Source organism: Xenopus tropicalis, chromosome 6 (assembly GCF_000004195.4).
Source record: "Xenopus tropicalis strain Nigerian chromosome 6, UCB_Xtro_10.0, whole genome shotgun sequence".
Taxonomy (NCBI): Eukaryota; Metazoa; Chordata; class Amphibia; order Anura; family Pipidae; genus Xenopus; species Xenopus tropicalis.
Window position 1 is genome coordinate 7,012,776 of NC_030682.2, and position 60,948 is coordinate 7,073,723.

Sequence of the window (60,948 nt, forward strand, 5' to 3'; positions counted from 1 at the left end):
TCACATGACTCCCATTGGGGGCATTTCTACTGTAAATAACCGGTCTGTGCTGCCCCTGTGTGTCACATGACTCCCATTGGGGGCATTTCTACTGTAAATACCCGGTCAGTGCTGCCCCTGTGTGTCACATGACTCCCATTGGGGGCATTTCTACTGTAAATACCCGGTCAATGCTGCCCCTGTGTGTCACATGACTCCCATTGGGGGCATTTCTACTGTAAATAACCGGTCTGTGTTGCCCCTGTGTGTCACATGACTCCCATTGGGGGCATTTCTACTGTAAATAACCGGTCAGTGCGGCCCCTGTGTGTCACATGACTCCCATTGGGGGCATTTCTACTGTAAATACCCGGTCAGTGCTGCCCCTGTGTGTCACATGACTCCCATTGGGGGCATTTCTACTGTAAATACCCGGTCTGTGCTGCCCCTGTGTGTCACATGACTCCCATTGGGGGCATTTCTACTGTAAATAACCGGTCAGTGCTGCCCCTGTGTGTCACATGACTCCCATTGGGGGCATTTCTACTGTAAATACCCGGTCAGTGCTGCCCCTGTGTGTCACATGACTCCCATTGGGGGCATTTCTACTGTAAATACCCGGTCTGTGTTGCCCCTGTGTGTCACATGACTCCCATTGGGGGCATTTCTACTGTAAATACCCGGTCTGTGCTGCCCCTGTGTGTCACATGACTCCCATTGGGGGCATTTCTACTGTAAATAACCGGTCTGTGTTGCTCTCAGGCTGCAGCTTTGGTGGAAGAGGAGACCAGAAGATATCGGCCTACAAAGAACTACCTGAGTTACTTGCCCACCCCCGACTATTCCGCATTTGAGGTAATGGCTTTCTCCCTATTCTGCAGCACCCTACACTGGGTGCCCCTCTGCTCTATTCACGGTGGTTGCACATTGGCCAACCAAATGGCTTCCCTGCTAGAGAACTCACCCTGGCAACTAAGAACCTATTGCTCTGTGAGGCTTCAATTTTATTGTTACTGTTACTTTTTATCCAGCCCCTCCCCTATACTCATTCACACCACTGTCTGGTTGCTAGGGTAAATTTGACCCTAGCAACTTGATATCTCTGCAAAATATTAATACTTCATTATTCATTCTGCTACTACTCGTCCTTATGTCTGTCAGTTCTCCAAAGATTGCTTTCATAGTCCCATAACCCCGAGGGGTTTGCATGCACAGAGCCCACCCTGGCACCTACTGGTGCTAATATCACGTGGGTGGGGGGCATGTTCCCTTCACAGAGGAGACCAAGATTCCAACTTTCATTCATTTTATTTAGACTGAAATCATGAGGAACGAGTTTGAAAGACTTTCGTCGCGCCAGCCCCTCGAACTGCTCAGCATGAAGAGGTGAGTGCCGTCTGGTTACTATGGGTTACTGGACCAAGATCTGTGCATTGCTTTACAGCCCTGTGGTTTCCATGTGGTCTCATTGTGCTGAAGGGTATCCGTGGAAATACCATACCCCTCTCTCTGATTCTAGGTATGAGTTACCGGCCCCCCTATCCGGCCAGAGGAACGACATCACCGCGTGGCAGGAATGTGTCAATAACTCCATGGCCCAATTGGAACACCAGGCCGTCCGTATAGAGAACCTGGAGCTCATGTCCCAGCACGGCTGTAACGCCTGGAAAGTCTATAACGAGTGAGTTGGGAACATGGCGTTGGGGGGGGGGGGGGGGGGGGGTGTTGATTTACAGCACAGGATATAGCATGACCCAATGATACTGCCGCCCTTCAGTCACGTGATTCTTCTGTCTCCTCCCAGGAACCTGCTGCATATGATCGACTGCGCGCAGAAAGATCTCCAGAAGTTACGGTGAGACGGCATTAAGCCCATACTAACCATATATATATATATATATATATATATATATATATATAATCCTTCCCTGGCCGTGGGGAAGAGAGCAGCCCAGAAGCAGGAAGTGCAGAGATTTAGAGCTCAGTTCCTGTGTAATTACTGGGATGAGCTTCGAGTTACCTACGTGGGGTAGTTCCTAGCCCTGGGGTATTACTAGCAGTTGCACACTTCCATTTTAACAGCTCTAACGCTTTCACTATTTGTCTTGTTACCGGAACAGGAAAAAGATTCAGGACTTGAACTGGCAGAGAAAGAACTCCCAGCTGACAGCAGGTGCCCGACTCAGAGAGATGGAGTCAACGTAAGTGAGATTTGTGCATTTTGTTCACACCTAGGGTGAACTTATCAAGGGAATACCTACTCCCCTATACTGTATTTCCATGAATGAAGTACACACAGGCTTTGAGTGTGCCTAGCGGGCTGTTCCTGCTGAACAGGGGAATCCCTATGCTGCCATAGTTTTATGGTATCTCTCTGTACAGGCTATGAGCAAACTTAGGGGGCTGTTCCTGCTGAATTGTGCTTAGTACAGGGGAATCCCTATGTGCCATAGTTTTATGGTATCTCTCTGTACAGGCTATTAGCAAACTTAGGGGGCTGTTCCTGCTGAATTGTGCTTAGTACAGGGGAATCCCTATGTGCCATAGTTTTATGGTATCTCTCTGTACAGGCTATGAGCAAACTTAGGGGGCTGTTCCTGCTGAATTGTGCTTAGTACAGTGTATGGTATTTATGGGATGCTAATATTTTAGCTTTAATAGAACTGGTAGTCATTTTCGTCTGTCTCTAACTTGCTTTCTGTGCCGGTTGCAGGTGGGTGTCTCTTGTGAGCAAAAACTACGAGATTGAGAGAGCAATTGTGCAAATGGAGAATGAAGTCTATCAGCTGAAAGAGAGGAGCGGGGAGAATAAGGAAAATATTGAAGATTATTAAGGCCCTGCCCCAAGGATTACAGGTTCCAGGGTAACAGCACCGGTCCTGCTGCAGAGACTCTGGCGCCATGTTGGGCAGCGCTGCTGGGGGTTCTGGTTGCTTTATGGCTCTTCACTCTGGAAATGTAGCGAGTAGTCTCTGCCTGGGTGCTGATAGGCGCAGGGATGGGTCTCCCTGTTTCACCCAAATGCCCCAGTGCTGCCTCGTAGGCCGGGCACATACCGGCTTTTATAAGGAAATTCTGACTTGTTTTTCACTGTAATATTAATAATAAAGTGTTTTCCAGAAATCTTCCACTTTTATCATCCTGTGCGCTCCTGGGGGTCTGTACTGAGCACCCCACACAACCGTAACCCTGGCCTGGGTGGGGGCACACCATTATATATTAGATAGCACCCCCGTCTCTGCACAAGTGCCTGATCTCACCAGAGGGAAATAGGTATGTTCTGAGCTGGGACGGATTTCCCACATGGGCAGCTTCGACAGATAACGGGTCATGTGTGTAACAGTGAGAGGAAATCAGCGTAAAAACCAATGAACTGTCTTCTATAGGCCATAGAGATACAGTGGGAAAGCCTGGCATTGCCCTTCCTCCTGGGTCTCATCTGTTTTTACAATGTTAATATCATGAAGGTGTAACAGGAGCGCCCCCTGCTGTTCTGTGCAGGCGGAGACACAAGCAGCACTGAGCCCAGAGACACTTCCAGCATCAGCAAATGAAACTTTTCCCCTATCTGTCTGGCTCTGACTTGGTGTGAATACTGCAAATAGCATGGAAACTAAAGAAGTAGGGCAGAAATGCTGTACATTATGTTTTGGGCTTCTGTACCAGCCACACAGCCCTTCAGCAGGGAAGATCTGTGCCAGTAAAGATGCCCCAGTAGCCCCCATCTTCTCTTCTGCCAATTCACTGCACATACTCTGTGCTGCTGACACAATATACTGTATGTATAGAATATTAATGTTGCAATATAACACTGATTAGTAAGTAATACAGCTGCCCAGAGCCCACTGAGCATGTGTGAGTCGCAGACACTCCTCTGACGGCTGTAAAGACCTGAATCACTGATGCTAGAGGGAGGCTGAACCTGTAGGCTGGGGCAGTAAGTTCAGTATATAAAATATAGCATTTCTAGCCATGTTCATTTTTAGGGTTTAGTCCTTAAGTGCCCATAATGGCGAGGCTGGTTACTAAGGGAAGGGCAGCCGGGCAACCTGTACAGAGCAGCAAGGGAGGTTAAACGACTGGCAGCACAAGTGGAAATGAAGTTCTAATAGAGAGTTTATTATACAGACAGTATGGCAGGAACATGTACAAGTGCCGCAGGGTTTGGGGCTCACTGGGCCTGAGCCGCCGCTTTCCTTTCCGCAATCATCCGGTGTTTCTGCTTCATCAGACATTTGCGAGCGTTGCCGTAAGCGCCGAGGTCGCCATCTGCCGACACAGAAGGAGTTTAATGGTCAGTAAGTTTAGTTGCTTTCGCCCAAGCTGCCAGCAAAATGTGCCTTGGGGGGGTCAGACTATCAGATGCCCGGCACAGGCAGGAGTATTAGACATGTGATTTGTCAGCGACTCAGTGGGGGTGCCAGTGTGAAAGGTGGGGGGTCAGAGTATCTGCTGCCTGGCACAGGCAGGCACTTTAGCCAATTCATTTGTCAGCTACTCAGTGGGGGGTGCCAGTGTGTGTGGGGGGGGGGGGGGGTCAGACTATCCGATGCCCGGCACAGGCAGGCACTTTAGCCAATTCGTCAGTTACTCAGTGGGGGTGCCGGTGTGTAAGGAGGGGGGAGGGGGACAGAATATTCGATGCCCGGCACAGGCAGGCGCTTTAGCCATTTCCTTTGTCAGCTACTCAGTGGGGGTGCCAGTGTGTGTGTGTGGGGGGGTCAGACTATCCGATGCCCAGCACAGGCAGGCACTTTAGCCAATTCATTTGTCAGTTACTCAGTGGGGGTGCCAGTGTGTGTGGGGGGGTCAGACTATCCGATGCCCAGCACAGGCAGGCACTTTAGCCAATTCATTTGTCAGTTACTCAGTGGGGGTGCCAGTGTGTGTGGGGGGGGGGGTCAGACTATCCGATGCCCGGCACAGGCAGGCACTTTAGCCAATTCATTTGTCAGTTACTCAGTGGGGGGTGCCAGTGTGTGTGGGGGGGGGGTCAGACTATCCGATGCCCGGCACAGGCAGGCACTTTAGCAAATTCATTTGTCAGTTACTCAGTGGGGGTGCCAGTGTGTAAGGTGCAGCGCATTGGGCACCCCCAGTGAGTCTACATTCTAGGAGCTGCACTTACATCTAGACTGGTAGCCCTTGGCTGCTTCGGTGAACTGGGCAACCTCCTTGGCACAATTCTGTACGTAGCTGTGGCCCTCGCGCTGCTGGCACGCCCTCATCCTCTCCTGCAGGATCTTCACGATCTCCTGATCCACTTTGCTGCAGAGACAGAGAATGGAGTGGCCTTTGTTTTACTCACCTCAGGGAACCCACACACTAACTGCCCACCCACCGGCCCATGAGTCGCAACTCACTGCCAGCCTGAGGCAAGCTGCCCAGTCTAGGGGCTCTCTTACTGGGAACATTAAAGGAGAAGTTAGAAAATAGGTGTTTAATCATTAGGGTGCCTCCTACAGAGAGAAAGGGGAGATACGCACTGATCCCTTTTCCATTGCATTTCAGCTTCAAAATAGCACAGGTAGTCGCCAACTTCACACTCGGTCAGGTCGGGCACGCGGCGGTACTGCCTGTGGTAGTAATAATACGTGTTCCTCGAGCGCTGCCGCTCAACCCAGTCTGCAAAACACATAAGGCAATGTGTATAGTAAGGTAATGCATTTAGTAAGGTAATGTGTATAGTTAGGTAAGGAATGTAGTAAAGCAATGTGTATAGTAAGGTACTACAGATGTATGTAAGGCAATGTGTATAGTAAGGTACTGCAGGTGTATAGTAAGGCAATGTGTATAGTAAGGTACTGCAGGTGTATAGTAAGGCAATGTGTATAGTAAGGTACTACAGATGTATGTAAGGCAATGTGTATAGTAAGGTACTGCAGGTGTGTAGTAAGGCAATGTGTATAGTAAGGTACTGCAGGTGTATAGTAAGGCAATGTGTATAGTAAGGTAAGGAATGTAGTAAAGCAATGTGTATAGTAAGGTACTACAGATGTATGTAAGGCAATGTGTATAGTAAGGTACTGCAGGTGTATAGTAAGGCAATGTGTATAGTAAGGTACTGCAGGTGTATAGTAAGGCAATGTGTATAGTAAGGTACTGCAGGTGTATAGTAAGGCAATGTGTATAGTAAGGTAAGGAATGTAGTAAAGCAATGTGTATAGTAAGGTACTACAGATGTATGTAAGGCAATGTGTATAGTAAGGCAATGTGTATAGTAAGGTAAGGAATGTAGTAAAGCAATGTGTATAGTAAGGTACTACAGATGTAGGTAAGGCAATGTGCATAGTAAGGTACTGCAGGTGTATAGTAAGGCAATGTGTATAGTAAGGTACTACAGATGTAGGTAAGGCAATGTGCATAGTAAGGTACTGCAGGTGTATAGTAAGGCAATGTGTATAGTAAGGTACTACAGATGTAGGTAAGGCAGTGTGTATAGTAAGGTACTGCAGGTGTATAGTAAGACAAACACATACACAGTAAGGCATGTAAGAGAGTGGGATAGAATTGCCCCTCAGATCCGGGTCCCACAGGGATTGGGCAGTAAGGGAAGCCAATGATGTAAGAAAGGTATTTGTGGGGCTCTATGGGCAATTACCCCCCCCCCCCCCCCGGGGCCGCTGGACTCAAGGACAGTATCCCCCCCCCCCCCCCCCCCCGGAGCTACCACTAGGTGTCACTAGTTACACACTGCGGCCTGGCAGCGCCGCCTCTCGGTAGGTCCGGGCAGAGAGACAAGTACCGCAGCTTCCCGTACCCCAAGGCTACTAGCCCTCCCCCAGCTCCCAGCAGCCTGCCCGCACCGTGGAACTGTGTGACCGGTACATCCACCGCATAGTAGAAGAGCTTGGAGACGATAACGGCCGGGTTCGGGAGGGCGGTGTGCTTGTCCGGGGCCGGGGTCCGGCTGGGGGGCTCCGGGTACGCGTCCTTACTCCACTCGTCCGGCATCTCCCAGGTCACAGCGGACGCTGACAGATTCAAAATGGCAGCACCGCCGGAACTCAGCGGCAGGCTCAAGCCCGCCCCTTCCGGCCATTAGGTCATGTGATCAGAATGTCCCAAATATGACAAGCAGGTGTGCGTTTAGCGCCGAGATAGGGGCCCTCAGGGTTACCGGGTTGGCGGGTTTCCTGCCAAATTGGGCTACTAACTTAAAGCCCTGGTGGGTTTCCAAAGTACAAACCCGCCAAGGTACAGTTTTGGGCCATTTTTTTGAGCCTTGGCGGGTTTGTAGTTTGGAAACTAGCTAAAGTTTTTGCACTAGTAAGCATGCCATGTCCCATTGCATGCTGGGTAATGTAGTTTGTATCTAACAATTAGCCTACAGCTAGGATTAATATAAAACTACAATACCCAGCATGCAATTGGGCAGTATAGACAGAGGCTCCCATTTCTAGATTGGGAATCCATTTCTGTAGTGACTTCCCACTGGACTGGGCACAGAGGGAATTATCAGCCATCCCAGTAACTGGGTAGTGATTATATGCTGTAAAAAGGCAGGTTTTCCCATATATATTTTGATTTTTTAGAATTGTTTTTCATTGCGCATATTGGGCTATTTTTGGGCTACTTTCTAAGTGGCTTTTGGCTAGTTTTGGGCCGGTTTTAGAACTGACTTTGGCTGGTTTGGAAAAATAAATCTGGCAGCCCTGGCGTTGAGATAGGGGGTCCTTGTCCCTCAGTGACGGTTGCGGGCAGGGTTCATCTTTAAATTAACTCTTAGTTTGCTGTAGCGAGTGCTGTTCTGAAATGATTTGCAATTGGTCTTCGTTTTTTTAATAATAGGCAGGTTTTTCATTATTTTACTTTTTGTTCAGCAGCTGTACAGTTTGGAATTTCAGCAGTTATCTGGTTGCTAGGGTCTGGTTTACCTTAGTAACCAGTGAGTGATTAGAGAGAGACTGAATAGAAAAGAAAGTAATAAAATGTAACAATAACAATAAAACTGGAGCCTCACAGAGCAATAGGTTTTGGCTGCCGGGGTCAGTGACCCCCATTTGAAAGCTGCAAAGAGACAGCGCCCCCCCCCCCAGTTCGACCCTGTAAAGGGCAACTAAAGCCATCCAAATATAAACTCATTTCCCATCTCCCTCAGGGAGGCCACACCTGTGGGTCTCCCATATTTCCGTGGGTATGGAATTGGCTCCACACAGGGACCCTCCACATCTCTTATTATGTATAATATTCAGCTTCGCAACTGTCACTTCATTCCAGGATCCGGACTGGCAATCTGTGGGTTCTGGCAAATGCCGCAGGGGCTGCTGCCCGAGGGGATAAATGATATAGAAAATCACTATTTATTGTGCTGGGGTGGGGGGGAGGCTGTTTGGGCCTCTGGGTACTTGCAATGCCAGGGCCCATTTGGTCGCCCAGTCCTTGCTTGCTTTACCTCTATATGTTATAAATGACAGGAGCTGTGTTGCAGTTGGTCTGTTTGATGGCTCTTTCTGCACCTCTGGGAGCCCATAGGCTTATACCTGAGCGACAGGGAGAGACAAAGAGCAACACACGGACCTATAAACATGTTCTGGGTGGTAAGTGGGCAAGCAGAAGCTCTCAGCCCATCCCTTGGTGCCATGGCTTAGCTATAAGGGGAGAGGGGGGCGATAGCGTTCTGTCTATACCCTGCCCCCCCCCCCCCCCGTGCCTGACTGCAACCACAGCCCCCCTACATCACCCCAGGGCTGTCCCACTATCCTCACAGGGGGTGCTGAGGCCCAAAGCTCACACTTTTGCCCTGGGATGAAACCTGTATTTACCGCCAACAAATATTCCCCCCCATAAAAAAAAAAAAGGTTAAAAAAAAACTTCATATGGGGAATGTAATTAAGTAAGGGTTGTGCTGTTTATGTGGGGGGGTGAATGGTTCATTTAAAAGGATTTACAGATGGGGCCACTAGGCTATTCCCCCCTTGACCCATTAATTAGAGCACCTTAACCCATTAGTCCCTTGGGCCCCAGCACAGAGGGCCTTGCCAACAAGTAAAATGGTGCCCCAATAACATAAATGGACCTGCAGCCATGACTATGCCATTCATCACAACATCCATTGCCATTAACTAAAACCACACCCATTCTCCTACAAGCCCCACCCCCTTTGCAACCTACAAATAACACTTTTAGGTCTTTTGAAAGATTCCTTTGGTGACTGACAAATAAGCGGATCTAATAGTATATGGCAATAATAATAATAATAATAAAATTGCAAAGGCAAATACCATCAGGGTGTTGCACCACTGTAGCCCAGTAGGTGGCAGCAAATGACTGATAGAGAGATAGGATTCCTATAAATAACACTTTATTCAGATGTCTGGGTAGAAATTAATACAAATATGCGGTGCATTTCCTTTTGTTTCATGTTGTATCCAATTGGATTGTTATTGCTAAGTGCAACTATCAGTCCCAGAAAGGGCAGAGCTGAGAATACTCAGGTACCCTGTACTTGGAAACCCCCGGGCTGTTCTCTTCCCCATGGTTCTGCAGGGTATGGGCTCAAATTAAACGATACAAGGGAATCAATGCAAACGCCTCTCTCCCCCCAACTGACCCATTTCTACGTGTGCAAAACTACAAACCCCACATTCTTTGTGCCCCTGAGGATGCTGGGAAGTGAAGCTGTGCAAATACTGCAGTTTGGCCAGATGTGCTCGATATTATAGATATCCATTAGCCAATAGGATTGTGCAGGGAATGAGCGCACTGTTGGGCCTCCGTGTTCATCTCCCTCCATAGAAGCCTCTGCCTGTGTAAATCTGGGAGTTAATGGAGCAGAGTAATGGATTCACAGCAGCCGCTGCTCTCTTCTGGGAAGATGGAGCTGTTGGTTAAATGCCTGGGACCTGGGGGCTGGGGGGAGGCAGGCCGGGCGTGGGGGTCTGTTCTGGAGCTTGGGGGGGGGGGCCCAGCCTTGAGCATCACATGTGCCTCTGTGTTTGCCCTTGTGGCCAATGTGCCCTTGTGTTGCTGTTGTGTCCCCAGGGTGTGTATAGAGTTAATGGGAGTCAATATAGGGGGTCACTGTACAGATAATGGATGGGAACGTTTGGTGCCGCTCACTTCTTATACACAATTATTTGTATAGGGGCCCCGGGCCCTGCCCTCTGCAACCAATCAAGCATTTCCTTTCATTATCCTGACTGTGCTGTTTCAGTTACCTTGTAATTGGTTGATTGGACTGTTGATTTACATTCCATAAGAATTCCACTGGATTAGAGCCCGAGACTTTACAATTCCCTCCCTACAAACCGACAGCTGCTGCACATCTGTGGCACTGCATTGGTGTTTAGCTGCTGACATAACAATGTACAGCACTGGGGTGTGACTGACGCTACAATGTACAGCACTGGGGTGTGACTGACGCTACAATGTACAGCACTGGGGTGTGACTGACGCTACAATGTACAGCAATGGGGTGTGACTGACGCTACAATGTACAGCACTGGGGTGTGACTGATGCTACAATGTACAGCACTGGGGTGTGACTGACGCTACAATGTACAGCACTGGGGTGTGACTGACGCTACAATGTACAGCACTGGGGTGTGACTGACGCTACAATGTACAGCACTGATGTGTGACTGACGCTACACTGTACAGCACTGACATGTGACTGACGCTACAATGTACAGCACTGGGGTGTGACTGACGCTACAATGTACAGCAATGGGGTGTGACTGACGCTACAATGTACAGCACTGATGTGTGACTGACGCTACACTGTACAGCACTGACATGTGACTGACGCTACAATGTACAGCACTGGGGTGTGACTGACGCTACAATGTACAGCAATGGGGTGTGACTGACGCTACAATGTACAGCACTGATGTGTGACTGACGCTACACTGTACAGCACTGACATGTGACTGACGCTACAATGTACAGCACTGGGGTGTGACTGACGCTACAATGTACAGCACTGGGGTGTGACTGATGCTACAATGTACAGCACTGGGGTGTGACTGACGCTACAATGTACAGCACTGGGGTGTGACTGACGCTACAATGTACAGCACTGGGGTGTGACTGACGCTACAATGTACAGCACTGGGGTGTGACTGACGCTACAATGTACAGCACTGGGGTGTGACTGACGCTACAATGTACAGCACTGGGGTGTGACTGACGCTACAATGTACAGCACTGATGTGTGACTGACGCTACACTGTACAGCACTGACATGTGACTGACGCTACAATGTATAGCAATGGGGTGTGACTGACGCTACAATGTACAGCACTGGGGTGTGACTGACGCTACAATGTACAGCAATGGGGTGTGACTGACGCTACAATGTACAGCACTGGGGTGTGACTGACGCTACAATGTACAGCACTGGGGTGTGACTGACGCTACAATGTACAGCAATGGGGTGTGACTGACGCTACAATGTACAGCAGTAGAGTAAGGCTGTTGCTATTGCAGGGGACCTGGGTGGAGCGTTGCTATTGGCCGCTATATTCCTGTGGGGGAATGTGTCTGTTCCCATTAAGACATGACTGTAATTTCCCTGCTCTCTGGCCCTGACAGTTATTGCTACATATAAAACATGGAGCCAATGTGGCCTGAGAGCGTCTCCCACCGCGCATTGATCCCCATCTCCACCCGCCGCTTAACGTCGCCATAGCAACACAGCATGGCGTGACCTTGGCTCCGTTCATACACAGACTGGCTGTGGCTTTTGCCGGCTGAATGCATTTAAAGGCACAGAGGCGCCGGCGGCTGCAACCGCACAAGTCAATGGGAGGTGATCCAATTAGAATGGGGTTGTACCAATTATAACTGGCACGGGGGGGGCATAACACTGAGATTCCCGTAAATCCCCTATGTAAAAGGTGCAGTGCTATTTATTAGCTTACACCCCTATGGTACATCCCTGGACTGAACCATCTCCATAGAGGGGTAGAGGATGCCCTCCGCTTTATAAATACGCCCCTAGGAGGGCACCGCCTATGGCCCTGGGATGAGCTTACCTACTGGGGCAGAGCACAAGGGGTTAAGTACAGGGCTACTGGTGCACTTTGTGCCTGCCTGCCCCCTTGCCTCCACTTCCTTCCATTCATTTCAGTGCAACCCTGCCCCCTGGTGGCCAAACGTAGCAGAAACGTAGAACTAAACATCCCTAAGGGGTATATTCATGACGCTGTGTAAAAAGTGGAGTGAAACATTACCGGTGATGTTGCCCAGGGCAACCAATCAGCAATTAGATTTCAACAGTTGGAAACCCAAAGCAAAGCATCTGATTGGCTGATATGAGCAACATTACCAGTGATGTTTTACTCCACTTTTTACACAGCAGGATAAATATACCCCATAGCAAGGGCACATATTAGAAGTTGGGGTGCCTAGTCCCAGTGAGCATGGTGGGGTTCAGGGTTTAAAGGTACTGGGCCCCACAGCAAATTCAGTTTAGGGCCCCAAAAATTGGGCCAAGATATATTGTAACTGTTCATTAATGAGGGACTTATTGGGCCCCCTACACTCCTGGCCCCCTGCTTCCTCTGTAGTTACACCCCTGATGCAGGGGTGCAGGATGGTTTACCCCATGTACAAGAAGAGGGGGGTCAGCGTCCCATGGGAGAATCCATCTTCCCAGACAGGTTTATAAACACAGGCAGGGTCGGACTGGGATACCGGGGAAAAAACCTGGTGGTCCCCCGCCTTAGTGGCCCCCTGCGGCCCAGACCCGACCCTGCCTGCACTCCCCCGGCCGACCATTCCTCCCCTGATGCGTTAAACTTATACATGCTATGGGGAGGACGTTGGGTGGGGGACCCTGTTGGGGGGCGGGGCTTAAGGAGGCTCTTGGGGGTGTTAGGGGGTGCGGGGGATACGGCCAGCAGCCCAGGTGCATCCCCCAGTCTGACCCTGAACACAGGTGCTGAATGGCACAAAAACACCCCTCTTGTCTTTGCCAGCACCCCCTTCCCACATCTCCCCCCCCCCATGGGTGTGACCCCGATTACATTAGTACTGCAGGTAAGGAGTAAGGAGGGGTTTTGCCCCCATCAATATGACTGTGATTGTCTGACCTCATAGGAATCTGTGACATCATTATGATTCGCCCAGTCACATGGTGCAGCGGACCCTCCCCCCACTCCCACCGACAACAAAGAGGCACAATTTAAGTTTAAAAACATTTTATTCTGATTCTTGCTCTTTTTTTTTTTTTTTTTAATTCTCGTTATTTTACAGTATTTCCAAAAAAAGTCGGGTGAAAGTACAAAAAAAGTCAGTTAAACACAATCGAGGTTTTGTTTCCGTTTTTTTTTTTCTTCTTTTCTTAGAAATCACATACGGCAGTAGTACGAGGGCACATGGCGGACTCAAGCGAATAGGAACACGCGGGGGGGAGGGGCAGGGGGCGGGGCACGCACACACCAAACTACACTCATTACACGTCAGGTCCGTGTCTACATGTCTCAGCATGACCAATGGGAGGCTGGGCCACCACGACAGCTCTGTAATACTGTTACGTTTGGGGCGAGAGGGACGGTATTGCTACGGGACCACCATGATCTCACAACCAAGAGAGGGAACGACGGATGCACTACAAAATGGCTGCCGGCCATCTTCCTGTTTCCTGTGAACCAATCATCATCATCCTCTTACCGACTCAAGTCCTGATGAAGGTGTTTGAGACTCATGTTAGAATGAGGTTAAGCTGACGCGGCCAAGTGAGTGGCTCTCGGATGGATGTCTCCATGATTGGCCAGTCACACAGCTTAGGCTACCTGCCCTAGGGACACCCAGTGGGGACAAGTGCTGACATCTACATGGCAAAGTAGGGGTCAAATATGTTAACTGGCTGCCATTGGGCTCTCACAGAGACCTGGGCGCTATAGAATACGGCAAGTAAGATGGTACAAGAGTAGGAAAAAACGTAGTCAAATAAAGTCATTGAACTTGGAATCCACAACGTGAAGCCTCTCCCATTGGCTGGAACAGACTAAACCTGCCCCAAAGAGCATTCGGCTGATTCCTTCTAACCTACTTCTGCTGCTGGGAAAAGCGGATTAAAGGGCGGGATTAGTCCAGTAACCTAAAGACATTGGATTACTTTACGGTAAGAGGGTCACGTGACCTCAGCTTGCCAAAAGCCGACTAATACCCCACAGCCGGTTCTATCCCTCCCATCATGTCAAATGTATAGAATATCTGTGTATATCTGTTTAGTCTCTATAGTATATGTTGTTGCCTCACCGGGGGGCGTCTAACTTATAATTCTTTAATATAAGGATTTAACTTATTCTTTATATTTTCCCTAGAACCCAACTCTCTAATGGCAGAGAAACCCTGACACGAGGGTTATTAATCCAACAATATGGGGGGATCAGGATCTCTGCCCTGAGCCTTCAGTTGGGGGGGGGGGGGGCAGATATACTGGAACTGTGGATGGCAGTCACCCATCTTTAAGCCCAGATTTGTAACAACAAAAGTTATTTCTGCAGTTGACATAAGCTCAACATGACGCATTTCATGCTTTCCTTGGCCATAAGCTCTTGTCAGTGTCGGACTGGCCCACCAGGATACCAGGAAAACTCCCGGTGGGCCGAGGTGTCAGTGGGCCTCATGCTTCTAACTATTTGCTGGAGTTGGACTGGTCCATCGGGGATACCAGGAAAACTCCCGGTGTCAGTGGGCCTCTTGCTTCTAACTATTTGCTGGAGTTGGACTGGTCCATCGGGGATACCAGGAAAACTCACGGTGGGCCCAGGTGTCAGTGGGCCTCGTGCTTCTAACTATTTGCTGGAGTTGGACTGGTCCATCGGGGATACCAGGAAAACTCCCAGTGGGCCCAGGGGTCAGTGGGCCTCGTGCTTCTAACTATTTGCTGGAGTCGGACTGGTCCATCGGGGATACCAGGAAAACTCCCGGTGGGCTGAGGTGTCAGTGGGCCTCTTGCTTCTAACTATTTGCTGGAGTCGGACTGGTCCATCGGGGATACCAGGAAAACTCCCGGTGGGCTGAGGTGTCAGTGGGCCTCTTGCTTCTAACTATTTGCTGAAGTTGGACTGGTCCTTCGGGGATACCAGGAAAACTCCCGGTGTCAGTGGGCCTCTTGCTTCTAACTATTTGCTGAAGTTGGACTGGTCCTTCGGGGATACCAGGAAAACTCCCGGTGTCAGTGGGCCTCTTGCTTCTAACTATTTGCTGGAGTCGGACTGGTCCATCGGGGATACCAGGAAAACTCCCGGTGGGCCCAGGTGTCAGTGGGCCTCGTGCTTCTAACTATTTGCTGAAGTTGGACTGGTCCATCGGGGATACCAGGAAAACTCCCGGTGGAGGTTCAAAGAGGAGCAAAGATACCAGGAATAATAAAGAGATTAAATGAGCAAAGGAATAATACTTTAAAGAGTGGGCCCATGCTCCAAGGTTTTCTGGTGGGCCCCTAGAGTTCCAGTCCAACACTGGCTCTTGCCCTATAGATATCTGCTAGGGAAAGCATGAAACGCGGCAGGTTGAGTTTATGTTACATTTAGAAATAACTGTTTCAAGTCTGGTTTTAGGATGGCTTTTCTGTTTTGTGTAATTCCCAGTTTCTTTAAAGCTTGACTAGAGGGTATAGTTTGCCTTTAAACTGAGAAACATTCTACAGCACTAAGCGGTACGAGAGTGGGCAAGGGTGGTTGGTTGGACCGCTGCTACATGGGTGTTCCTTGATGTGCCAGGGGCAAGTGCTGTTTGTTTCCAGGGTGCTTGGTGGATTCCGGATGTAGGCCGAACTCAGCACCCAAAGGAGACAGAGCAAGGCGTGAAAGGGTGAACTTGCTCCATCTGCTGCAGGTTCTGCATTGCTCCTAGGCCAGGAGACCACCAAACAAGCAATACAGGGGGAGTGACTGAGACCCCAAAGTAGGGGCACCCATAGAATGTTAAAGACTACCAACACCTGGAGATCCTCAGGTCCCACCCTAAAGCAAAGCCTTCAAAGACACCTAAAATATTCTGACTCATGAGCAACCCTATTGGCCACCGGTAGGAGACATCACCAGGGGCATCTTGCCTTAACTAGTCAGTATGAGCCGAACGCCTCTATATTAATCATATCAACTGTACCTTAATGCATTCATGGAATGGAGACATATGGGGTTAACTCCAGTCTGGCCCACGGTTGGTACGCTAGAGCGCACCTTCTCCAAGACTCTGCACCAGCGTTATGCCAACCTCTGTACAAAATACACCAAAGCATGCCAGGGATTTGGGGGGCACATTAGAGGGTGTGGTATGGAAATGATACATTAACACTGTCAGTGCTGGAGGCGGACTGTGATTGGTCCTCTCGTGAGGTCCTTCAGCACTGGAGAAGTTAAGTCAGAGAAGACAACACGGAGTCACCTTCTTTTATCCAACAAACGCTTTCGTCCTTCCTCATGTCAAGTTGTTCAGGACGCAGTTAACGTCCGCAATATCGGGGTCCCCTTTGCCGCTGTCGTGCTTGGGAGAGAGAGAATTTTGGATGTTGAATGGCTCCTCATCCTTCAGGCAGGCTTTGGGGAGATCCTGCACCTTCTGGGGGGCATTGGGGTCCTCCTGTGGGTACAAAGGCAGAGAATGTGAGACAATATGGCAGCCATCTGACGTTGAGGTGCTGCGCCCGGATCCCCGAAGCCTTTAGGCTGGAAATCTCTCGCTGAGTGAAGGGAGGCGCATAGGAACAATGCATTGCGGAACAAGAAGATACAGAAGCCCCTATTGCCATTATAGACCCGGCTCGTTCCATACGCTGCTTCAGCCTGAGGGAAAGCCCTGCAACAGGAGTATTATTATATATGCACCCCAATATTCCCATTAAACACAGGGCGCTTGTCTCTATTCAAACGTCTGGGCACGACAGAAACCCCTGCTTGGTATTAAATGGCAATAAACCAGATAACTATGGAAATAATGCTCTTCTCTGCTCTAGAGGGAAACAGGAAGGAGAAGCCATTGGAAATCATTATTACTATAAATCACGTGTGAACTGAACCAGTGAGCTGACCTAGTTCTGTAGTCGCTGGCTGCACAATCTGCACGCAAGCTCTTGTGACTAGGGGACTGCTGGAGAGCTCTATGGGTATATACTCAGGGGGCTGCTGGGGAGCTCTATGGGTATATACTCAGGGGGCTGCTGGAGAGCTCTATGGGTATATACTCAGGGGACTGCTGGAGAGCTCTATGGGTATATACTCAGGGGACTGCTGGAGAGCTCTATGGGTATATACTCAGGGGACTGCTGGAGAGCTCTATGGGTATATACTCAGGGGGCTGCTGGAGAGTTCTATGGGTATATACTCAGGGGGCTGCTGGAGAGCTCTATGGGTATATACTCAGGGGACTGCTGGAGAGCTCTATGGGTATATACTCAGGGGACTGCTGGAGAGCTCTATGGGTATATACTCAGGGGACTGCTGGAGAGCTCTATGGGTATATACTCAGGGGACTGCTGGAGAGTTCTATGGGTATATACTCAGGGGGCTGCTGGAGAGTTCTATGGGTATATACTCAGGGGGCTGCTGGAGAGCTCTATGGGTATATACTCAGGGGGCTGCTGGAGAGTTCTATGGGTATATACTCAGGGGGCTGCTGGAGAGCTCTATAGGTATATACTCAGGGGGCTGCTGGAGAGTTCTATGGGTATATACTCAGGGGGCTGCTGGAGAGCTCTATGGGTATATACTCAGGGGGCTGCTGGAGAGCTCTATGGGTATATACTCAGGGGGCTGCTGGAGAGCTCTATGGGTATATACTCAGGGGACTGCTGGAGAGCTCTATGGGTATATACTCAGGGGGCTGCTGGAGAGCTCTATGGGTATATACTCAGGGGACTGCTGGAGAGCTCTATGGGTATATACTCAGGGGGACTGCTGGAGAGCTCTATGGGTATATACTCAGGGGACTGCTGGGGAGCTCTATGGGTATATACTCAGGGGACTGCTGGAGAGCTCTATGGGTATATACTCAGGGGACTGCTGGGGAGCTCTATGGGTATATACTCAGGGGGCTGCTGGAGAGCTCTATGGGTATATACTCAGGGGGCTGCTGGAGAGCTCTATGGGTATATACTCAGGGGACTGCTGGGGAGCTCTATGGGTATATACTCAGGGGGCTGCTGGAGAGCTCTATGGGTATATACTCAGGGGGCTGCTGGGGAGCTCTATGGGTATATACTCAGGGGGCTGCTGGAGAGCTCTATGGGTATATACTCAGGGGGCTGCTGGAGAGCTCTATGGGTATATACTCAGGGGGCTGCTGGAGAGCTCTATGGGTATATACTCAGGGGGCTGCTGGAGAGCTCTATGGGTATATACTCAGGGGGCTGCTGGAGAGCTCTATGGGTATATACTCAGGGGACTGCTGGAGAGCTCTATGGGTATATACTCAGGGGGCTGCTGGAGAGCTCTATGGGTATATACTCAGGGGACTGCTGGAGAGTTCTATGGGTATATACTCAGGGGACTGCTGGAGAGCTCTATGGGTATATACTCAGGGGGCTGCTGGAGAGCTCTATGGGTATATACTCAGGGGGCTGCTGGAGAGCTCTATGGGTATATACTCAGGGGGCTGCTGGGGAGCTCTATGGGTATATACTCAGGGGGCTGCTGGAGAGCTCTATGGGTATATACTCAGGGGACTGCTGGAGAGTTCTATGGGTATATACTCAGGGGACTGCTGGAGAGCTCTATGGGTATATACTCAGGGGGCTGCTGGAGAGCTCTATGGGTATATACTCAGGGGGCTGCTGGAGAGCTCTATGGGTATATACTCAGGGGGCTGCTGGAGAGCTCTATGGGTATATACTCAGGGGGCTGCTGGGGAGCTCTATGGGTATATACTCAGGGGGCTGCTGGAGAGCTCTATGGGTATATACTCAGGGGGCTGCTGGAGAGTTCTATGGGTATATACTCAGGGGGCTGCTGGAGAGCTCTATAGGTATATACTCAGGGGGCTGCTGGAGAGCTCTATGGGTATATACTCAGGGGGCTGCTGGAGAGCTCTATGGGTATATACTCAGGGGGCTGCTGGAGAGCTCTATGGGTATATACTCAGGGGGCTGCTGGAGAGCTCTATGGGTATATACTCAGGGGGCTGCTGGAGAGCTCTATGGGTATATACTCGGGGCTGCTGGAGAGCTCTATGGTATACTCAGGGGGCTGCTGGGGAGCTCTATGGGTATATACTCGGGGCTGCTGGAGAGCTCTATGGGTATATACTCAGGGGGCTGCTGGAGAGCTCTATGTCTATATACTCGGGGGACTGCTGGAAAGCTCTATGGGTATATACTCAGGGGGCTGCTGGAGAGCTCTATGGGTATATACTCAGGGGGCTGCTGGAGAGCTCTATGGGTATATACTCAGGGGGCTGCTGGAGAGCTCTATGGGTATATACTCAGGGGACTGCTGGAGAGCTCTATGGGTATATACTCAGGGGGCTGCTGGAGAGCTCTATGGGTATATACTCAGGGGACTGCTGGAGAGCTCTATGGGTATATACTCAGGGGGCTGCTGGAGAGCTCTATGGGTATATACTCAGGGGGCTGCTGGAGAGCTCTATGGGTATATACTCAGGGGGCTGCTGGAGAGCTCTATGGGTATATACTCAGGGGGCTGCTGGAGAGCTCTATGGGTATATACTCAGGGGGCTGCTGGAGAGCTCTATGGGTATATACTCAGGGGGCTGCTGGAGAGCTCTATGGGTATATACTCAGGGGACTGCTGGAGAGCTCTATGGGTATATACTCAGGGGGCTGCTGGAGAGCTCTATGGGTATATACTCAGGGGGCTGCTGGAGAGCTCTATGGGTATATACTCAGGGGGCTGCTGGAGAGTTCTATGGGTATATACTCAGGGTATATACTGACATTTAGTCAGTCCCCAGTTGCTAAAATAAAGTATATGGAGCTATGGCTGTAAGCAGTAACCCTGCTATAGTTCCATTGTTGTCACTGACCCCCAAATTCCAGCCTCAGTGGCCTATAGGTCGGGCCCCAGGGCCCCGGTTTTGACCAATTCTAAGGAGATCAGCCGCAGTTTGGGAAGTTCAGCTGTAAAGTGACTGTAGTATTTAATGGACGTGACTGAACCTTATTTTCCCCTATTGATTTCACAGGATTATAAACTCCTCCATTCAACTTGAGAGTGCAGGCAGCACAGACTCCAAAGAAAGTCAGCTCTTCTGCCAACCCCCACAGCCTGGTGCTGATCAGATCCACCCACCCCCTTCATCTGATTGGACCGTGGGGGAAAAAGAATCCTTACTTTGGAGTAGTTAGTAGTGAATAGGATTTCCCATCAATGTGCATTAAATATACAGTTATCCCAATATATCCACTGTAATACAGCTTTTTTACTTTATATACAGTATATATACTGTATATATATAATCCTATTCACTATCTATTCTATAATAAAGATCCTTTTCCCCCCAAGGTCCAGTCAGATGAAGCCAGGGGTGGGTGGATCTAACCCATATATATATATATATATACACACACCAGTGTTGCCTGGTATAGAGTGTAACGTAGGCAAAAGGTATAACTAATTGTGCACATTACGCTCAGTCAGTTCAGCCAAAGCATAATCGTTATCCTGAGGCCTAGTTTCACCCTGGAGCCTGGCTAGCGTTGCCTAGCAACCCGGGATTCTGCTCAGTCTAATAAATGGGCCACTGAGCATGTAACAGGGAAGGGCTGAGCAGCTCTACTGTGTATACATTTCCCAATACATTGCCTTCCCCTCCTTACTCTGTAGCTCTATGGAACCAGCACTCAATAAAAATATCCAATAACCAAAGGAAACGGCTGATTTATTTTCTTTCTCTCATTGGCACAGAGCGTAGCTGCCTGGGATTTAGCTACTCGGCCCTGATAATACACAGCGTGTTGGGCACCCCATGGCCTGGTTATAGCACATCTGACATATATTAAGGCAGTATATACATTATTTACAGGATATTCTCTTAGGAGAGACAGTATGAGGTTTGGGCTGTTATGCTCCCAGAATCCTCTGTATATTTATAGGGGTGGGAGATGCCATACCGTTCCCCTCAGACAGTATCATATAAGGCCATGGGTTAGTGTGCGCCAAGAACATTCCCCTGTGTTTATTTTAATTGTGGGTGCTCCCATACTGTTTCCTTTAGGGTGATGCGCTTTGTCACCCAATTACACTCCCCGCAGGTAGCAAAGGGCCCCCGAAAGTACTTTCCGTGACCGTAGTGGCACTGGGTGGGTCCCTAGATGCACCCATATTATTATACAGGGTTGGGGGAAGTGGGACTATTTTTAAAGGGGGGCAAATATGAGTATGTGAAAATGGGTGTGGCCTGGCCACTCTGGGGGGCTGGACGATAGACAGGAGAGGTCCGTCAGCCCCAGCAGAGGAAGAGACACCCCCTGAGAGACCCGGTGTGGGATGTGGCTGTCACTTTAACAGAACATGGCTCTGCGCTGAGAGGCTCTGCTGTGGGGAAGCAGTTTGGCACCAATAACAGTTACATAAATAGCGCAATAATAGATCCCCTGGCAGCCATTACTCCTTTATGGGCAGCAATTACACCGCTGCATTAACTGCCACACGTCTGCCTGAGAAGCTGATGTGCCTGGGTGGGTATACTAAAGCCTGCCCCAACTGCCCATAGTAACAAGTGCCCCCACTGCCCCTAGTAACAACTGCCCCTAGTAACAAGTGCCCCCACTGCCCCTAGTAACAAGTGCCCCAACTGCCCATAGTAACAAGTGCCCCCACTGCCCCTAGTAACAAGTGCCCCCACTGCCCCTAGTAACAACTGCCCCTAGTAACAAGTGCCCCCACTGCCCCTAGTAACAAGTGCCCCCACTGCCCCTAGTAACAACTGCCCCTAGTAACAAGTGCCCCCACTGCCCCTAGTAACAACTGCCCCTAGTAACAAGTGCCCCCACTGCCCCTAGTAACAAGTGCCCCCACTGCCCCTAGTAACAACTGCCCCTAGTAACAAGTGCCCCCACTGCCCCTAGTAACAAGTGCCCCCACTGCCCCTAGTAACAACTGCCCCTAGTAACAAGTGCCCCACTGCCCTAGTAACAACTGCCCCCACTGCCCTTAGTAACAACTGCCCCTAGTAACAAGTGCCCCCACTGCCCCTAGTAACAACTGCCCCTAGTAACAAGTTCCCCCACTGCCCCTAGTAACAAGTGCCCCCACTGCCCCTAGTAACAAGTGCCCCCACTGCCCCTAGTAACAAGTGCCCCCACCGCCCCTAGTAACAAGTGCCCCCAGGCAGGTAATCTAGCTATATAGTCACGGGGCAGGTTCCAGGTTTTAGTATGATGGGACCCCCCTGTAATCTACAAAGCAGGTTAGGAAGGGTTAATCCTATGTCTGACTATGCAGAACTACAACACCCAGAATTCTCAGCTCTAATAGGACTACAGCGGCTTGTGTAACCGGCGTCACATTCACCATCAGATTCCAGATGGGCCCTGGGGGTCCTCCTGCAGGTCCTCATTCCCAGGGCAGCGGCCCCTCCGCACAAACAGACAGACAGAGAATGATGAGATGGCAGCTGGTACTGCCCATGGGACACCCAGAACAAGGTAACAAGAGGGAGAAAGCGCAACAGAGACAACATTGCATTTGCTACAGGCTGCAGCACGGGGGGGGGGGGGACATGCACGGGGGGGGGACATGCACGGGGGGGGTCACAAGGCACATGCAATAAAAGCAGGTTTCACTTCTTACCGAGGAATCTTTGTATCTATTTCTCATTATTTTATTAAAAAGCCTAAAATAAGGTTAAATGGTGAGACCCTGAAGCAGCCAGACGCTCCTGGATTCCCCATGCATCACTAACTGTCACTTTGCAGAGAGGGCTATTCTGAGACAGTTTGCAATTGGTCTTCATTTTTATTACATGTATCTTTTGAATCATTTATCTTTTTATTCAGCAGCCCTCCACTTTGGCGTTTCAGCAGTTATCTGGTTGCTAGGGTCCAAATTACCCTAGCAACCAAGCAGTGGTATAAATGTGAGAAAGGAATGTGAATGAGAGGGGAGCCTGAATAGAAAGACAAGTAATAAAGAGTAATGATAAAACTGGAGCCTAAAAGAGTAATTTTTTGGCTGCCGGGGTCAGTGACCCCCATTTGAAAGCTGCAAAGAGTTCACCTGTAAAGGTGAACCGCCCCTTTATGGAAACCCTTCCCTGGGCACAACCCTCTGTCTGGTTGAACCTGATGCACATAAGTCTTTATTCAGCCTCTGCTGCTGCAGTCAGAGGGCTCTTTCTTCTCTATACCCCCTGCCCAAGGTGGAACTGCCCCCCTCCCCCTCTCAGACCCAGGTCCCTTACCTGTAAGCAGCCAGGGGGGGAGGGGCAGGGAGGCAGTGGGCTGGACTAGAACTCATGAAAGCTTACAAGGGCGGGGGCAAAAAGTCTCAAAACTCTGATGGAAGCTCAAGAGGGAGGGGCAATGAATCTATAACTGACTCAGTGGGCTGGACTAGAATACTCTAACAGTGGGTGGGACTAGATCACTCTCATGGAAACTTACAGGGGAGGGGCATGGAGTCTTCAACTGATGCAGTGGGTGGGACTAGAGCACTCTCATGGCAGCTTACAGGGGAGGGGCATGGATTCTTTAACTGATGCAGTGGGTGGGACTAGAGCACTCATGGCAGCTTACAGGGGAGGGGCATGGAGTTTTTAACTGATGCAGTGGGTGGGACTAGAGCTCTCTCATGGCAGCATACAGGGGAGGGGCATGGATTCTTTAACTGATGCAGTGGGTGGGACTAGAGGATACTGATGGCAGCATACAGGGGAGGGGCATGGATTCTTTAACTGATGCAGTGGGTGGGATTAGAAGGTACTGATGGCAGCATACAGGGGAGGGGCATGGAGTTTTTAACTGATGCAGTGGGTGGGACTAGAGCTCTCTCATGGCAGCATACAGGGGAGGGGCATGGATTCTTTAACTGATGCAGTGGGTGGGACTAGAGGATACTGATGGCAGCATACAGGGGAGGGGCATGGATTCTTTAACTGATGCAGTGGGTGGGATTAGAAGGTACTGATGGCAGCTCAGGGACAGGGAGTCTATAAAACAACCAGTGGGCGGGACTAGATCACTCCTTGATATTTTTGACGCACCAATCAGAGTTGATTCCAGGATTTGAGACTCGGAATATAATAAAAACACCTGGAGCCTTTCCTTGGCGCTCTCTACACACTGACTCTTTCCTGGCAAAGGTTCCCTGAGAGTGCCAATATGCCTGGGGCATTGTGCCCCCCACCCCCCGGCCCACCCCCGCAGTCGAGAGAAGGCTAGAAACATGCAGAAGGGGAAGACATGAAACGGGCAAGTTACCTGACAAATAACGTTATCATAGTAAGCCAATGCGCGGGCATGGGGGGAGAGGTTAGATGGAGTGTCGCATAGTTTCCTTACATTTGGGTGCGAGCCTTCGGCAATGGTGGACAGAGAAAAGTTATCGTTGTGGAGCTCGGAAGGAGTCCTGTACCTGCTGGGAGAGGAGACACAGATTAGGCACAATCAGGGCACAGACGGCACAATCCCGGCACAGACGGCACAATCCCGGCACAGACGGCACAATCCCGGCACAGATGGCACAATCAGGGCACAGACGGCACAATCCGGGCACAGACGGCACAATCCCGGCACAGACGGCACAATCCGGGCACAGACGGCACAATCCCGGCACAGACGTCACAATCCGGGCACAGACGGCACAATCCCGGCACAGACGGCACATCCCCGGCACAGACGCCACAATCCGGGCACAGACGCCACAATCCGGGCACAGACGCCACAATCCGGGCACAGATGGCACAATCCCGGCACAATCCGGGCACAGACGGCACAATCCCGGCACAGACGGCACAATCCCGGCACACAGGCAGCTGTAGCCCAGGCCAGGCAAACCCAACTATTGTATTTGCCCAGCTGCCCCCATCCCGGCAGGCACAGCACAGGACCAAGGAGTCCATATGTAGATACAGTATTCATATCATTGGGTGAGATGGAGACAGTAGGGCAAGATGGAGACAGTAGGGCAAGATGGAGACAGTAGGGCAAGATGGGGACAGTAGGGCAAGATGGGGACAGTAGGGCAAGATGGAGACAGTAGGGCAAGATGGAGACAGTAGGGCAAGATGGGGACAGTAGGACAAGATGGAGACAGTAGGGTAAGATGGAGACAGTAGGGCAAGATGGAGACAGTAGGGTAAGATGGAGACAGTAGGGCAAGATAGGGACAGTAGGACAAGATGGAGACAGTAGGGCAAGATGGGGACAGTAGGACAAGATGGAGACAGTAGGGTAAGATGGAGACAGTAGGGCAAGATGGGGACAGTAGGACAAGATGGAGACAGTAGAACAAGATGGAGACAATAGGACAAGATGGAGACAGTAGGACAAGATGGAGACAGTAGGACAAGATGGGGACAGTAGGACAAGATGGAGACAGTAGAACAAGATGGAGACAATAGGACAAGATGGAGACAGTAGGACAAGATGGAGACAGTAGGGCAAGATGGAGACAGTAAGGAAAGATGGAGACAGTAGGGCAAGATGGGGACAGTAGGGCAAGATGGAGACAGTAAGGAAAGATGGAGACAGTAGGGCAAGATGGAGACAGTAAGGAAAGATGGAGACAGTAGGGCAAGATGGGGACAGTAGGGCAAGATGGAGACAGTAAGGAAAGATGGGGACAGTAGGGCAAGATGGAGACAGTAAGGAAAGATGGAGACAGTAGGGCAAGATGGGGACAGTAGGGCAAGATGGAGACAGTAAGGAAAGATGGGGACAGTAGGGCAAGATGGGGACAGTAGGGCAAGATGGAGACAGTAGGGCAAGATGGAGACAGTAGGGCAAGATGGAGACAGTAGGGCAAGATGGAGACAGTAGGGCAAGATGGAGACAGTAAGGAAAGATGGAGACAGTAGGGCAATATGGGGACAGTAGGGCAAGATGGAGACAGTAGGGCAAGATGGGGACAGTAGGACAAGATGGAGACAGTAGGGTAAGATGGAGACAGTAGGGCAAGATGGAGACAGTAGGGCAAGATGGAGACAGTAGGGTAGATGGAGACAGTAGGGCAAGATGGGGACAGTAGGACAAGATGGAGACAGTAGGGCAAGATGGGGACAGTAGGACAAGATGGAGACAGTAGGGTAAGATGGAGACAGTAGGGCAAGATGGGGACAGTAGGACAAGATGGAGACAGTAGAACAAGATGGAGACAATAGGACAAGATGGAGACAGTAGGACAAGATGGAGACAGTAGGGCAAGATGGGGACAGTAGGACAAGATGGAGACAGTAGAACAAGATGGAGACAATAGGACAAGATGGAGACAGTAGTACAAGATGGAGACAGTAGGGCAAGATGGAGACAGTAAGGAAAGATGGAGACAGTAGGGCAAGATGGGGACAGTAGGACAAGATGGAGACAGTAGGGTAAGATGGAGACAGTAGGGCAAGATGGGGACAGTAGGACAAGATGGAGACAGTAGAACAAGATGGAGACAATAGGACAAGATGGAGACAGTAGGACAAGATGGAGACAGTAGGGCAAGATGGGGACAGTAGGACAAGATGGAGACAGTAGAACAAGATGGAGACAATAGGACAAGATGGAGACAGTAGGACAAGATGGAGACAGTAGGGCAAGATGGAGACAGTAAGGAAAGATGGAGACAGTAGGGCAAGATGGGGACAGTAGGGCAAGATGGAGACAGTAAGGAAAGATGGAGACAGTAAGGAAAGATGGAGACAGTAAGGAAAGATGGAGACAGTAGGGCAAGATGGGGACAGTAGGGCAAGATGGAGACAGTAAGGAAAGATGGAGACAGTAAGGAAAGATGGAGACAGTAGGGCAAGATGGAGACAGTAAGGAAAGATGGAGACAGTAAGGAAAGATGGAGACAGTAGGGCAAGATGGGGACAGTAGGGCAAGATGGAGACAGTAAGGAAAGATGGAGACAATAGGGCAAGATGGAGACAGTAAGGAAAGATGGAGACAGTAGGGCAAGATGGGGACAGTAGGGCAAGATGGAGACAGTAAGGAAAGATGGAGACAGTAAGGAAAGATGGAGACAGTAGGGCAAGATGGGGACAGTAGGGCAAGATGGAGGCAGTAGGGCAAGATGGAGACAGTAGGGCAAGATGGAGACAGTAGGGCAAGATGGAGACAGTAGGGCAAGATGGAGACAGTAAGGAAAGATGGAGACAGTAGGGCAAGATGGGGACAGTAGGGCAAGATGGAGACAGTAGGGCAAGATGGAGACAGTAGGGCAAGATGGGGACAGTAGGGCAAGATGGAGACAGTAAGGAAAGATGGAGACAGTAGGGCAATATGGGGACAGTAGGGCAAGATGGAGACAGTAGGGCAAGATGGAGACAGTAGGGCAAGATGGAGACAGTAAGGAAAGATGGAGACAGTAAGGAAAGATGGAGACAGTAAGGAAAGATGGAGACAGTAGGGCAAGATGGGGACAGTAGGGCAAGATGGAGACAGTAAGGAAAGATGGAGACAGTAAGGAAAGATGGAGACAGTAAGGAAAGATGGAGACAGTAGGGCAAGATGGGGACAGTAGGGCAAGATGGAGACAGTAAGGAAAGATGGAGACAGTAAGGAAAGATGGAGACAGTAGGGCAAGATGGAGACAGTAAGGAAAGATGGAGACAGTAAGGAAAGATGGAGACAGTAGGGCAAGATGGGGACAGTAGGGCAAGATGGAGACAGTAAGGAAAGATGGAGACAGTAGGGCAAGATGGAGACAGTAAGGAAAGATGGAGACAGTAGGGCAAGATGGGGACAGTAGGGCAAGATGGAGACAGTAAGGAAAGATGGAGACAGTAAGGAAAGATGGAGACAGTAGGGCAAGATGGGGACAGTAGGGCAAGATGGAGGCAGTAAGGAAAGATGGGGACAGTAGGGCAAGATGGGGACAGTAGGGCAAGATGGAGACAGTAGGGCAAGATGGAGACAGTAGGGCAAGATGGAGACAGTAGGGCAAGATGGAGACAGTAAGGAAAGATGGAGACAGTAGGGCAATATGGGGACAGTAGGGCAAGATGGAGACAGTAGGGCAAGATGGAGACAGTAGGGCAAGATGGGGACAGTAGGGCAAGATGGAGACAGTAGGGCAAGATGGAGACAGTAGGGCAAGATGGAGACAGTAGGGCAAGATGGAGACAGTAGGGCAAGATGGAGACAGTAAGGAAAGATGGAGACAGTAGGGCAAGATGGAGACAGTAGGGCAAGATGGAGACAGTAGGGCAAGATGGAGACAGTAAGGAAAGATGGAGACAGTAGGGCAAGATGGGGACAGTAGGGCAAGATGGAGACAGTAGGGCAAGATGGAGACAGTAGGGCAAGATGGAGACAGTAAGGAAAGATGGAGACAGTAGGGCAATATGGGGACAGTAGGGCAAGATGGAGACAGTAGGGCAAGATGGGGACAGTAGGGCAAGATGGAGACAGTAGGGCAAGATGGAGACAGTAGAGCAAGATGGAGACAGTAGGGCAAGATGGAGACAGTAGAGCAAGATGGAGACAGTAGGGCAAGATGGAGACAGTAGAGCAAGATGGAGACAGTAGGGCAAGATGGGGACAGTAGGGCAAGATGGAGACAGTAGGGCAAGATGGGGACAGTAGAGCAAGATGGAGACAGTAGGGCAAGATGGAGACAGTAGAGCAAGATGGAGACAGTAGGGCAGGATGGAGACAGTAGGGCAGGATGGGGACAGTAGGGCAAGATGGAGACAGTAGGGCAAGATGGAGACAGTAGGGCAAGATGGAGACAGTAGGGCAAGATGGAGACAGTAGGGCAAGATGGAGACAGTAGGGCAAGATGGAGACAGTAGGGCAAGATGGAGACAGTAGGGAAAGATGGGGACAGTAGGGAAAGATGGAGACAGTAGGGCAAGATTTGGTGAGTGCTTATTTGTACCCTGGGTACCCCTGGAACTATAGCGGGGTGACTGTTACCCCAATGTTTCTATATATCTGTAACCTTGTTATGGGCTAAGGGGGCCCAGCCTGAAGGCCAGTTAGGGGGGGATTTGGGGTGAGTGCTTATTTGTGCCCTGGGTACCCCTGGAACTATAGCGGGGTGACTGTTACCCCCAATGTTTCTATATATCTGTAACCTTGTTATGGGCTAAGGGGGCCCAGCCTGAAGGCCAGTTAGGGGGGGATTTGGGGTGAGTGCTTATTTGTGCCCTGGGTACCCCTGGAACTATAGCAGGGTGACTGTTACCCCAATGTTTCTATATATCTGTAACCTTGTTATGGGCTAAGGGGGCCCAGCCTGAAGGCCAGTTAGGGGGGGATTTGGGGTGAGTGCTTATTTGTGCCCTGGGTACCCCTGGACCCCCGAGGTTAGGGGTGCAAGGTGCAGTTAAGAGGGAGTGAGGGTGGGAATGTGGAAGAGGGTGGGGGCAGTGAAACTTTGGGGGGCCGTTATATTAAGGGCAGATACAGTTACCGACACGGGGGGGGGGGAGTCTGGATCAGAAAAGGAAACTGAGACACAGAAGCAGAAAGAGACGGGGGGGGGCAGGGACTGAATGCTAAACATACACAAGACACAGTGCCGTTTGGCTGTCTATGCAAAGCTGGGAGTTGTAGTTGAACAACAGATGGAGGCTTTTCGCCCGACTGCAATGAATGTGCCACTGACTGGGGCAGGGACTAAAGAATAATCTCAGGAAATCGCTGTAGGATACGTTGGCGCTATATAAATATGGAGTTATACAGGGTAACTTGCCCTTGAGCACCAGTAGCCATGGAAACAGAGCCCAACACTCAGCCCAGATAATATGAGTCTGTGTTTAGTGCCGGTGCCGGTACTGATCCACTTTATAAGTTCAATTGTATCGTTGGCTTCGTGTTCCTTTATTCTACATGCAAAGTGCATTAGCCCCACCCACCGGGAATATCGACCCCATCCACCGCCATTCTTGCTGCAGAAAGCTGGAATGTTTCTAGAGGTCACGCAACTGTCTGGGGCTTCAGCAACTGTTTGTGTTAAACGCAAAATTAGCCTCACACCGACGGCACCACAATGGGCCCCTCCGCCTGGCAGCACATCCACAATAGCCCCTTCCCCGACTGTCACCCCTTCCCTCCCCAACTGCCCCGACTGCCACCCCTTCCCTCCCCAACTGCCCCGACTGCCACCCCTTCCCTCCCCGACTGCCACCCCTTCCCTCCCCGACTGCCACTCCTTCCCTCCCCAACTGCCCCGACTGCCACCCCTTCCCTCCCCGACTGCCACTCCTTCCCTCCCCAACTGCCCCGACTGCCACCCCTTCCCTCCCCAACTGCCCCGACTGCCACCCCTTCCCTCCCCAACTGCCCCGACTGCCACCCCTTCCCTCCCCAACTGCCCCGACTGCCACCCCTTCCCTTCCCAACTGCCCCGACTGCCACCCCTTCCCTCCCCAACTGCCCCGACTGTCACCCCTTCCCTCCCCAACTGCCCCGACTGCCACCCCTTCCCTCCCCAACTGCCACCCCTTCCCTCCCCCACTGGTACATTATCCCTTATAATACATGAGTGATACTCAGAGTTCCCTGTATAACTCAGCCTGCAGCCTTGTGCCTTTATATGGGCACAGAACCCCTCAGTGACTGCTAATATCCTTATCATTTACAGTAGGGGGTACATTATCCCTTATAATACATGAGTGATACTCAGAGTTCCCTGTATAACTCAGCCTGCAGCCTTGTGCCTTTATATGGGCACAGAACCCCTCAGTGACTGCTAATATCCTTATCATTTACAGTAGGGGGTACATTATCCCTTATAATACATGAGTGATACTCAGAGTTCCCTGTATAACTCAGCCTGCAGCCTTGTGCCTTTATATGGGCACAGAACCCCTCAGTGACTGCTAATATCCTTATCATTTACAGTAGGGGGTACATTATCCCTTATAATACATGAGTGATACTCAGAGTTCCCTGTATAACTCAACCTGCAGCCTTGTACCTTTATATGGGGGGCACAGAACCCCTCAGTGACTGCTAATATCCTTATCATTTACAGTAGGGGGTACATTATCCCTTATAATACATGAGTGATACTCAGAGTTCCCTGTATAACTCAGCCTGCAGCCTTGTGCCTTTATATGGGCACAGAACCCCTCAGTGACTGCTAATATCCTTATCATTTACAGTAGGGGGTACATTATCCCTTATAATACATGAGTGATACTCAGAGTTCCCTGTATAACTCAGCCTGCAGCCTTGTGCCTTTATATGGGCACAGAACCCCTCAGTGACTGCTAATATCCTTATCATTTACAGTAGGGGGTACATTATCCCTTATAATACATGAGTGATACTCAGAGTTCCCTGTATAACTCAGCCTGCAGCCTTGTGCCTTTATATGGGGGGCACAGAACCCCTCAGTGACTGCTAATATCCTTATCATTTACAGTAGGGGGTACATTATCCCTTATAATACATGAGTGATACTCAGAGTTCCCTGTATAACTCAGCCTGCAGCCTTGTGCCTTTATATGGGGGGCACAGAACCCCTCAGTGACTGCTAATATCCTTATCATTTACAGTAGGGGGTACATTATCCCTTATAATACATGAGTGATACTCAGAGTTCCCTGTATAACTCAGCCTGCAGCCTTGTGCCTTTATATGGGGGGCACAGAACCCCTCAGTGACTGCTAATATCCTTATCATTTACAGTAGGGGGTACATTATCCCTTATAATACATGAGTGATACTCAGAGTTCCCTGTATAACTCAGCCTGCAGCCTTGTGCCTTTATATGGGCACAGAACCCCTCAGTGACTGCTAATATCCTTATCATTTACAGTAGGGGGTACATTATCCCTTATAATACACGAGTGATACTCATTGTTGGTTGCAGGTTACAGTGAATAACCAAGTTCCTATAGTGCAGGATTATATTAAGAGTGCAAGCTCACGTGCCCAGCAGGATGAAGGCCCAGGGAATGTACAAGCCATGATACAGTAAGGTGATCATATTTCATGGATGAGATGAATCAATAATTCAAATAGAAAAGCTTCATTATTTCCCACTGCAGTGAATAAATACAATTAGACTATTGATTATTTAAGTGCTTATGAAATGGGGCTTTGGGATTCGCTTACTGCGCGTAATGCTGCACTCAATAGGCCAGTGCTGCACTCAATAGGCCAGTGCTGCACTCAATAGGCCAGTCCTGCACTCGACAGGCCAGTGCTGCACTCGACAGGCCAGTCCTGCACTCGACAGGCCAGTCCTGCACTCGACAGGCCAGTCCTGCACTCGACAGGCCAGTCCTGCACTCGACAGGCCAGTGCTGCACTCAATAGGCCAGTGCTGCACTCAATAGGTCAGTGCTGCATTCAATAGGCCAGTCCTGCACTCAATAGGCCAGTCCTGCACTCGACAGGCCAGTCCTGCACTCGACAGGCCAGTCCTGCACTCAATAGGCCAGTGCTGCACTCAATAGGCCAGTGCTGCACTCAATAGGCCAGTGCTGCACTCAATAGGCCAGTGCTGCACTCAATAGGCCAGTGCTGCACTCAATAGGCCAGTGCTGCACTCAATAGGCCAGTGCTGCACTCAATAGGCCAGTGCTGCACTCAATAGGTCAGTGCTGCATTCAATAGGCCAGGGCATTAAAGGTGGTGCCAGAGCAGGTGACAATAATATCATAGCTCTCTAGCAGTTGTTGAACTACAGCTCCCAGAAAGCTCCCCAAAAGGCTTGTTTATTAGGGGGAGGATGTTACTGCTGCTCTGGTCTGCTGAACTCAATAGGCCAGTTCTATTTAGGCAGCAATAATGTACCCAGAGCCCGTGTGACCCAAACATTAGGCCCTTGACTACAACTCCCAGCAGCCCCTCTACCCCGAGTCTTACTCACTTTCTTTTCCTCAGTTTGTAGTTCTCAGTTTTAAGCAGGTAGAGCTTCTTGGCAAAGAAGACGGTCATCATGAAGAGGAGGAGGACCACCAGCGCCGCCGTGCCAACCGCCACGCACATCACCTGGAAATCCGTCACGATGGACTCGCAGCGTATGCCCTTGTGCCAAATGTAGTCCTGTGTGTTGCACCTGGAAGGCAAGAATTATTCTCATTTATTGCGCTGTGAGGTTAATGTGGCCTTTATGTTGAACTCATGGAGCCATGCTGCCCTCTGATTGGATGAGGGGCTGCCAGTCTCACTGGGAGCAATCACTCCCCCATAAAAGGGCATTTGTTCCATGGCCGATTAACTGTCATGATGCAGACTACACTGATTTCTAAGCACTAGAGTTTTCTAAGCATTAGAGTACATTAACCCCCATCACCCCCCAGTGACAACTACAGGATAATTCTTGGGCAGTTCTGGGACACGCAAAGCCATTGGTGCTGGAACTGAATGCCAATCAGAACATGTGGGTTCCTTATTTACCAGGTTTCACTGGGATCAGATGTTGTTGCACTGCAACTCCCAGTCTTCCACCATCCGCTGGCAGTTGTTATGGGACGCACATTACCCATGCCCACCCTGAGAAGTAATGAATTGGAAACCAATCTGCAATTTCATTTCTAGTGCCCCCATGTACCCACTCAATAGCCCCAATGCAGTATCCCGCGGCAACCAAATGAGCACTGAAAGTAAGGCTCTGATTGGAGCACATTACTTCACTGCTGCAAAGTAAGGACTCACATGAATGAACTTGTGGGATGGCTTTTGCTCCACCTTCTCTGTAAACTCACACACCTGAATGAAGCAAAAGCCATTGGCTAAAAATCGATGGGGTGGGCGTGGTCAGAACGTTCACAGACTGCCTTCTGGAGGAGGAGTCTCCTGGGATAAAAAGAGTAGGAGGAGCTACAAATTCTCAAATGCTGCTGTCTCCATTGATACTGAAATGGCCAATCATGTCCCTTTTGGGTCAATATTCCTGAGCAGGATCATAACAAATCTGCCAATCAGATTGTATTAGTACAATAGAAAATGTACCCCCAAGGATCCCCACCTGAGTCTGGGGGGGCTGATCCACCGTTTGTTACCCCAGAACCAGGCCCGGCAGCGCCATGAAGCCCACGTGTTGGGCCTACAGAAGCCCATGGCTATTAATGTCCACGCGCATCAGGAGATGATAAGAGGTTTCTGAAGGGCCTCAAGGTGATTGAGATGAGAAACAAATGGATTTATTCGGCCCAATGGGATGTAAGGAGGGGGCAGAATGTGGCCGGTAGGTCAGGGGGGACTCAAGGGCAGGGGAAAGGCACCGGGACGGACAGGGGAAAGGCACAGGGACGGACAGGGATTTCCTCACCCCGAGGGGCCGGAAACTGGGGGAGCAGACTGGACAGTAACGACTTTAAAATGAATTAACCCTCCCCCTGTAAGCTGCCATCAGAATGTTATGGTCCCGCCCACTGCTTGAGTCACAGACTCCTGCCCCTCCCCCTGTAAGCTGCCATCAGAATGTTATGGTCCCGCCCACTGCTTGAGTCACAGACTCCTGCCCCTCCCCCTGTAAGCTGCCATCAGAATGTTATAGTCCCGCCCACTGCTTGAGTCACAGACTCCCGCCCCTCCCCCCTGTAACCTGCCATCAGAATGTTATAGTCCCACCCACTGCTTGAGTCACAGACTCCCGCCCCTCCCCCTGTAAGCTGCCATCAGAATGTTATAGTCCCGCCCACTGCTTGAGTCACAGACTCCCGCCCCTCCCCCTGTAAGCTGCCATCAGAATGTTATAGTCCCGCCCACTGCTTGAGTCACAGACTCCCGCCCCTCCCCCTGTAACCTGCCATCAGAATGTTATAGTCCCGCCCACTGCTTGAGTCACAGACTCCTGCCCCTCCCCCTGTAACCTGCCATCAGAATGTTATAGTCCCGCCCACTGCTTGAGTCACAGACTCCTGCCCCTCCCCCTGTAAGCTGCCATCAGAATGTTATAGTCCCGCCCACTGCTTGAGTCACAGACTCCTGCCCCTCCCCCTGTAAGCTGCCATCAGAATGTTATAGTCCCGCCCACTGCTTGAGTCACAGACTCCTGCCCCTCCCCCTGTAAGCTGCCATCAGAATGTTATAGTCCCGCCCACTGCTTGAGTCACAGACTTCTGCCCCTCCCCCTGTAACCTGCCATCAGAATGTTATAGTCCCGCCCACTGCTTGAGTCACAGACTCCTGCCCCTCCCCCTGTAAGCTGCCATCACAATGTTATAGTCCCGCCCACTGCTTGAGTCACAGACTCCTGCCCCTCCCCCTGTAAGCTGCCATCACAATGTTATAGTCCCGCCCACTGCTTGAGTCACAGACTCCTGCCCCTCCCCCTGTAAGCTGCCATCAGAATGTTATAGTCCCGCCCACTGCTTGAGTCACAGACTTATGCCCCTCCCCCTGTAAGCTGCCATCAGAATGTTATAGTCCCGCCCACTGCTTGAGTCACAGACTCCTGCCCCTCCCCCTGTAAGCTGCCATCAGAATGTTATAGTCCCGCCCACTGCTTGAGTCACAGACTTCTGCCCCTCCCCCTGTAAGCTGCCATCAGAATGTTATAGTCCCGCCCACTGCTTGAGTCACAGACTTCTGCCCCTCCCCCTGTAAGCTGCCATCAGAATGTTATAGTCCCGCCCACTGCTTGAGTCACAGACTCCTGCCCCTCCCCCTGTAAGCTGCCATCAGAATGTTATAGTCCCGCCCACTGCTTGAGTCACAGACTCCTGCCCCTCCCCCTGTAAGCTGCCATCAGAATGTTATAGTCCCGCCCACTGCTTGAGTCACAGACTTCTGCCCCTCCCCCTGTAAGCTGCCATCAGAATGTTATAGTCCCGCCCACTGCTTGAGTCACAGACTCCTGCCCCTCCCCCTGTAAGCTGCCATCAGAATGTTATAGTCCCGCCCACTGCTTGAGTCACAGACTTCTGCCCCTCCCCCTGTAACCTGCCATCAGAATGTTATAGTCCCGCCCACTGCTTGAGTCACAGACTCCTGCCCCTCCCCCTGTAAGCTGCCATCAGAATGTTATAGTCCCGCCCACTGCTTGAGTCACAGACTTCTGCCCCTCCCCCTGTAAGCTGCCATCAGAATGTTATAGTCCCGCCCACTGCTTGAGTCACAGACTTCTGCCCCTCCCCCTGTAAGCTGCCATCAGAATGTTATAGTCCCGCCCACTGCTTGAGTCACAGACTCCTGCCCCTCCCCCTGTAAGCTTCCATCAGAATGTTATAGTCCCACCCACTTCTTGAGTCACAGACTTCTGCCCCTCCCCCTGTAAGCTTCCATCAGAATGTTATAGTCCCACCCACTTCTTGAGTCCTGCCCACCGCCCCTCTCCATATAAACTGTCACGTGGAACTACAATCCCAAACCTGTTTTCCATTGGATTCCCCATCCCAGGAGCTCAGAACAAAACCTCACAACCCCCCCCCCCCCCCCCCCGGCAGGTCCGGTGATCTTTCCCCTGAGCCAAATCCCGAGCAGATGGGCCGAGATATTCTGAGCCTTTATAACTCCAATTACACTAAGATGGGCTAACGAGGGGCCTGTCCCTGCCAAATGCAATTAGGATCTTGGCAGGAACCCTGGTGGGAACCTACTGGGTCAGTGCTAAATCCCCAGAGTCACAATGCAGGTTTGTCCCTGGTACCGACCCACCGGGAATTCATTCTACTCTCTGCCCCGGGGGGAAAGCTCCGCCATTATGAGGCCACTTTCATCCTCCAATCGCTCGCAGAGATTGGCAGCAGCGCCTCAAACTAATACTAAGGGAACTCTGTTGTGTAGCTATGTGCCCCCCCTCACTGTCCCACCAGTACCCCCAATATTATTATTATATCCCCCCACTGCTACTATAGGCACCATCTCTCCCTACTATACCTGCTATCCCACAGCCCCAGTCCCTTCCCAGAGGCTATTATCCCCCCCACTGCTACTATAGGCACCATCTCTCCCTACTATACCTGCTATCCCACAGCCCCAGTCCCTTCCCAGAGGCTATTATCCCCCACTGCTACTATAGGCACCATCTCTCCCTACTATACCTGCTATCCCACAGCCCCAGTCCCTTCCCAGAGGCTATTATCCCCCACTGCTACTATAGGCACCATCCCTCCCTACTATACCTGCTATCCCACAGCCCCAGTCCCTTCCCAGAGGCTATTATCCCCCCACTGCTACTATAGGCACCATCTCTCCCTACTATACCTGCTATCCCACAGCCCCAGTCCCTTCCCAGAGGCTATTATCCCCCCACTGCTACTATAGGCACCATCTCTCCCTACTATACCTGCTATCCCACAGCCCCAGTCCCTTCCCAGAGGCTATTATCCCCCCACTGCTACTATAGGCACCATCTCTCCCTACTATACCTGCTATCCCACAGCCCCAGTCCCTTCCCAGAGGCTATTATCCCCCCACTGCTACTATAGGCACCATCTCTCCCTACTATACCTGCTATCCCACAGCCCCAGTCCCTTCCCAGAGGCTATTATCCACCCCACTGCTACTATAGGCACCATCTCTCCCTACTATACCTGCTATCCCACAGCCCCAGTCCCTTCCCAGAGGCTATTATCCCCCCACTGCTATTATAGGCACCATCTCTCCCTACTATACCTGCTATCCCACAGCCACAGTCCCTTCCCAGAGGCTATTATCCCCCACTGCTACTATAGGCACCATCTCTCCCTACTATACCTGCTATCCCACAGCCCCAGTCCCTTCCCAGAGGCTATTATCCTACTGCTACTATAGGCACCATCTCTCCCTACTATACCTGCTATCCCACAGCCCCAGTCCCTTCCCAGAGGCTATTATCCCCCCACTGCTACTATAGGCACCATCTCTCCCTACTATACCTGCTATCCCACAGCCCCAGTCCCTTCCCAGAGGCTATTATCCCCCCACTGCTACTATAGGCACCATCTCTCCCTACTATACCTGCTATCCCACAGCCCCAGTCCCTTCCCAGAGGCTATTATCCCCCCACTGCTACTATAGGCACCATCTCTCCCTACTATACCTGCTATCCCACAGCCCCAGTCCCTTCCCAGAGGCTATTATCCCCCCACTGTTACTATAGGCACAATCTCTCCCTACTATACCTGCTATCCCACAGCCCCAGTCCCTTCCCAGAGGCTATTATCCCACTGCTACTATAGGCACCATCTCTCCCTACTATACCTGCTATCCCACAGCCACAGTCCCTTCCCAGAGGCTATTATCCCCCCACTGCTACTATAGGCACCATCTCTCCCTACTATACCTGCTATCCCACAGCCACAGTCCCTTCCCAGAGGCTATTATCCCCCCACTGCTACTATAGGCACCATCTCTCCCTACTATACCTGCTATCCCACAGCCCCAGTCCCTTCCCAGAGGCTATTATCCCACTGCTACTATAGGCACCATCTCTCCCTACTATACCTGCTATCCCACAGCCAAAGTCCCTTCCCAGAGGCTATTATCCCCCCACTGCTACTATAGGCACCATCTCTCCCTACTATACCTGCTATCCCACAGCCCCAGTCCCTTCCCAGAGGCTATTATCCCCCCACTGCTACTATAGGCACCATCTCTCCCTACTATACCTGCTATCCCACAGCCCCAGTCCCTTCCCAGAGGCTATTATCCCACTGCTACTATAGGCACCATCTCTCCCTACTATACCTGCTATCCCACAGCCCCAGTCCCTTCCCAGAGGCTATTATCCCACTGCTACTATAGGCACCATCTCTCCCTACTATACCTGCTATCCCACAGCCCCAGTCCCTTCCCAGAGGCTATTATCCCCCCATTGCTACTATAGGCACCATCTCTCCCTACTATACCTGCTATCCCACAGCCCCAGTCCCTTCCCAGAGGCTATTATCCCCCCACTGCTACTATAGGCTCCATCTCTCCCTACTATACCTGCTATCCCACAGCCCCAGTCCCTTCCCAGAGGCTATTATCCCACTGCTACTATAGGCACCATCTCTCCCTACTATACCTGCTATCCCACAGCCCCAGTCTCTTCCCAGAGGCTATTATCCCACTGCTGCTATAGGCACCATCTCTCCCTACTATACCTGCTATCCCACAGCCCCAGTCCCTTCCCAGAGGCTATTATCCCCCCACTGCTACTATAGGCACCATCTCTCCCTACTATACCTGCTATCCCACAGCCCCAGTCCCTTCCCAGAGGCTATTATCCCCCCACTGCTACTATAGGCACCATCTCTCCCTACTATACCTGCTATCCCACAGCCCCAGTCCCTTCCCAGAGGCTATTATCCCCCCACTGCTACTATAGGCACCATCTCTCCCTACTATACCTGCTGAAAGAACCACAGTCTGTTTCCAGCTCCAGGGTTACATTTATAGTACAGACTGGAGACAAATATTGTTGTTTCTGTACCAAAGATGCTTAATGAAGTGGCACATAAACACATAGGAAACATTAACCCACAGCCCAACATTATCATCTCTTTGGCTCTAATGCAGACGCAGTTATAAGCCCGGCCCTGTCTCTATTCTCTGATATATATATATATATACTGTATATTCCCTGCCACTGCAGTTCCGCTGCCTCCACCCATAGATCCCACCAGGTGAGTGCTGAAGGGTTAATATGTGTATAATGGGGGAGTATCGGCTTCCGGCTCCTTTGGCTGAGCTACAAATGCACCAAGATAAAAATATGCTCTTTGTTCTCTGTGGAGATATCACATTCTATGGTTCCTATTCATCCTGCGCTTCCTGCGCTCGTATCCACTGCCTCTCCCGCCGGCATCGGGCACATACCCATCTCCCTGTGTCTTTATATCCCATAATATGCAGCATGTGTGGGTTTATATATGCCCGGGGGCCAGGCTACTACTGGGGCTTGTGCCTGGAGAGGTTACTAGGTAGCAGGGCCAACTGGAGAAAACAACCGGGTAAAGAGCCTGCACAGACCGGGCAGGAGAGACAGGGTTACCTGGTGATGTTACTAGAGAAGAGACAATGACTACTGGACAGTTTTACTAGTGATGTGCAAGATATGGAGACCAGGTGACCAGGCAATGCTACGGAAAAGTTGATTGGGTTATCTGATACCCCACTGAGGTAGAATCCAGGTTACCAGATAAAGTGCCTGCAGGAGAGACCAGGGCGTAATTTATCCAAAGAAGAGTCGGAAATTCTTGGGTAAAGAAAAGAACAGGTTACCAGGTAATGCCCCTACAGATAAGAACAGGTTACCAGGTAATGCCCCTACAGATAAGAACAGGTTACCAGGTAATGCCCCTACAGATAAGAACAGGTTACCAGGTAATGCCCCTACAGATAAGAACAGGTTACCAGGTAATGCCCCTACAGAAAAGAACAGGTTACCAGGTAATGCCCCTACAGATAAGAACAGGTTACCAGGTAATGCCCCTACAGATAAGAACAGGTTACCAGGTAATGCCCCTACAGATAAGAACAGGTTACCAGGTAATGCCCCTACAGAAAAGAACAGGTTACCAGGTAATGCCCCTACAGAAAAGAACAGGTTACCAGGTAATGCCCCTACAGATAAGAACAGGTTACCAGGTAATGCCCCTACAGATAAGAACAGGTTACCAGGTAATGCCCCTACAGAAAAGAACAGGTTACCAGGTAATGCCCCTACAGAAAAGAACAGGTTACCAGGTAATGCCCCTACAGAAAAGAACAGGTTACCAGGTAATGCCCCTACAGATAAGAACAGGTTACCAGGTAATGCCCCTACAGAAAAGAACAGGTTACCAGGTAATGCCCCTACAGAAAAGAACAGGCTACCAGGTAATGCCCCTAAAGATAAGAACAGGCTACCAGGTAATGCCCCTACAGATAAGAACAGGTTACCAGGTAATGCCCCTACAGATAAGAACAGGCTACCAGGTAATGCCCCTACAGATAAGAACAGGTTACCAGGTAATGCCCCTACAGATAAGAACAGGTTACCAGGTAATGCCCCTACAGATAAGAACAGGCTACCAGGTAATGCCCCTACAGATAAGAACAGGTTACCAGGTAATGCCCCTACAGATAAGAACAGGTTACCAGGTAATGCCCCTACAGAAAAGAACAGGTTACCAGGTAATGCCCCTACAGATAAGAACAGGCTACCAGGTAATGCCCCTACAGATAAGAACAGGTTACCAGGTAATGCCCCTACAGATAAGAACAGGTTACCAGGTAATGCCCCTACAGATAAGAACAGGTTACCGGGTAATGCCCCTACAGATAAGAACAGGCTACCAGGTAATGCCCCTACAGAAAAGAACAGGTTACCAGGTAATGCCCCTACAGAAAAGAACAGGCTACCAGGTAATGCCCCTAAAGATAAGAACAGGCTACCAGGTAATGCCCCTACAGATAAGAACAGGTTACCAGGTAATGCCCCTACAGATAAGAACAGGCTACCAGGTAATGCCCCTACAGATAAGAACAGGTTACCAGGTAATGCCCCTACAGATAAGAACAGGTTACCAGGTAATGCCCCTACAGATAAGAACAGGTTACCGGGTAATGCCCCTACAGATAAGAACAGGCTACCAGGTAATGCCCCTACAGATAAGAACAGGTTACCAGGTAATGTGTTACCTGGTTTGCAGATCACCTTCCTGAAGAAGAGACTTGATTACTGCTCTGTTCCGTTACTATGCAATAACCACCCAGTCACCTGACCAGGTTACCAGATAAAATGGCGGAAGAATATAGAAGGTTACCCAGTAATGTTCCTAAATAGGAGACCAGGTTACCAGATAACAAGGCAGAAGTAGATAGCGGGTTACCAAGTAAAGTATGGGGCCCCCGACAGGCCCCCCCGACTGGTATCTGGGCAAAAATAGGCCACAGGTTGAACGGACCAGATTGATTTTTCCTCGCTTGGACTTTTATCCCCTTTATTACAATGCAGTTGTTTGGCCCTAGGGCAATAGCTTGGTATCTCCCACCCAGGGTGGGCATATGGGGGCAAGATTTGTTGTTTGGCGACCCTGTGAAATGAACTAATCTTACCGTGTATGGCCACCTGGAGTTTCAGAGAGGAGATGAGGTTACCCAGTAATGTTCCTATAGAGACCAGGTTAGCTGCTAACAAACCAGAGGAAGAAATCATTCTACTAAGTAATGTTCCTGAGGAGACGACCAGATAACTAGTCAGAAGTAGCCAGCGGGTTACCCAGTAATGTTCCTATAGAGACCGGGTTACCTGATAACAAACCAGAACAAGAGGAGGTTGGGTACAGTATAAGGGGAGAGTAACTTTACTATATATCCTGTAAAGGCGATGTATCTACGTAGTAAGAGCCCGCAGAACCCAACCCATGCCCCACAGCTGCCCACTCGTACCCACACCGGCCTTGGCACCCTTATACCCAGGGATCTAAGCCCCCCCAAATCTCCTGCAGGAAGATGGAAGTGGGTATCTTGGGCCCAAGGGGCAGGAGGTGGGTGAATGAGAACTGGAGATAACTCTGCCCACAGCTGCCTATGGTTCCTGAATAGACAAGAAGCCCAATTTGCGGCCCCCCGGCTCTCATAGAACTGCGACAGCTGGAGGGACACGGGTCACGGCTTGGTATATATATATATATAGGGGCCGGGTCCCATATTGGCCGGGACTGGGGCAGCGGGCACAGCCATCAAGTGCAACCCATAAATGTCACAGTTCCTACAAAGCTTCTATCTGATCCAGTGGCAAGTCCTGATCCAGTGGCAAGTCCTGATCCAGTGGCAAGTCCTGATCCAATAGCAAGTCCTGATCCAGTGGCAAGTCCTGATCCAGTGGCAAGTCCTGATCCAATAGCAAGTCCTGATCCAGTGGCAAGTCCTGATCCAGTGGCAAGTCCTGATCCAGCAGCAAGTCCTGATCCAGTGGCAAGTCCTGATCCAGTGGCAAGTCCTGATCCAGCAGCAAGTCCTGATCCAGCGGCAAGTCCTGATCCAGCGGCAAGTCCTGATCCAGTGGCAAGTCCTGATCCAGTGGCAAGTCCTGATCCAGCGGCAAGTCCTGATCCAGTGGCAAGTCCTGATCCAGCGGCAAGTTCGGATCCAGTGGCAAGTCCTGATCCAGTGGCAAGTCCTGATCCAGCGGCAAGTTCGGATCCAGTGGCAAGTCCTGATCCAGCGGCAAGTCCTGATCCAGCAGCAAGTCCTGATCCAGCGGCAAGTCCTGATCCAGCGGCAAGTCCTGATCCAGCGGCAAGTCCTGATCCAGTGGCAAGTCCTGATCCAGCGGCAAGTCCTGATCCAGTGGCAAGTCCTGATCCAGTGGCAAGTCCTGATCCAGCGGCAAGTCCTGATCCAGTGGCAAGTCCTAATCCAGTGGCAAGTCCTGATCCAGCGGCAAGTTCGGATCCAGTGGCAAGTCCTGATCCAGCGGCAAGTTCGGATCCAGTGGCAAGTCCTGATCCAATAGCAAGTCCTGATCCAGTGGCAAGTTTGGATCCAGTGGCAAGTCCTGTTCCAGTGGCAAGTCCTGATCCAGTGGCAATTTCGGATCCAGTGGCAAGTCCTGATCCAGCGGCAAGTCCTGATCCAGTGGCAAGTCCTGATCCAGCGGCAAGACCTGATCCAGTGGCAAGTCCTGATCCAGCGGCAAGTCCTGATCCAGTGGCAAGTCCTGATCCAGCGGCAAGTCCTGATCCAGTGGCAAGTCCTGATCCAGCGGCAAGTCCTGATCCAGCGGCAAGTCCTGATCCAGCGGCAAGTCCTGATCCAGCGGCAAGTCCTGATCCAGCGGCAAGTCCTGATCCAATAGCAAGTCCCAATCCAGAGATATCCAGAAAGGAAACACCTGGTTCTCCCCTGATTGGTCCCCGCCAGTAGAAGGGAGCGGCAGCCAGACATTAGGATCTCAGTGCCGGGCACAAAGGCGCCTCTGATGAGTTCCTCCCCCGGGGGGAACATTTGGAAACGTTCCGCTCACTTCCTGCTCAGCCCAGATGTGGAGGGTCCCTGAGACAAAAGCTGCAGGGTGAGAGCTTGGTCAGGAACGGGGGAGAGTCCAGAACGTGGCGGAACAGAGCCTCGGTTATTGCAAGATGGCCGCCTTGTCCTTCTATAACAACCCCAGCCAGCATATAGTACTGAAGATGGTACTGTGATACCCCAGCCAGCATATAGTACTGAAGATGGTACTGTGATACCCCAGCCAGCATATAGTACTGAAGATGGTACTGTGATACCCCGGCCAGCATATAGTACTGAAGATGGTACTGTGATACCCCAGCCAGCATATAGTACTGAAGATGGTACTGTGATACCCCAGCCAGCATATAGTACTGAAGATGGTACTGTGATACCCCAGCCAGCATATAGTACTGAAGATGGTACTGTGATACCCCAGCCAGCATATAGTACTGAAGATGGTACTGTGATACCCCGGCCAGCATATAGTACTGAAGATGGTACTGTGATACCCCGGCCAGCATATAGTACTGAAGATGGTACTGTGATACCCCAGCCAGCATTTAGTACTGAAGATGGTACTGTGATACCCCAGCCAGCATATAGTACTGAAGATGGTACTGTGATACCCCAGCCAGCATATAGTACTGAAGATGGTACTGTGATACCCCAGCCAGCATATAGTACTGAAGATGGTACTGTGATACCCCGGCCAGCATATAGTACTGAAAATGGTACTGTGATACCCCAGCCAGCATATACAGTAGTACTGAAGATGGTACTGTGATACCCCAGCCAGCATATAGTACTGAAGATGGTACTGTGATACCCCGGCCAGCATATAGTACTAAAGATGGTACTGTGATACCCCAGCCAGCATATAGTACTGAAGATGGTACTGTGATACCCCGGCCAGCATATAGTACTGATGATGGTACTGTGATACCCCAGCCAGCATATAGTACTGAAGATGTTACTGTGATACCCCAGCCAGCATATAGTACTGAAGATGGTGCTGTGATATCCCAGCCAGCATATAGTACTGAAGATGGTGCTGTGATATCCCAGCCAGCATATAGTACAGGAGATGGAGCTGTGATACCCCAGCCAGCATATAGTACAGGAGATGGAACTCTGTGATCATTACCTGTGAGACCCCAGCGAGCATATAGTACTAAAGATGGTACTGTGATACCCCAGCCAGCATATAGTACTGAAGATGGTACTGTGATACCCCGGCCAGCATATAGTACTGAAGATGGTACTGTGATACCCCGGCCAGCATATAGTACTGAAGATGGTACTGTGATACCCCGGCCAGCATATAGTACTGAAGATGGTACTGTGATACCCCAGCCAGCATTTAGTACTGAAGATGGTACTGTGATACCCCAGCCAGCATATAGTACTGAAGATGGTACTGTGATACCCCGGCCAGCATATAGTACTGAAGATGGTACTGTGATACCCCGGCCAGCATATAGTACTGAAGATGGTACTGTGATACCCCAGCCAGCATTTAGTACTGAAGATGGTACTGTGATACCCCAGCCAGCATATAGTACTGAAGATGGTACTGTGATACCCCGGCCAGCATATAGTACTGAAAATGGTACTGTGATACCCCAGCCAGCATATAGTACTGAAGATGGTGCTGTGATATCCCAGCCAGCATATAGTACTGAAGATGGTGCTGTGATATCCCAGCCAGCATATAGTACTGAAGATGGTGCTGTGATATCCCAGCCAGCATATAGTACAGGAGATGGAGCTGTGATACCCCAGCCAGCATATAGTACTGAAGATGGTGCTGTGATATCCCAGCCAGCATATAGTACTGAAGATGGTGCTGTGATATCCCAGCCAGCATATAGTACAGGAGATGGAGCTGTGATACCCCAGCCAGCATATAGTACAGGAGATGGAACTCTGTGATCATTACCTGTGAGACCCCAGCGAGCATATAGTACAGGAGATGGAGCTGTAATGCTCCGGCCAGCATATAGTACTGAAGATGGTACTGTGATACCCCAGCCAGCATATAGTACTGAAGATGGTACTGTGATACCCCAGCCAGCATATAGTACTGAAGATGGTACTGTGATACCCCAGCCAGCATATAGTACTAAAGATGGTACTGTGATACCCCAGCCAGCATATAGTACTGAAGATGGTACTGTGATACCCCAGCCAGCATATAGTACTGATGATGGTACTGTGATACCCCAGCCAGCATATAGTACTGAAGATGTTACTGTGATACCCCAGCCAGCATATAGTACTGAAGATGGTGCTGTGATACCCCAGCCAGCATATAGTACAGGAGATGGAGCTGTGATACCCCAGCCAGCATATAGTACAGGAGATGGAACTCTGTGATCATTACCTGTGAGACCCCAGCGAGCATATAGTACAGGAGATGGAGCTGTGAGACCCCAGCCAGCATATAGTACAGGAGATGGAGCTGTAATGCTCCGGTTAGTTCCCAAGCAATGGCAGACATTGTGCAATGTAAGCTGTTTATCTGGGTCCCCACAAGCTGCTGCAGAAAGCCCAGTACCAGGGGTGGAGCTTACAGGGGCTTCTGGGTGCAGCGCCCCCACCCTCTGGCTCCAGAATTCACAGACCCAATCAATGCCATGTACATACAATGCCCAAAGTGGAAAATGATACACAATGAAAGGTACTGGCCGAGTTCTGGAACAATAGGCCCATTCTACTCCCAAGACCCTCTCGCTACCTGTGCCTGGGACCCTAATGGCCGGCTTCATGTAGAACCGACACACACACTCCATAGGGGAGGGGGGTGCCCTCTGCATTTGCCCCCTGTGCCCATGACTTTCCCAGGTTTCCATGCCAACCCTGCCGCTAAAATCACCCTCTCTCACAGTCACTGAGGTCTCTTACTCAGCCCAAGGGGGGCAAAATGTTGGGCAATGGGTCCTTCTTCATGATATCCCCTCCTATGTGAACTAGAGGGCCAAGGGGGCCACGGTACCCCCAAATGCCCCCCTGGTTGGGCGAGAACATCTTCCCGCAGCAGCAAACTCCCCCACCGTCTGAAAGCATCACTGTGCCTGTCCCCCCAAAGCCAGGGGACCCCAGGAATCAGGCAGACGGGGCAAAGCGGGGGTTCCTGTAGCTGCACTTAGTATTTCCCTGCCTATTGAGGTGTAATGGCTGATTTTATCAATAGGTTGGAGAAATAATGAGCTTTAGCCGCCGAGGGCTTTCAGGGTTATTGATCCAGCGAGGCGGCTGCCTATTGCCCCAGGGAGCGATCTGAATGGGATCAGAAACACTTTTACTGTTTAACTCCTTGTGGCCCAGAGGGCTTGCGATTGCCTGGAGCCTATTTGGCTCTTGCTCTTGTTGGACTACAAATCCCAGCATACTCTGCCCTAAAGGCCTGAAGGGGGCAAAGTGGGATATTCCAAACATATGTCAATACCGCTCCAATAACAATTATCACTTTGTGAGAATCCCTATAACCTGACTGCCCCTTCTATAAAGAACCCCTTCCTATGCTGATGGTGAAATCTCCTTTCCTCTGGTCTCCATGGTTACCCTTTAAATGGATTACAATTCAATTAAGTTTCAAGCTCGATCTCCCTGAGCAAACGAACGCCCTGAGATCTGCACGGGACGCAGAGGGAAACCCATACGGGCGGGGGGGGGGGGGCAAAACGTGTTTCTAATTAGTAAGATCAACTTTTCAGGTGGGGGGATTCCAGTCATTCCATCTGCACAGTCAGCATTTGCCCTGTGCCCCATAGATGGGCATTATCCCCCCTGCAAGGTGCGGTGCCAGGGGCTGGGGGGCACTTCCACTCTTTCACTGGCTGCTCCAGAACATGTTGCCCCCAGTATGGCCGCTGCACCGCTTCCCAGGTAAAACCCCCAATACACAAATAAACCCCAGCCAATTGCCTTCTAGGTCCAACTGGCCTTGTACCTGCCCCCCTGCTGGTGGCGCTATGCACCCACACAGGATCTATATAAAGGCACAAGGCTGCAGGCTGAGTTATACAGGGAACTCTGAGTATCACTCATGTATTATAAGGGATAATGTACCCCCTACTGTAAATGATAAGGATATTAGCAGTCACTGAGGGGTTCTGTGCCCATATAAAGGCACAAGGCTGCAGGCTGAGTTATACAGGGAACTCTGAGTATCACTCATGTATTATAAGGGATAATGTACCCCCTACTGTAAATGATAAGGATATTAGCAGTCACTGAGGGGTTCTGTGCCCCCCATATAAAGGCACAAGGCTGCAGGCTGAGTTATAAGGGGAACTCTGAGTATCACTCATGTATTATAAGGGATAATGTACCCCCTTCTGTAAATGATAAGGATATTAGCAGTCACTGAGGGGTTCTGTGCCCATATAAAGGCACAAGGCTGCAGGCTGAGTTATACAGGGAACTCTGAGTATCACTCATGTATTATAAGGGATAATGTACCCCCTTCTGTAAATGATAAGGATATTAGCAGTCACTGAGGGGTTCTGTGCCCATATAAAGGCACAAGGCTGCAGGCTGAGTTATACAGGGAACTCTGAGTATCACTCATGTATTATAAGGGATAATGTACCCCCTACTGTAAATGATAAGGATATTAGCAGTCACTGAGGGGTTCTGTGCCCATATAAAGGCACAAGGCTGCAGGCTGAGTTATACAGGGAACTCTGAGTATCACTCATGTATTATAAGGGATAATGTACCCCCTACTGTAAATGATAAGGATATTAGCAGTCTGAGGGGTTCTGTGCCCATAATAACGCCATGACAATGGGCAGTGGTTATGTTGGCACAGGGAATACCCAGAGCTGTGTAGGTTCCGGCTGTAGAGCCGGGAATGATGGGACTCGGCGCTGCCGCTCAGTCCTTTTCCTACAACAGATTCTGGGAATTCTTTCCATATGAAACGGGCAGAACCACAAAAAGGAAATGAAGTGAAACCGGAGAATTTCCTTTGGAATTTTGGAAGGGAGTGCGTGGAATCTTCCCAAGGAATCACAATACAAAATCTGCATCGGAGCCTGTTTAGTGAAGTACTGGCTGATTTAAAGGGGCGCCGCCTACAGGGGCAGATCTGGGGGGGCTTTTATCAGCAGCCCCGGGGATTATAAACATGAGAATAAAGGAAATGTCCAACTTGTCTCCAAGCAAAGCTGCCGTGCTGCACTTTCTAACACAAGGTTATATATATATATATATATATATATATACAGGCAATGCAGCATTCAAACATGTAAAAGACACACGGGGGTCATTCACAAGGATTTTGGCACAAGAGCTTGCACTTAGTTCTCATGCAGAGGGTCTGGCTGCCGAATTCATGGGAGCAAGAAAATTCACTTAGGCCTATAGGCAGGGGCAAAGGGCAACAGAATGGCAGATTGGGCCCAGTGTTGCCCTTTGCACCCCGCCTCGCAGTTTATAACTGACCCCTGCAGCTTCAGGTGACTGAGTAGGGAAAACCATAGAGAGGGATCAGTCCGGCTGTCCATACACCGTTTGGCTACAATATGGCACCACCAAGCCAACGGTTCCAAAGCAAATTCAATGGGGTTGCCCTCCATGATTATCCACGTTCAGTCAGAAACCAAGCGAATCAAGGAAGGGGAGGAAGGGTGACAAGAAACAGGGGGGCTCATTCATCAACACTGGGGGAAGTAACCCATGGCAACCAGCAGTAATCAGCTGCAGGTAGAGTAGTGAATGGGGTAACCTGGGGTACCTGGGGGCCGGCCCGAAACCTGCAGTACCTGCGGGTCAGGCAGGCCAATGACTGGGGTAAGTGGTGGGTCAGATTTTTCCCATGGCCCCCCCTGCCCATGCAGTTTCTGCTCCTCTGCCCACTCACCATCACTCATATATACTTGTGCCCACCCCTACCAGGAAGTATAGGGGGCCCAGGAAGTATAGGGGGCCCAGGAAGTATAGGGGGCCCAGGAAGTATAGGGGGCCCAGGAGGAATAGAGAGCCCAGGAAGTATAGGGGGCCCAGGAAGTATAGGGGGCCCAGGAGGAATAGAGAGCCCAGGAAATATAGGGGGCCCAGGAAGTATAGGGGGCCCAGGAAATATAGGGGGCCCAGGAAATATAGGGGGCCCAGGAAATATAGGGGGCCCAGGAAGTATAGGGGGCCCAGGAAATATAGGGGGCCCAGGAGGAATAGAGAGCCCAGGAAGTATAGGGGGCCCAGGAAATATAGGGGGCCCAGGAGGAATAGAGAGCCCAGGAAGTATAGGGGGCCCAGGAAATATAGGGGGCCCAGGAGGAATAGAGAGCCCAGGAAGTATAGGGGGCCCAGGAAGTATAGGGGGCCCAGGAGGAATAGAGGGCCCAGGAAGTATAGGGGGCCCAGGAAGTATAGGGGGCCCAGGAAGTATAGGGGGCCCAGGAAGTATAGGGGGCCCAGGAAGTATAGGGGGCCCAGGAGGAATAGAGAGCCCAGGAAGTATAGGGGGCCCAGGAAGTATAGGGGGCCCAGGAGGAATAGAGAGCCCAGGAAATATAGGGGGCCCAGGAAGTATAGGGGGCCCAGGAAATATAGGGGGCCCAGGAAATATAGGGGGCCCAGGAAATATAGGGGGCCCAGGAAGTATAGGGGGCCCAAGAAGTATAGGGGACCCAGGAAGTATAGGGGGCCCAGGAGGAATAGAGGGCCCAGGAAGTATAGGGGGCCCAGGAAGTATAGGGGGCCCAGGAAGTATAGGGGGCCCAGGAGGTATAGGGGGCCCAGGAAGTATAGGGGGCCCAGGAGGAATAGAGGGCCCAGGAAGTATAGGGGGCCCAGGAAGTATAGGGGGCCCAGGAAGTATAGGGGACCCAGGAAGTATAGGGGGCCCAGGAAGTATAGGGGACCCAGGAAGTATAGGGGGCCCAGGAAGTATAGGGGACCCAGGAAGTATAGGGGGCCCAGGAAGTATAGGGGACCCAGGAAGTATAGGGGGCCCAGGAGGAATAGAGGGCCCAGGAAGTATAGGGGGCCCAGGAAGTATAGGGGACCCAGGAAGTATAGGGGGCCCAGGAGGAATAGAGGGCCCAGGAAGTATAGGGGGCCCAGGAAGTATAGGGGGCCCAAGAAGTATAGGGGACCCAGGAAGTATAGGGGGCCCAGGAGGAATAGAGGGCCCAGGAAGTATAGGGGGCCCAGGAGGAATAGAGGGCCCAGGAAGTATAGGGGGCCCAGGAAGTATAGGGGGCCCAGGAAGTATAGGGGGCCCAGGAAGTATAGGGGACCCAGGAAGTATAGGGGGCCCAGGAAGTATAGGGGACCCAGGAAGTATAGGGGGCCCAGGAAGTATAGGGGACCCAGGAAGTATAGGGGGCCCAGGAAGTATAGGGGACCCAGGAAGTATAGGGGGCCCAGGAGGAATAGAGGGCCCAGGAAGTATAGGGGGCCCAGGAAGTATAGGGGACCCAGGAAGTATAGGGGGCCCAGGAGGAATAGAGGGCCCAGGAAGTATAGGGGGCCCAGGAAGTATAGGGGGCCCAAGAAGTATAGGGGACCCAGGAAGTATAGGGGGCCCAGGAGGAATAGAGGGCCCAGGAAGTATAGGGGGCCCAGGAGGAATAGAGGGCCCAGGAAGTATAGGGGGCCCAGGAAGTATAGGGGGCCCAGGAAGTATAGGGGACCCAGGAAGTATAGGGGACCCAGGAAGTATAGGGGGCCCAGGAGGAATAGGGGGCCCAGGAAGTATAGGGGGCCCAGGAAGTATAGGGGGCCCAGGAAGTATAGGGGGCCCAGGAAGTATAGGGGGCCCAGGAGGAATAGGGGAAGTATAGGGGACCCAGGAAGTATAGGGGACCCAGGAAGTATAGGGGGCCCAGGAAGTATAGGGGACCCAGGAAGAATAGGGGACCAAGGAAGTATAGGGGGCCCAATAAGTATAGGGTACCCAGGAAGTATAGGGGGCCCAGGAGGTATAGGGGGGCCAGGAAGTATAGGGGGCCCAGGAAGTATAGGGGGCCCAGGAAGTATAGGGGGCCCAGGAAGTATAGGGGGCCCAGGAGGAATAGGGGACCCAGGAAGTATAGGGGACCAAGGAAGTATAGGAGGCCCAGGAAGTATAGGAGGCCCAGGAAGTATAGGAGGCCCAGGAAGTATAGGGTACCCAGGAAGTATAGGGGGCCAAGGAAGTATAGGAGGCCCAGGAAGTATAGAGTACCCAGGAAGTATAGGGGCCCCAGGAAGTATAGGGGGCCCAGGAAGTATAGGGGGCCCAGGAGGAATAGGGGACCCAGGAAGTATAGGGGACCAAGGAAGTATAGGAGGCCCAGGAAGTATAGGGGGCCCAGGAAGTATAGGGGGCCCAGGAAGTATAGGGGACCCAGGAAGTATAGGGTACCCAGGAAGTATAGGGGGCCCAGGAAGTATAGGGGACCAAGGAAGTATAGGAGGCCCAGGAAGTATAGGGGGCCCAGGAAGTATAGGGGACCAAGGAAGTATAGGAGGCCCAGGAAGTATAGGGGGCCTAGGAAGTATAGGGGACCCAGGAAGTATAGGGTACCCAGGAAGTATAGGGGGCCCAGGAAGTATAGGGGACCCAGGAAGTATAGGGGACCAAGGAAGTATAGGAGGCCCAGGAAGTATAGGGTACCCAGGAAGTATAGGGGACCAAGGAAGTATAGGGGGCCCAGGAGGTATAGGGGGCCCAGGAAGTATAGGGGGCCCAATAAGTATAGGGGACCCAGGAAGTATAGGGGGCCCAGGAAGTATAGGGGACCCAGGAAGTATAGGGGACCAAGGAAGTATAGGGGACCCAGGAAGTATAGGGGGCCCAATAAGTATAGGGGACCCAGGAAGTATAGGGGGCCCAGGAGGTATAGGGGGCCCAATAAGTATAGGGGACCCAGGAAGTATAGGGGACCCAGGAAGTATAGGGGGCCCAATAAGTATAGGGGACCCAGGAAGTATAGGGGACCCAGGAAGTATAGGGGACCAAGGAAGTATAGGGGACCCAGGAAGTATAGGGGGCCCAATAAGTATAGGGTACCCAGGAAGTATAGGGGGCCCAGGAGGTATAGGGGGCCCAGGCAGTATAGGGGGCCCAGGAGGTATAGGGGGCCCAGGAGGTATAGGGGGCCCATGAGGAATAAGGGGCCCAGGGGGACACTCATTGATAAGCAGTTTCAGTATAAGGTTTCAGGGGGCCCTAAAATGACTTTTCTGTGGGACCCAAATGACAAAAAAGGGCCCTGCTGTTACTGTGTTGGCCCCTAGGGGGCCCCGACCCAATGGATATCAGAATAGTACACATTTACCTGCCTTACCTGCAAAATGCCCCCGTATTCTCCACAATGTAGCACTGCCCCCCGTTGTAGCAGTAGGTGGGGTAGATGTCGCACAGAGACCTGCAGGAGTTGTTGCGCCGCACGTATCCATTCCTGCACTCCCCGCCGGTGCCGCCGCTGTCGTTCATTCCCGCCTGAGACAAATCCTTACTGCTGTCTGGGTGGAACTTGGGGTGCCCGTCCCCCCCGTACAGGATAAAGGTTTGATGCGGATTGTGTTGCCTTCCCGTCGGCTTCTCGTCCACCATCGCCGTCTGTACCTTTGGCGTAAGAGTGGCGGCTTTGGGCACATTGGCCACATCCCTCGCCCCAGTATCGTCATCGTCTATGTCGTCCGTATCCTCGATATCATCGTCATCGTCGTCGTCCTCGATTCCCCCATCGTCATCTCCGTCCGCGTAGAAAGACGTCGTTGGGTAGAAATCAGATTCGTCAAAGGGCGTAAAATCGTCGTAAAGTTCCGGCATTGGCCACGGAACCTTCTTGTCGTGTTTCTTCTTGGTGGAGTCCCCGCCGGGGACGGAGGAACCGGGGAAGCGGCCGAGACCACCGTGTCCGTCTATATTGAACAGGTCGTAGTAGTCAAAGTTGATAAGGTCATCGACGGCGTGATCTGGGGGGGCCTCCGAGGCCTTGTCTTGGCCGACCGGTGCCACACTGGGGCCAACGGGACTTTCTGTTTTATCAGTAACCATGGCGACGTCTGTGCCCCCCTGAGCTCCCTGTGCAGCCAACGGATTGGTCGCTCCCTCTGGAACCAATTCTGGAGCCTTTTCTGGTCTTTGGCCGCCTTGGCCGTGGGGGTCAGTATCTGAAGATGAAGGAGACTGGAGAACGGTTTCCCTGGACACTTGGAGGAGATGGTCGATTTCGGCCGAGTCGGGGCTGATGGCTTTGGCCGTTGGATTGACAAGCCCCTTGCTGGGCGTAACAGTTGCCTGGGAGGGAGAGGCAGTCGTCTTGTCCAAAAACTCCCCCAAATCCCAGTCTTTCCCCGGGGGGCTCTCGTACGCCCCCTGCTGACCTTGCCCTCGGTCTCCACTCCCAGCATCCTCTTGGCTTTCTGTGGCTGAAACAATTCCGCTTTTCAGTAATCTCTTTCTAATTTCCAAGTCCAAAGCTTCCCGGCTAAAGGGCCAAACCATTCCGGTAACGGGTTCCTCCTCCTCCTCCCCATTGCTCTGTGCCAGCAAGGACCTCACCGGCGGCTTCCGATCAATGTCTTCCCCCCTGCAGTCGGCACAGGTTGATGACTTATTGTTCCCAGTAGCCGGCCCACTGGGATGGGGGGTATAAGGGCTGTCTGTAGTGGCCACTGGGCTACCTGTTGCCCTTCCAGCAAAGCCCTCTGCTTCAGTTGAAAGGTTCTCCTGTGACTTTCCAGCCGTGGTTGGACTCCAAGGACTTCTCCCACCTACAAAGTCTTCTCCACCAGACTTTAATTCTCTCTCCACCGCTTTTACACCCGCCACGACCCCCTCGGAAATGCCTGCGGCTGGTTGGCTGTAGGAATTATCCGCCTCTGGGCCAAGGTTCTCCGTCCCTGTTCCAGTTTGAGGTTCTAGGTTCCAGGTGGTCGGAAGAAGAGAAGTAGAAAATGCAGAGAAAGAGAGAGAAGAAAGAATAAGGGGCAATGTAATAAGGTTGCACGGTGCAATCAGTAAATAAAGGCAACAATGGGCATTTGGTACCGGAACACCTGGGAGGCTGGGATGTTGCAGCCCATAAACCTGGAGGGATCCCAGTTACCCATTTGTGGGCGGAGTACTGGCCTAGAACGATGTACAGAGGGTGACAATTAAACTAATAAAGGGATTAGAGGCTCTTGGGGGGCCACACATCAGCTTCAAGGAAGGGCCCGATGCTCCTCTAGGCGCCCAGAAGGCTACGGGAATCTAACATGAGCCCAGGATGGGGCCAAGGGGGGGGGGGGTTTATCCTTCTCTAAATTCAGTAGAATTATAGGTCTGGCCTGATGGTTATATATGTGTCTTCCATCAACCTCAACAACTATGTACACAACCCATTCCAATATCTTTATTATATATAAGCTCACACCCCATATATTAACCCTATACTTATTATAAATAAAGGTTCTTTGGAAATGGAACAAACAAAGCTTTATCCAGATATAAATGCTGCCAAATTCAATCCCTCTGTGCAGGAAGCGAGAGGTGCACAGTAATAACCGCCCCCCCCCCCCCCGGGCTGCAGTCTCATTGAGATCCTTGCACGTGTCTGCAGTCGCTGCAATAAGGAATGCGACGACATGGAATAGAGACAGGATAAGAGATGGATGGGGCAAGGCAGGGGCAGGGGGTGGGGACGCCTCTTTGGGAACAGGTGTAGGTGCCAGGGGCAGGGGGTGGGGACGCCTCCTTGGGAACAGGTGTAGGTGCCAGGGGCAGGGGGTGGGGACGCTCTTGGGGAACAGGTGTAGGTGCCAGGGGCAGGGGGTGGGGACGCCTCTTTGGGAACAGGTGTAGGTGCCAGGGGCAGGGGGTGGGGACGCTCTTGGGGAACAGGTGTAGGTGCCAGGGGCAGCCATTGCTGAGCTATGAGCACAAACATGGCTGAGGCCATTAGACATTCAGAGCATGTTCTGATGCACTCACATTGGTTACCAGCTCTCTCTCTGCCTAGTTACCGGCTCCACAAAGGCAACTCAGTGTCTGCACCTCATCTGGAATCTACTGCCCTGGCGCTTGCACGGGGCTCACTACAGCCCCACAATGGGCAATTAGCACCCACCATCATAAACACACAGGTGCATGCTGGGACTTGTAGTCCAACGACAGAACATCTCCAAGGGCACCGAATTCAGGGAGGGGACAAAGGGGGATTTGCTTTGGGTAAATGTACTCAATGCCAGAGACTCACAGTATATTATTATATTATGAGCCGTCCAACTGTAACTCCCAGACTGTGGGAGGGTTTCTGGCTGTTGCAGTTTAACAATAGCTGGGGGGGGGCACAATACTGATTTTATATAAAATCAATAAACATGAAATTATCCAAGCCCCCCCCCCCCTTCTATAGGTTGGAATGTCCTGTACAATGGTAGATTCCTACACATCCCTAGTAACACCGGCCTATAGGGGGAGGGGGGGGGGGGAAGCGCTTCACTTAACCCTTTCCTCCCCGTGCAGCTGCTCTCTATGGAAGGGCTGTTCCCTGTTGCAAGGGATGGAGTTGCTAGGGCAATCAGTGGTGCAGCGTAAATGGGGTTAATACCCCCCCTTCCTTTCTATTGAGCCCAGCAGTTTGGGGTTATTTAACCCTTTTCATGGCTTTTGTATTGACAGGCCCCTCCCAGTCAGGCTCTGACATGCTATCTTTCCATCTACTGTGCATATTCCTATTGTGTATACTGTATATATCTATATACTCACACCCAGAGCCCAGAGCATTCCATTCATACATCTCATTGGCTCACCTTAATATGTAGCACGTGTGTGTGTGTGTGTGTGAGGGAAAGTCAGTGTGTGAATAATAGGGTGTGTGTGTACATGTATGTACCTATGTATGTAGGTGTGTGTGTGTGTACATGTATGTACCTATGTATGTAGGTGTGTGTGTGTGTACATGTATGTACCTATGTATGTAGGTGTGTGTGTGTGTGTACATGTATGTACCTATGTATGTAGGTGTGTGTGTGTGTGTGTACATGTATGTACCTATGTATGTAGAGGTGTGGGTACCCATGTATGTAGGGGTGTGGGTACCCATGTATGTAGGGGTGTGGGTACCTATGTATGTAGGGGTGTGGGTACCCATGTATGTAGGGGTGTGGGTACCTATGTATGTAGGGGTGTGGGTACCCATGTATGTAGGGGTGTGGGTACCCATGTATGTAGGGGTGTGGGTACCCATGTATGTAGGGGTGTGGGTACCCATGTATGTAGGGGTGTGGGTACCTATGTATGTAGGGGTGTGGGTACCTATGTATGTAGGGGTGTGGGTACCTATGTATGTAGGGGTGTGGGTACCCATGTATGTAGGGGTGTGGGTACCCATGTATGTAGGGGTGTGGGTACCCATGTATGTAGGGGTGTGGGTACCCATGTATGTAGGGGTGTGGGTACCCATGTATGTAGGGGTGTGGGTACCTAAGAAGTACATACATATATACATGGGGCAGGGCGTGGGGTAACAATGCATATATACATGGGGCAGGGCGTGGGGTAACAATGCATATATACATGGGGCAGAGCATGGGGTACCAGTCAATATGTATATAGGGCAATTAATGGGTGCAACATGGGGTAACAGTGAAGATTTATGGGGTAGTGCATAGAGTAAGAGTGACAATATATCAGGTAATTTATATACACTGGGTGCCAGTAAATATATAATTTGCCAGTGAAGAACCAGTATTTATACAGTATATGTATATACAGTGCCAGGGAATATACATGGGGTGCCAGTTTGTGTATATACAGTGCCAGGGAATATACATGGGGTGTATATACAGTGCCAGGGAATATACATGGGGTGCCAGTTTGTGTATATACAGTGCCAGGGAATATACATGGGGTGTATATACAGTGCCAGGGAATATACATGGGGTGCCAGTTTGTGTATATACAGTGCCAGGGAATATACATGGGGTGTATATACAGTGCCAGGGAATATACATGGGGTGTATATACAGTGCCAGGGAATATACATGGGGTGTATATACAGTGCCAGGGAATATACATGGGGTGTATATACAGTGCCAGGGAATATACATGGGGTGTATATACAGTGCCAGGGAATATACATGGGGTGCCAGTTTGTGTATATACAGTGCCAGGGAATATACATGGGGTGTATATACAGTGCCAGGGAATATACATGGGGTACCAGTTTATAAATATATATGGATAAAAGCCAGTCTGTGTGCCAGTTTGTGTATATACAGGGTGCCAGTGAATATACACAGTGAGATATATATATGCCAGGGATTATATATATCTATAAGGGGTGTCAGTGAATTGATATATGTAATAAAAAATTGGGTGTCAGTGGATAGATATAAATTGGGTGTCAGTGGGTATATTTATAAATGGGGTGCCAGTGGGTATATATATAAGTGGGGTGCCAGTGGAAAGAAAGATATATATACATGGGGTGCCAGTGGGTAGATATATATATATATATATACATGGGGTGCCAGTGGGTAGATAGATATATATACATGGGGTGCCAGTGGGTAGATATATATATATATATACATGGGGTGCCAGTGGGTAGATATATATATATATATACATGGGGTGCCAGTGGGTAGATAGATATATATACATGGGGTGCCAGTGGGTATATATATATATATATATACATGGGGTGCCAGTGGGTAGATATATATACATGGGGTGCCAGTGGGTAGATATATATACATGGGGTGCCAGTGAGTATATATATATATACATGGGGTGCCAGTGGGTATATATAAATATATATATATGTGGGGTGCCAGTGGGTATATATATATATATATATAAGTGGGGTGCCAGTGGGTATATATATATATATATATATATAAGTGGGGTGCCAGTGGGTATATATATATAAATGGGGTGCCAGTGGGTATATATATAAATGGGGTGTCAGTGGGTATATATATAAATGGGGTGCCAGTGGGTATATATATAAATGGGGTGCCAGTGGGTATATATAAGTGTGGTGCCAGTGGGTAACTATACATAAATAGGGGTGCCAGTGGGTGTATATATATATATAAATAGGGGTGCCAGTGGGTGTATATATATATAAATAGGGGTGCCAGTGGGTGTATATATATATATAAATAGGGGTGCCAGTGGGTGTATATATATATATAAATAGGGGTGCCAGTGGGTGTATATATATATATATATATAAATAGGGGTGCCAGTGGGTGTATATATAAATAGGGGTGCCAGTGGGTATATATATATATATATATAAATAGGGGTGCCAGTGGGTGTATATATATATATAAATAGGGGTGCCAGTGGGTATATATATATATATATAAATAGGGGTGCCAGTGGGTATATATATATATATAAATAGGGGTGCCAGTGGGTGTATATATATATATAAGTGGGGTGCCAGTGGGTATATATATATATATAAATGGGGTGCCAGTGGGTATATATATAAATGGGGTGCCAGTGGGTATATATAAGTGTGGTGCCAGTGGGTAACTATACATATAAATAGGGGTGCCAGTGGGTGTATATATATATATAAATAGGGGTGCCAGTGGGTGTATATATATATATAGGGGTGCCAGTGGGTGTATATATATATATATATAGGGGTGCCAGTGGGTGTATATATATATATAGGGGTGCCAGTGGGTGTATATATATATATAGGGGTGCCAGTGGGTGTATATATATATATATAAATAGGGGTGCCAGTGGGTGTATATATATAAATAGGGGTGCCAGTGGGTATATATATATATATAGGGGTGCCAGTGGGTGTATATATATATATAGGGGTGCCAGTGGGTATATATATATATAGGGGGGCTGCACACGGTGCGGCAGAAGATGCAGAACGTACCTGCCCGGAGGAGGAGGAGGAGAGGGCACAGCAGGGCTGCCAGGCTCCAGCATCTCAGGCGGGAATCCATAGTGGCCAATAGGGCGAGCAGTGAGGGTGAGAGCTGGGCAGAGATGGGCAGAGATGGGCAGAGCTGGGTGCCAGGATCAGAGCCGCTGCCCGGGCATGGTGGTCCCGACTCACTGAGCAGCGGGGTCCGGCCGAGCCGCCTCACTCCGCCTATAGACAGGGAGGGGAATGGGGGGAGGAGGGGGCTGAAAGCGGCTGGGGGGGCTTCTCTCTCTCCCCCCGCCCACCGCTATTTGCTGCCCGGATTAATTGCTCTTTAATTAACTGCCCATTAGAGTGAGTGGGGCTTTATGGCTGCGCCGGGAGGAGAGACTAGAGCTCACCCTGCCAACCCGGTGTGTGTGTGTGTCCTACCCCTATGTGTGCCCTCCCCCTGTGTGTGCCCTCCTACCCTACCAACCCCTGTGTGTGCCCCCCTACCCTACCAACCCCTGTGTGTGCCCTCCTACCCTACCAACCCCTGTGTTTGTGCCCTCCTACCCTACCAACCCCTGTGTGTGCCCTCCTACCCTACCAACCCCTGTGTGTGTGCCCCCCTACCCTACCAACCCCTGTGTGTGCCCCCCTACCAACCCCTGTGTGTGCCCCCCTACCAACCCCTGTGTGTGCCCTCCTACCCTACCAACCCCTGTGTGTGCCCTCCTACCCTACCAACCCCTGTGTGTGCCCCCCTACCAACCCCTGTGTGTGCCCCCCTACCCTACCAACCCCTGTGTGTGCCCTCCTACCCTACCAACCCCTGTGTGTGCCCTCCTACCCTACCAACCCCTGTGTGTGCCCCCCTACCAACCCCTGTGTGTGCCCTCCTACCCTACTAACCCCTGTGTGTGCCCCCCTACCCTACTAACCCCTGTGTGTGCCCCCCTACCCTACTAACCCCTGTGTGTGCCCCCCTACCCTACCAACCCCTGTGTGTGCCCTCCTACCCTACCAACCCCTGTGTGTGCCCTCCTACCCTACTAACCCCTGTGTGTGCCCCCCTACCCTACTAACCCCTGTGTGTGCCCCCCTACCCTACCAACCCCTGTGTGTGCCCCCCTACCCTACCAACCCCTGTGTGTGCCCCCCTACCCTACCAACCCCTGTGTGTGCCCCCCTACCCTACCAACCCCTGTGTGTGCCCTCCTACCCTACCAACCCCTGTGTGTGCCCCCCTACCCTACCAACCCCTGTGTGTGC

At 50.9% G+C, this 60,948-nt stretch overlaps 3 protein-coding genes across 6 annotated transcripts in view; 1 reads left to right on the plus strand and 2 right to left on the minus strand.

The window, feature by feature from the left end:
• The window catches only part of bcas2 (breast carcinoma amplified sequence 2), a 6,299-nt gene extending 3,197 nt beyond the window's left edge, over positions 1–3,102 (plus strand). The window contains 6 exon segments of the mRNA NM_203593.1: positions 742–834; positions 1,295–1,365; positions 1,499–1,660; positions 1,784–1,834; positions 2,100–2,180; positions 2,693–3,102. Coding sequence (NP_988924.1) covers positions 742–834; positions 1,295–1,365; positions 1,499–1,660; positions 1,784–1,834; positions 2,100–2,180; positions 2,693–2,813 — 579 coding nt within the window. The 3' untranslated portion in view covers positions 2,814–3,102.
• Positions 3,103–4,077: 975 nt separating this feature from the next.
• ndufb10 (NADH:ubiquinone oxidoreductase subunit B10) lies at positions 4,078–6,947 on the minus strand. The gene is given in 4 exon segments (NM_001017250.2): positions 4,078–4,248; positions 5,108–5,247; positions 5,466–5,604; positions 6,786–6,947. Coding segments are annotated over 4 exon segments (525 nt in total). The 5' UTR covers positions 6,934–6,947; the 3' UTR covers positions 4,078–4,150.
• Positions 6,948–15,192: 8,245 nt separating this feature from the next.
• Positions 15,193–59,947, minus strand: cspg5 (chondroitin sulfate proteoglycan 5). Of its 4 annotated transcripts, none has more exons than XM_031903797.1 (5): positions 59,701–59,947; positions 53,137–54,718; positions 32,871–33,059; positions 24,311–24,464; positions 15,193–16,518 (listed from the first exon to the last, which is right to left on the minus strand). In XM_031903797.1, exons 1-5 carry the CDS (start codon positions 59,768–59,770, stop codon positions 16,357–16,359), a joined length of 2,157 nt encoding a protein of 718 aa, XP_031759657.1. In that variant the 5' UTR covers positions 59,771–59,947; the 3' UTR covers positions 15,193–16,356. The 4 variants fall into 4 exon arrangements, with proteins under 4 accessions (XP_031759657.1, XP_031759659.1, XP_031759656.1 ...); XM_031903799.1 differs by having other exon boundaries at positions 24,392–24,464; positions 59,701–59,946; XM_031903796.1 differs by having other exon boundaries at positions 24,311–24,467; positions 59,701–59,946.
• Between the last annotated feature and the right edge of the window lie 1,001 nt (positions 59,948–60,948).

Excerpts from the sequence above, each read along its gene's own strand:
- cspg5 (XM_031903796.1), bottom strand. The coding sequence starts at position 59,770 with ATGGATTCCCGCCTGAGATGCTGGAGCCTGGCAGCCCTGCTGTGCCCT. Across the intron at positions 33,060-53,136 it reads AATACGGGGGCATTTTGCAG|GTGCAACACACAGGACTACA; the intron begins GTAAGGCAGGTA and ends CTTGCCTTCCAG. Across the intron at positions 24,468-32,870 it reads TACAAACTGAGGAAAAGAAA|CAGGTACAGGACTCCTTCCG; the intron begins GTGAGTAAGACT and ends CTCCTCTCCCAG.